This window comes from Mobula birostris, chromosome 5 (genome assembly GCF_030028105.1).
Source record: "Mobula birostris isolate sMobBir1 chromosome 5, sMobBir1.hap1, whole genome shotgun sequence".
Taxonomy (NCBI): Eukaryota; Metazoa; Chordata; class Chondrichthyes; order Myliobatiformes; family Myliobatidae; genus Mobula; species Mobula birostris.
In genome coordinates, this window is record NC_092374.1 from 156,015,091 (window position 1) to 156,087,179 (window position 72,089).

At 40.0% G+C, this 72,089-nt stretch overlaps 1 protein-coding gene across 2 annotated transcripts; it reads left to right on the top strand.

Annotated features, from left to right (window-relative positions):
• The first annotated feature begins 20,399 nt into the window (after window positions 1-20,399).
• Window positions 20,400-59,942, top strand: LOC140197997 (endothelin receptor type B-like). 2 transcript variants are annotated; one of them, XM_072258756.1, is made up of 8 exons: window positions 20,420-20,576; window positions 20,987-21,525; window positions 41,717-41,829; window positions 41,907-42,111; window positions 44,346-44,495; window positions 49,164-49,297; window positions 54,428-54,536; window positions 58,225-59,942. In XM_072258756.1, exons 2-8 carry the CDS (start codon window positions 21,073-21,075, stop codon window positions 58,375-58,377), a joined length of 1,317 nt encoding a protein of 438 aa, XP_072114857.1. In that variant the 5' UTR covers window positions 20,420-20,576; window positions 20,987-21,072; the 3' UTR covers window positions 58,378-59,942. The 2 variants fall into 2 exon arrangements, with proteins under 2 accessions (XP_072114856.1, XP_072114857.1); XM_072258755.1 differs by lacking the exons at window positions 49,164-49,297; window positions 54,428-54,536; window positions 58,225-59,942 and adding an exon at window positions 46,433-49,137 and having other exon boundaries at window positions 20,400-20,576.
• Window positions 59,943-72,089: the final 12,147 nt, after the last annotated feature.

Here is a 72,089-nt window from a genome sequence, read left to right on the forward strand (position 1 = left end):
ATGTACTGATGAAATTTATTATGTTTTGTAACTCCAAAAACTAAATAAAAGAAAAATGCCAAAGCTAGGAAAATATGTCTTGCTTTGTTTTACTTTACTGAGGCAATCAGATATAATGTGGTGGCATAATAACATATACCATTCACATACTTTTATATATAACCCATAATGAACTATGTAACCAAACAGAATGCTTAATCAAACAATATATTTACAACATTATTCAAATATTACTGAAATATTAAATACACTACAGATATGAAATTGCAGGAAATGCAATCAGATAAGGATTACAGCTTTCCTTTCTTGAAGGACAATGAGTGAAGCAGATGGATTTTTTAAAAAATCAATTAGTTTCAAGGGCATTATTTTTTAATTTTAGAATTATCAAATCTCTTAAATTTAATTTAAATACAAAAGCTGCTTTAGTGGAGTCTCCTGAATCACTCTCATTGACAGCAAAGCACTAGATCGTTCAATAACGCACCAGCAAAATGGAGATCACAGGCTCCAAAAGTAGCAGACCCACATTTGAAAGGAAAAGAAGACATAAAAGAAGTGAAAAAAATAGTTTTGTGAAGTGCCCGGAGGATGTTGCCCTTGGTTGCATTGTTCGCTGGTGCCATGTTCTTCTCATTTCATATTATTCTAGCTTTTCTGGCAATGACATTGAGTCTGTTTCACTTCATTATTAACCATCGTTCCACTGGAAACAACTTCTCTTTACTTACTCCATTAAATTAATTTATGATTTTGGGAATCTGTTTAAAATTTCAAGTTCAACTTACCATAGAACCATAGAACCATAGAAACTACAGCACAGAAACAGGCCTTTTGGCCCTTCTTGGCTGTGCCGAACCATTTTCTGCCTAGTCCCACTGACCTGCACACGGACCATATCCCTTCATACACCTCCCATCCATGTATCTGTCCAATTTATTCTTAAATGTTAAGAAAGAACCCGCATTTATCACCTCGTCTGGCAGCTCATTCCATACTCCCACCACTCTCTGTGTGAAGAAGCCCCCCCCTAATGTTCCCTTTAAACTTTTCCCCCCTCACCCTAAACCCATGTCCTCTGGTTTTTTTCTCCCCTTGCCTCAATGGAAAAAGCTTGCTTACATTCACTCTATCTATACCCATCATAATTTTATATACCTTTATCAAATCTCCCCTCATTCTTCTACGCTCCAGGGAATAAAGTCCTAACCTATTCAACCTTTCTTTGTAACTGAGTTTCTCAAGTCCCAGCAACATCCTTGTAAACCTTCTCTGCACTCTTTCAACCTTATTTATATCCTTCCTGTAATTTGGTGACCAAAACTGAACACAATACTCCAGATTTGGCCTCACCAATGCCTTATACAACCTCATCATAACATTCCAGCTCTTATACTCAATACTTTGATTAATAAAGGCCACTGTACCAAAAGCTCTCTTTACGACCCTATCTACCTGTGACGCCACTTTTAGGGAATTTTGTATCTGTATTCCCAGATCCCTCTGTTCCACTGCACTCCTCAGTGCCTTACCATTTACTCTGTATGTTCTACCTTGGTTTGTCCTTCCAACATGCAATACCTCACACTTGTCTGTATTAAACCCCATCTGCCATTTTTCAGCCTATTTTTCCAGCTGGTCCAAGTCCCTCTACAGGCTCTGAAAACCTTCCTCACTGTCTACTACACCTCCAATCTTTGTATCATCAGCAAATTTGCTGATCCAATTTACCACATTATCATCCAGATCATTGATATAGATAACAAATAACAATGGACCCAGCACTGATCCCTGTGGCACACCACTAGTCACAGGCCTCCACTCGGAGAAGCAATTCTCTACTACCACTCTTTGGCTTCTTCCATTGAGCCAATGTCTAATCCAATTTACCACCTCTCCATGTATACCTAGCGACTGAATTTTCCTAACTAACCTCCCATGCGTGACCTTGTCAAAGGCCTTTCTGAAATCCATGTAGACAATTTCCACTGCCTTCCCTTCATCCACTTTCCTGGTAACCTCGTCGAAAAACTCCAATAGATTGGTCAAACATGACCTACCATGCACAAAGCCATGTTGACTCTCCCTAATAAGTCCCTGTCTATCCAAATACTTGTAGATTCTGTCTCTTAGTACTCCCTCCAATAACTTACCTACTACCAACGTTAAATTTACCAGACTATAATTTCCCAGATTACTTTTCGATCCTCTTTTAAACAACGGAACAACATGAGCCACTCTCCAATCTTCTAGCACCTCACCTGTAGACAGCGACATTTTAAATATTTCTGCCAGGGCCCCTGCAATTTCAACACTAGTCTCCTTCAAGGTCCAAGGGAACACCCTCTCAGGTCCCGGGGATTTATCCACTTTAATTTTCCTCAAGACAGCAAGGACCTCCTCCTTTTCGATCTGTAAAATTTCCATGATCTCACTACTTGTTTCCGTTAATTCCATAGACTTCATGCCAGTTTCCTTAGTAAATACAGACGCAAAAAAACCATTTTAGATCTCCCCCATTTCCTTTGGTTCCGCACATAGCCGACCACTCTGATCTTCAAGAGAACAAATTTTATCCCTTACAATCCTTTTGCTCTTAATATACCTGTAAAAGCTCTTTGGATTATGCTTCACTTTAACTGCCAAGGCAACCTCGTGTCTTCTTTTAGCCCTCCTGATTTCTTTCTTAAGTATTTTCTTGCACTTCTTATACTCCTCAAGCACCTTATTTACTCCCTGCTTCCTATACATGTCATACTTGAAATTTGATAGGGAGAATTTTAAGTCTAATTTTACTGTATTTCAGTGGAGTAAGGAAAAATACAGTTGCATGAGAAAGCAGTTGGCCAAAGTAAATTAGAAGGAGCTGCTGGCAGGGACGCCAGCAAAGCAGCAATGGTGTGCGTTACAGGGAAAATTAAGGAAGGTGCAGGATATATGTATTCCAAAAATGAAGAAATACTCAAGTGGTAATATAGTACAACTGTTGCTGACAAAGGAATTCAAAGCTATTGTAAAAGAAAAAGGAAGGGCATACAACAAAGCAAAAATTAGTGGGAAGATAGAGTATTGGGAAGTTTTTAAAAAACCTACAGAGAGCAACTAAAAAAGTCATTAGAAGGGAAAAGATGAAATATGAAAGCAAGCTAGCAAATAATGCCAAAGTGGATGGTAAAATAAAAGAGAAATGATAATGGACATAGGACTGTTAGAAAATGAGGCAGGAGAAATAATAACGAGGGACAAGGAGATGGCTGATGAACTAAATGAGTATTTTGCATCAGTCTTCACTGTGGAACACACTAGCAGTATGCCTGATGTTGTAGTGTGTGAAGGAAGAGAAGTGGGTGCAATTACTATTTCAAGGGAGAAGGTGCTCAAAAAGCTAAAAGACCTAAAGGTATGTAATTCACGCAGACCAGATGAACTGCACCCAGAGTTCTGAAAGAGAACAAAGTGACATGAGAAATGATCTTTCAAAAATCTTTAGACTCTGTCATGGTGCCAGAGGACTGGAGAATTGCAAATGTCAATCCACTCTTTAATAAAGGAGGAAAGCAGCAGAAAGGAAATTATAGACCAGTCAGCCTGACCTCAGTGGTTGGGAAGGTGTTAGAGGTGACGGAGTACTTGGTGACACAGGACAAGATAGTATAAAGTCAGCATGGTCTCATTCAAGGAAAATCCTGCCTGATGAACCTTTTGGAATTCTTTGAGGGAATTACCAGTAGGATAGATAAAGGCGATGCAGTGAATGTTGTATATTTGGACTTTCAGAAGGCCTTGACAAGGTACCACACATAAGGCTGCTTACCAAGTTAAGAGCCCATGGTTAGGAAAGTTACTAACATGGTTAGAGCATTGGCTGATTGGTAGGAGACAGTAAGTCGGAATAAAAAGATCCTTTTCTGGTTGGCTGCCAGTGACTAGTGGTGTTCCGCAAGGGTCGGTGTTGGGACCACTTCATTTTATGCTATATATAAATGATTTAAATGATGGAATAGTTGGCTTTGTTGCCAAGTTTTCAGATGATACGAAGATTGGTGGAGGAGCAGGTAGTGTTGAGGAACCGGGTAGGATGCAGAAGGACTTAGATATTAGAAGAATGAGCAAGAAAGTGGCAAATGAAATACAATGTTGGAAATAGCATGGTAATGCACTTTGGTCATAGAAATAAATTTGCGGATTATTTTCTAAACCGGGAGAAAATCCAAAAATCTGAGATGCAAAGGGACTTGAGAGTCCTTGTGCACAACACCCTAAAGGTTAACTTGCAGGTCGAGTCAGTGATATAGAAGGCAACTGACATGTTAACATTCATTTCATGAGGTCTAAAATACAAGAGCAAGGACGTGATGCTAATGCTTTATAAGGCACTGGTGAGGCCTCACCTTGAGTATTGTGAACAGTTTTGGGCCCCTCATCTTAGAAAAGATGTGCTAGCATTGGAAAGGGTCCAGAGGAGGTTCACAAGGATGATTCCTGAAATGAAAGGGGTATCATACAAGCAACGTTTGATGGCTCTGGGTCTGTACTCAATGGAATTCAGAAGGATGAGGGGGGACCTTATTGAAACCTTTCGAATGTTGAAAGGCCAAGACAGAGTAGATGTTGAAAGGATGTTTCCCATGGTGGGGGAGTCTAGGACAAGAGGGCACAGCCTCAGGATAGAGGGCTGCCCTTTCAGAACAGAGATGCAGAGACATTTCTTTAGCCAAAGGGTTGTGAATTTGTGGAATTTGTTACCACATGCAGCTGTGGAGGCCAGGTCATTGAGTATATTTAAGGCAGAGATTGTGAGGTTCTTGACTGGACATGGCATCAATGGTTATAGGAAGAAGGATGGGAACCCAGATTGAGGAGGGAAAAAAAGAAGAATCAGCCATGATTGAATGGCGGAGCAGACCCAATGGGCCGGATGGCCTAATTCTGCTCCCATGTCTAATGATCTTATGGTCTAAACTCTTTTAAACTTCATTTTTTAGAAGAACAACTCCAGCTGCATCAATCGCTCAACACACCAGAGTTGCTCATTCCTTATAACACCCCACTGGATTCCTTCTACCTGTTCTCCAAGATCTTGACATTCATCCTAAAGTGTGGTGCTCAGAATCAGTCACAAATGTCGACTAAGGTTCATTGTAAAACCTAGAAAAGCATCTGTACTTCAGTAACACGTACTGTATTTCCATGTTAATGTTCAAGCCTACACCTCTTCTAGTCTTTCTTGCCCATGCAACCATAACAGATGCTTCACCTACCCATTTATCTCTTCCCTTGTCACCATTCCGTGACCTCAATGGTCCACCCAGATGCTGCAGCAATTCAGCTGCATTTCGTTGTTTGCATTTGATGCTCACAATATGGTTGCCACTACACTAGAGGAAGCAAACATGAGCAAAGTGGTTACCTCATTGAAGAACACTGTTGTTCAGTCTGCATGGGTGACCCTAAGTTTGCAGTCACCTTTCACTTTACACTCCCATTCAGTCCTTTCTGTCTTCACTCAACAATGCCCATCATAAGCTCTAGGAAGTGTTTCAATCCTTCAAATTTCAACTTGGTAGATTGCAGTCCTCAAGACAGTATTGAATTTAAGGTTTCAGGTATATCACCTTTTTTGTCCATTTTTATCTCTCCACAACAGTGTTTGCACCATGGTCTCTCAGTTTTTGAGTCTCTAATTGCCAGTGTTTGAGGTAATTGTTAACTTTACAACTTTAAACTTCATGTAATCTCAGACATTCCTTCTGTTCTCAACATCCCTCCAAATTCCTACAACTTAGAACCTGCCTGCCTCCTTACGTTTCCATTTCTGATAAAGGACCATTGACCCAATATTTCCACTCCTTCCCTGTTGGTTCTGCCTGAGTGCTTCCACCATTTTCGTCTTTTTGGTTTGGATTTCCAGCATGTGTATTGTTTTGTTCTGATCCCTGATTATACTTCATGAGGCTTGTTCCGCATGTCTCTTGCACTGGAGGTATGCTTGAAAGGAGGGTACTTGAATACATTAATGGCATAATATTATATGGGAGAGTGATGTCTTTGGCTCTGTGAGCAATGTTTAGAATGTTAAAAAAATTCTTTCACAACAAAGTACCACCAACTTAACTATCTTCCTTGTGCCAAAGAATTTTTTGGCCTTGGTCTGGCCAGTGAAAATCTACCGAAAACATACCCTTCTGATATATAGTGTTCCAGTTAATTAGCATCAAACTGCTGGCCATTTGTTAATGTGTGCCCTCTGTTTAGATAACAAGAACCTTGTACCAAGGGAAGTACAGTTCCCATACCAGGCAGTGATGCAGCCAGTCAGGATGCTCTCAATTGTGCCCCTGTAGAAGATTCTTAGGATTTGGAGGCTCATACCAAACTTCAACCGTCTGAGGTGAAAGAGATGCTGTTGTGCTTTTTTTTTACCACACTGCTGGTATGTACAGATGTGAGATCCTCGATGATGTGTATGCCGAGGAACTTAAAGCTGTTCACTCTCTCAACCCCAGATCCATTGATGTCAATAGGGCTAGCTTATCTCCATTCTTTATGTAGTCCACAACCAACTCCTTTGGCTTTGTGACATTGAAGGAGAGGTTGTTTTCCTGACACCACTGTGTCAGGGTGATTTCTTCTCTGTAGGCTGCCTCATTATTATTTGAGATTAGGTCAGTCAGTGTTCTGTCTTCAGCAAACTTAATTAGCAGACGGGAGCTGTGGGTGGCAACACAGACATGGGTATGCAGAGAGTAAAGGAGGAGGCTTAGTACACAGCCTGAGTGGCACCTGTATTGAGGATCAGAGGGGCAGAGGTGAGGGAGCCCATTCTTATTGCCTTACAGTGATCTAACAGGAAGTCCAGGATCCAGCTTCACAAGGCAGGGTGAAGGCCGAGGTCTCTCAGCTTCTTGTCGAGCCTGGAGGGAACTATATGCTGAATGCTGGACCGTAGTCCAAGAAGGCCATCAGCGTTAGCAGCCTGTCCATCAGTATCAGTCTGTAAGGACAAGGAGCTATCAGCTCCAAGCTCAATACCCAGAGAAAGGAGTTAATACTGACTAGAGGCAATCATCGTTACCAATGGGTATAGACCTGGTCTCTCTGTCTAAGGAAAGCTACATAACAACAACATGTGGGAATAGCTCAGCAGGACAGGCAGATCAGGAAGGATACACTTGTGATTGATGATGGTCAAGGAAAGATTATCAAATTGTTTGCTGGAATTCTAGAGTTGCCTTTTGAGGAGAGGTTATACGAAGGGTGCAGGTATTTTCCTGGAGTTCGGAGAGTAAGAGAAATGTCCAAAAATTTTACTGGACTTTACAGCATAGATGCAGGGTTGATACTTCCCTGAGGTGGGGAGTATTAGAACTAGAGATTAATTCCTCAAAATAAAGAGAGATATGTAAATTATACCCCTTTCAGCCAAGATCAGCAGGCAGCTGGGGGAGGGGCAGAGTGACATAGGCATAGGGGAAGGGAGGGGGAGGGAATTACCAGAAGTTGGAGAATTCTATGTTCATAAAAGGGGCTGAAGACTACCTAGACGGTATATGAGGTGTTGCTCCTCCAACCTGAGTTTAGCCTCATCATGGCAGTAGAGGAGGCCATGTATGGACATATCTGAATGGGAGTGGGAAGCAGAGTTGAAGTGAGTGGCTACTAGGAGATCCTGTCTGTTTTGGCGGACCGAGCGCAGGTGCTCGACGAAACAGTCCCCCATTCTGCACCAGGTTTCACCAATGTAAAGGAGGCCGCACCGGGAGCACCGGATGCACTCTCCCCCAGCTGCCTATCATCTCCCTCATGGTTCCGCCTCCTTCTACTACCCATTGTGTTTTCCCGTATTCTTTCTTCACTTTTCCTGCCTATCACCTCCCTGCCTCCCCTCCCCCACCCCTTTATCTTTCCCCTTACTGGTTTTTCACCTGGAACCTACCAGCCTTCTCCTTCCCACCCACCCCCCACCTTCTTTATAGGGCCTCTGCCCCTTCCCTCTACAGTCCTGACTAAGGGTTCCGGCCTGAAACATCAACCGATCTTTTCTGTGGATGCTGCTCGACCTGTTGAGTTCCTCCAGCGTGTTGTGAGTGTTACTTTGACCCCAGCATCTGCAGATTATTTTGTGTTATTGTATCTTTAGAAGCCTTTGCTGAAATGGGCCATGGAGGCTCATTCACTCCGGATATTCAGGAAAATAAACAATATATTTTTGTTTTTTTAACGTAACTTGTCACATCATATGATGAAATGGGCTGTTTTGTGTCAACAAGCCAGACAGTCTGAAGACTGTGCAAGGGGCAGCCTGCAAATGCAGCCACAACTCTGGCGGCAAAATAGTATGCACACAATTCACTGACCCAAACCCTAACTGAATACACTGGACAACAAATTTTTTCAAAAGTTTTGTTTCCTCAGAATTTGTTTTGTTTATGATAGACTGCTTGAAGATGAACACAAATATATTTTCAGACTACTTGTATCACGTAGGAATTTGGAGAAACAACAAATTAACTTTTATTGAATATAATGTGTTTAATTGCATAATGGTGCCGATGTTTTGCAATAGTTCAACTAAGTTAAAAATATTTGTTAATGATTTTCATTTGTACTCAATGTCTGAGGCTTCTCTCTTAAGTGTCCAACAATAATTTGCCAGCACTGATGGATTCCAGTTGCCCTGATATCTTTTCTCCATGACCACAATATCCTGGTGAAACCTTCACCACGCTCGTCACTTAACAGCACCAAGATTTGCAGGGAAGAAGTCTAAATGGGAATGCAGATAATGAATCTTTAGTAACATGTTGCATTTCATGGTTTAATATGCTTGAAGCATGCTTTCAACCAGCTGCAAGTAGCTTGGTGCTCTGTAGATGCCAAGAAAAACTTCAACAACTTCCTTGAATGCCTTCCATGTGATTTTCTCCGGCCCCACTAGAAATTCTTCAAATTGCCTGTCATTGATGACCTGTTTGATTTGTGGTCCAACAAAAATGCTTTCCTTGATCTTGGCATCAGTTATTCTGGGAAGCATCTGTCTCAAATATCAAGATCCTTCATAGAAATGTTTGTGCCTGGTGATAGCAAATTCCATCCTAACAGTCCTGAACCCAATAATTATGACTAAAACCTGTCCTGCCATGCAGCAGCTGCGCTGGCTAAGCATGCCTGGACAAGATAAGAAACTTTCCAGTTTACATGGTAGGCAACAGTTTAATTGACTTGAATTATGAATTAAAATAATAAACATAAGTGATTTCAAAAAATGGTGCATGATAGGGAAATTTCATGGCAATTTTCATGATCAGTAGACCAAAGTACATAAGATACACCTAAAAGTATTCAGGAAGCAAAATTTTTCTTGTCCAGTGATATCTTTGGAATGTGGGAGGAAACCAGATCACCTTGAGGAAACCCACATGGTCTCGGGAAGCAGGTACCAACTCTTCACTGACAGCAATGGGAATTGAACCCTTTTCAGTGAAATCTAGCACTATAAAGCATTGCAGATATAGAATGAATCCAAGAGATGAAAGAGTATTTACATCGTCAATTACTGGCAGAGCAGAAATGGGGTTAAGTCACCTTCCTCTGTTTCTATTTCTTATTAATAGAGCACTCTATGTACTGCTAATTTCATTCATCAACAAAAGTGATCCCTCAGCACTTTCAGTCTCCATTAGCAGTGACAGAGGTCTTCCACTGCTAGGAGTGTCACTGAGGAAGGACAGAGCTAATCAACTAATTGTGAAGAGGAAGGTCACTGTAATCATTTCAATCAACAAGTATGGAAGGGATTCTGTTGAACTATTCTCAGTCAAAAGTGTGGTTGTCAGTGGATCCTGTGCTAATCAGCAAAGGCAAAAGGATACAACTGTTGCCAGTCTCAATCAACAGGTCTCAGTTTGCCCCCAGCTTCATTGATAATCACAGACTGTCATCATTGTTGAAAACAGTTTCTTGAAGATTTTTCTGTTCTCTGAGCTAAAATTGGATGAGGTATTAAAATAATGAATTTTGCCCTGCGCTTCCAAAATACCAGATGAGAATTTTGGGGTTTATTAAACCTGAAAAGCATCTGGACTGTTGTAAAATGCTTCCTAAATCTATGCACCATTTCAAGGTCTATCGTCCCTTCTCCAGATATTTATTTGAAATTGGAGAGTTGTATTTTTGTTTGTAACATTTATTTTATCTAATGCTGTGAGTATTGCCTGGGTGGATGAAAAAAAAATTATAGCAGAGGTGTTCCATGGAGATTGTCATATAAAATCCATTAGATTCATAGTGAAAATAAATTCCAGTAGAAAACAGCCCTTCCTCACTGTTCCTTGTTTAATTTTAATGCTCGTGCAGTAGTGACTAAAGTCTGCATTTATATTTTTGCCTGCCTCTGAGAATGTGTGTCAATTTCAAAAATAGGTCCATTAAAACAGAACTGTATATCTATCATCAGAGGTGAAGATCTTTTAGTTCAGAGTCAAATTGTTTCTAACATACAGTAATATGATACCTCACCATGCAGTGTTGTCATTTATTAGTCTGTCTTAAATTAGAGAGATTCTCTTCTCAAGACAAAATTTTCTTTTTGAGATCTTGGATCAAAGATAATGAGTTTTCCATTCAGTAATTTTTGTTGAATACCATAACTTTTTTTCATTGTCTTTGTTTGTCATTGTATCCCAGTTTAACTGCTTTTCATTGTCTTTGTCATTGCATCCCAGTTCTATTGACTCTTCTGGAGTATCATGCTCCCTCATCTGCTGGGACAAATACCTAATTTTTTCTCATCATACAATCCCATTTCCCATTCCCTTCTCACATCATTGGATTTAGCAAACCACACCAGTTAATGCACCTTATAATGTGGCAAGGGTGCAATGGTTCGGAAGGAGGCTGTGCTATGGATAGACTTGGAACTGCCCCTTATCCAAGGATGACTCCAATTTCAGTTTTTGGCACTCCATCCGGCAACATTTAGCATCACCACATTACCTCCACCCTCTCACTGTTATAAAACGTTATTTGTTTAAAACTTCTACAGCATTCTGCAATGGATCCAACAAACTCAGAGATACTAGATGTACTTGAAACATTTCTAGTGACTAGCAGTCTCCCTTACCTACAATATGGCCAGTAAGACAAAAATACAGGACAGTAGTACATGGAATACCACAACTGTCCTTCAAGGCACATCATATTTCCTTCAGTTACTAAGTATCCTTCCTAAGATGTAACTGTAATGACCATTCATGAAACCCAATTCTAGGATTGAGTTCAGGACAAAGAGTGAAAGGATATGGAAAAGAGTGCAGCGTGAACACTGCCATAGACAAATTGGCATAAGTACATTGAACATAGAACAACCCTACAATCCACCATGTCTGTGCCAAAGGTGATGTCAAATTAAACTGAATCTATTCTTCCTGTATGTGACCTGTATGCCTCTATTTCTTGCATATTCATGTACCTATCTAACAACGGCACTGTCTCACAATTGTATCTTCTCACACCATCACCCCTGGCAGCCCATTCCAGATACCTATCACTCCCTGTAGCGATAGCTTGCTCCACAAATCTCCTTTAATCTTTTTCCCTTCCCCTCCCCCTGCTTCTATTCAGCACTCTCCCCTTTTACCTCTTCTCATCTGCCTATCACTTCCCCCTGGTTGCCACCTCCGTCTCTCTCTCCTCTGGTCCAATCGCCTCTCCTATTAGATTCGTTCCTCTCCAACCCTTTACTTTTCCCACTCACTTGGCTTCACCTAAAACCATCTAGCTAGCCTCCTTCTCCACTCCCCAGCTTTTATTTTATTCTGGCATTTTCCTCCTTCCTTTTCGTACTGAAGAAGGTCACAAACCAAAATGTCAACTGCTTACTCATTTCTATAGATGCTGCCTGACCTGTTGAGTTCCTCCTGCATTTTGTGTGTGTTGCTTTGGATTTCCAGCAGCTGCATAATTCCTTGTGTTTATCCTTTAAACTTTCCACTCCTACCTTGAGTACTCTATTTCTAGACATAGGTTCTATATAACACTAAATAAGAGAAAATCTGCCAATGCTGGAAATCAAAGTCACACGCATCGAATGCTGGAGGAGCTCAACAAGCCAGGCAGCATCTATGGAGAAGAGTATTGATGACGTTTCAGACTAAGACCCTTCATCAGGACTAGAAAGGGAGAGGAGAAGTCAGAGTAAGAAGATGGAGGTCATCATTGTCGTGGCTATCGCTCGAGGTTGAGGATGATGGTCTTTGTTCTGTTGATCTATTTATGGGCTCTCAAGTGGCTTATGAGTCCAATCTTGGCTTTGAAAGTTCTTCCACATTCAGGACAGGTAGTTCCAGATGGCAGATCGGGCTTTGGTTGTTGCTGCCTCTCTTTCCAATTATTTCACTTTTCTTCTAATTCTGCACATCTGTTGGCTTCGAAAGTTGCTGATACTTCTCAGATGATGGCTTGCCAGAGTTTCCTGTCCTTGGCATTAGTTTCCCAATTGTTGATGTTGATGTTACATTTCTTCATGTTGGCTTTTAAGACGTCTTTGAATCGCTTCCGTTAGCCGCCTCTTTTACACTTGCCTTCTTTAAGCTGGGAGTCGAAGATCTGTTTCGGCAGATGTTCGTCTTTCATCCGGACAACATGACAGCTCCATCTTAGTTGGTTCTTGATGACGTAGGTTTCAATGCTTGTTGTTTTTGCTTCATTTAGCATGCTGACATTGGTTTTTCTGTTTTCCCAGCTGATATTTAAGATGTTTCGAAGACAGCATTGATGGAACATTTCAAATGCCTTTAGATGTCGTCGGTATGTTGTCCAGGTTTCTGATGCATACAGGAGCATTGGGATCACTACTGCTTTGTACACCATCATTTTGGTGTCTGTTCGGATGTCACGATCATGAAAGACTCTTGTTAGGAGACTTCCAAAAGCTGTTCCAGTGCATTTAAGACGATGTTGGATCTCATCATTACGGTCGACATTGGAGGAGAGGTGACTTCCAAGATACGGAAAGTGGTCCACATTTTCCAGGATTATTTCGCCAAGTTGAATTGATGGTTTGTCTCAGTTGGTGACGGTTGGTAGATGATCTGAGTCTTCTTGGAATTGATGGTAAGTCCAATTTTCATATATGCACGGTTGAAGGCAGTCAGAATCTGCTGTAGGTGGTTTTCTGAGAGAGCTGCAACACTGTTGTCATCTGCATATTGGAACTCGATGAGGGAACTCGTGGATGTCTTGTTTTTGGACCTTGAGACTGGCAAGATTGAAAAGTCTGCCATCTGTTCTGTAGACAATTTTGATTCCTGGGGGTAGGTCGTCCTTGATGATGTGGATGAACGTCATAATGAAGATGGTGAACGAAGTTGGGGCAATCACACATCCCTGTTATACTACTGATCTAACTTGAAAAGGCTCACAGTTACTGTTGCTGACCATGACTGTGGCAAGCATGCCATTGTGGAGGAGTCTCAGGATTCGAATGTACTTTTCAGGGCATCCATAGGTGGAAAGGACATCCCATAGGAGTTCCCTTGATACCGAGTCAAAGACTTTGGTAAGGTCGATGAATGCCATGTACAAAGGTTGAAGTTGCTCATGACATTTTTCTTGTAGTTGTCGCATTGTGAAGATCATGATAATTGCTCCATGTGATGGTCTAAAACCGGCTTGTATCTCCGGAAGGATCTTCTTGGCTAAAGGCTTGAGCTGATTGTTCATGATGCGGGTGAGGATCTTTCCTGCTGTTGCTAACAGGGAAATTCCACAATAGTTTCTGCATTTGGGTCGATCGCCTTTTCTCTTGTAGATGTAATGATTGCTGAGTCTCTAAAGTCTGCTGGTACATCTTCATTTATCCAGATCTTGTTGAGAAGTTGATGCAGTTGGTAATGAAGCGGGTTACCTCCAATTTTGTAGACCTTGGCTGGTATTCCATTGAGTCTAGCAGCTGTGTTATTTTTCAAGGTTTTGATAGCTTCCTTGACTTCTTCAAGTGTTGATATTTTGCTTAGGGAGTCGTCAACAGGCTGTTTAGGAATGTTGTCAATCATATTCCTGTCAAATGAATCGGTTTGATTTAGAAGATCTTCAAAGTGTTTCCTCCATCTAGAATTGATGTTAACATTGCTCTTCAGGCTGGTTGAACCATCTTTGCTTTTGAGAGGGGCTTGACCATGAGTGGATGGGCCAAAAATAGCTTTAGTTGCATTGAAAAAGCCTCGAGTGTCATTGGTGTCTGCTAGTTGTTGGACTTCCTGAGTTTTCTTCCTCCACCATTGGTTTTTCAGGTTTCAGGTGCTCATCTGGACTGCAGCCATGCATTCCTGATAATGTTTCCTTTTGGTAGCCGATTGTTGGTCATTTTGTAAGGTGATGAAAGCTGTTCTCTTTTCATCGATGAGTTGTTGGAGTAGTTTGTCGTTATCATGGAGCCAATCCTGGTGGTTTTTCAGTGATAGGTGATAAGTGAATACAGGTGAGGGGAAAGGGTGAAGTAAGGAGCTCGAAAGTTGATTGATGAAAGAGATAAATGGCTGGATAACAGAAGAATTTGATAGGATGAGACAGAAGACAATGGAAGAAAGGGAAGGGGGAAGAGCACAAGCAGGTGGTGATAGGCAGGTAAGGAGATAAGGTGAGGGAGGGGAAAAAGTGAAGAATACCATCTCCTCCCTCTGGTGCTCCACCCCCTTCCCTTTCTTCCAAGGTCTGCTGTCCTCTCCTATCAGATTCCCCCTTTTCCCCCTTCTCCAGCCCTTTATCTCTTCCACCAATTGACTTGCCAGCTTTTTACCTCACCCCTCCCTCTTTCCCAGTTTCATCTATCACCTACTATTTTTTCCTCCCCTCCCCCATCTTCTTATTCTGATTGCTCATCTCTTTTTTTTCCAGTCCTGATGAAGGGTCTCAGCCCAAAACATCAACTGTTTACTCTTTTTCTTTGATGCAGCCTGGCCTGCTGAGTTCCTCCAGCATTTTGTGTGTGTTGCAATATAACGCTAAATTGAGAGGCTGTAGTAAATAAAGCATAGGAATATGGTAGCATTAGGGTACAAGCAGTAACATTTTGGTTGACTTTAAAGTGTAAAATTCCAAATAAAAGAGATCTTGAAAAACTCAGCCTGTGGATGGTAAAGGCATTGTGAGGGTTGCAACACCAAGTGAGATTGAGACAAGCCTGGAGGATGGGCAATATGAAAGAGGTGAACACAGGAAATCTTTGTGTTAGAGATTATCCGAGGTCAGAAGCTCAGCTCGAGGTCAAAAAAGACTTGAAGATTCTTAATGCTTCACAAAGCTTCTTTCATTCCTCTGGGGTCAATGTCGCCTAGCCAAGAAGATTTATTTATTTCAAGCCTAATTAATCTGCATAATAATAATTCATCTTACTTTATGACAGAGGCATTGAGTTCATTAAATCTATCCTTATTTGGAGAGGATATGTTCTTCATGTTTTCTCTTGTGTATACTTACTAAAAATTATTATTTTTTTAATTATCCTTTCAACCAGTTTGTATCTTAATTAAATTTACCTTCACATTTAATTGCTGATGTGCTACTAGTTATTTTTCAGACTCGTCACTTCACGACTGATTTACCTCCTAGTCTTTTCTTACCACATCATCACCTTTTAAATGTACACCTGTTTGTTTTTTGTTTTACATTTTAAGGCTTGCACATGTAAATTTTCCTCTCTGTCTAAATATCAATTGGTTGAGGACTAGATTTGTTCAGTATGAGCTTAAATGGATGTATTTCTCAGCATGCTCCGTGTTGTAAGTTGAAGGGTTTTCTATATTTTGTGTGAAATCTTCACAGTCTAATTCATTTATTTGTTTTATACATTATTGAAATTAGCTCTTTATAAATTATGTATCTGTCTTCTTTTGTCTAGACTCTTCAAAACTGTTCATTTTATAGTAACTGTTTATTCTATTCCTTCCTGACTCCATAGATTAAATGGCTGATTTTTTTGTGTAAATTCTACATCACCTACAAATTACAGATCAAACTTATTCAGAGAGTCATAGTGAGGTACAGCACAAAACAGTACCTTGGCCCATTGACATTCTGCTGATCAACAGTCACTCACCCATTTATGCTAATCCTTTTTATTCCCCTTATTTTCTTACCAAATCCCATTGTATTCTCCCATTCACCTACACACCAGGGATGATCAGCATGACCAAGTAACTCACAGTTATGTAAATCTTGGGATGTAAGTGGAAATTGGAGCACCTCAAGGAAACCCACATCAACTTAGAGGCAGAGCATGCAAAATCCTCATCAATAGCATCTGCGGTCATGGTTGAACTAGGTCTCTGGCACTGTGAGGTATAGACTGCAACATTGTGCCAACCTAGTTTAATACCTATGGCTTCCAAAGTTATGAGGCCAAAGACAAAAAGCAATATACCTTCTACTACTAACTAGAACCTAGTTGGATTTTTCCCTCATTTTTTTTCCTGTTTACAGTATCCATTCTATATTTTGATGGAACAAATTGCTGTCCTCCTTATACTCACCAGAGGTCCTATAAGCCTTCTATGGATTCTGCCAGTCCTGCAAATGGGTTGCATACCGAAAGAAATAAAGGGATAGAGAGAAATGGCAGAGGGAGTGAAAGAGAGGGAGGGAGGGAGGGAGGAAAAGAGAGAGAGAAAGAGAGAGGGGGGCAGTGAGAAAGATAGAGATAGAGAGAAGAGAGAGACAAATAGAGATAAAATGAGAGAGAGAGGGAGGTAGAGGGATAGAGATGGAGAGAGAGAGGGCAAAAGAAAAATAGCAATAGAGAGAGAGAGAGGAGCGAGAGTTCAATATGGTGAAAACATGAAAGAGCGCAGGAGGAATTCAGCAGATCAAGTGGCATCTGTAAATGGAAAGGGACAGTCGACATTCCAGATCAGGGTTCTCCATCAGTGTTCCATGAAAATTTATACAAACTCACTTACTCAGTGGATTCTCGATGATGAGCCCTGTTAATGGCAGTTCTTCATCACTGCTTTTTGTATATCTCTTGTTTACACTAATGTTTAAATTAGAGGCTTTTGTAGGCTGCTCATTATACTTGTTAATACTTACCAATCTGAACATTTTATCCAACAGGGCTGGGAGTAGATTTGGTGGTTGATGTGCTTTAGATCTGATAAGACAAAGTTATAAGAAGATAAATTTAGCTAGGCAGACAGCACCTATTTGGGTGTCCTGCTCCCTACGCAAGATTGGAATGCTTTACTGATAGCATTTCAAAAGGAAAAGAGTGAAGAAAATCACACACATATACTAGAACATTTGTCCTGATGAAGTAAGTGAAAAGATAGATGTGATATTTGCATGACACAAATGATCCCTTACTGAGAGAAATTACAGATCCAGGATGTATTACTCAAGGGTGGCCTTCCAACTGACAGGAAGATTGTTTGCACCTTAGTGATCAGCTTTGATCCAGACTTCCAGTATCTTCAATTTCTCTTGTCACAGACCTTTTTCCATTTCACTGTTGAGGTATTTGTGTGATGTCAGTAATATACAGAGTCAACTAGACTCTGTCTGCTGAGTAATTGCAATTAACTTTCATTTTAGCTCTCTGTTATCCACCATCTGCTGTGGCTCAACGGCCCCGCTCTAGCAAGGCAGTGTCTGTTACGTTGCTGTACATGAGATCAGTGGAGAGATGTTATGTTTACTGGTATCTGTTTTTTCTGGGATTTTTTTCAGTGGTGGTAAAAAAAAGCATGAAAAATCATCAATATGTGGAACTTACTTCATTCAACAGCAACATGTCAAAAGTGCCTCTTAATATGCTGAGGAGCCCCACCGGAATTTACACAATTTACACAAACGTTGGTATTAACCAAAACAAGTCTGAGGAAAGATAATCAAAGGTTACATCAGAAAGGAAAGATTGCAAGTAATAACACTCTACATTTACACTGAATCACATTAATGACAAATCACATTAAACAGGCTGCGGAGCAGGTTCAAAGCAGATGGAACATCTTTTTATCAGTAAGATAAACATACAGCTGGAAAGGTGGAATAAGATTAGAAAGGGGATTCCAATCTTACAGCCTTGGCAGTTGAAGGCACAATCAGGAATGGTGCAGGATTTAATTTGATGGTATACAGTGGAACCTTGGTATAAAAGTCCATAGCTCTCTGAAAGAAGGTGCCTTTATTAGTCAGATAATTAATTACAAATGTCTTCAAATCATATTGCAACTGTACAAAAAGGACATCGAGGTTTTGGAGAGGGTGAAATTGTGGTTCTCTAAGTTGTTACCTGGATTAGAGATATCAATTTTGGGGAGAGGCTGGAGAAACTTGATTTATTTTGTTTGGAAGAATAAAGGTTGAGGATGGAAGTATATAAAATTATGAAAGGCATAGACAGGATAGATAATCAGAGTCAAGTTCCCGGGCTGGAAATATCAAATGCTCGAGGGTATAGATTTAAGATGAGGAGGAAAAAACCTGAAGGAAATTTGCAACGTAAGTTTTATACACAGAGAGCGGTAAGTACTTAGAACACACTGTTAGGAGAGGTGGTGGAAGCAGATACAACAGCAATGTTCCAGAGGTATTTAGAATGATACATGAACAGGTAACAGATGGAGGGATATAGACCAGGGGCAAGCAGATGTGATGAGTGTAAACGTGCATCATGATCAGCACTGATATCTGTGAACAAAATGGTCTGTTCTTCTGCTGTTCTATGAGTTGATGCTGGAGACAGCAAATCAATTGTCATGATTTCAGCTACAGATAATCTGAGACATGAAGGGAGACACTGTATGAATGAGTGCAGAATTTGTTTCCAGTGGAGAGGATGTGACATTTATGACTCAGATGAGGGTTAAATAGGCACTGGGATTGCAGAGTTTGGTTTAACATGGCAGAATATCTAATCAGAAGCAGTGAAACAAAGTCTGTGGGGATAGGGCTACTGTTTAGAAAAGATGGAGACTTCTGCTTCATATTGTTTAGTTGAAGGAAATTGCAGATAACACAAGACTGGATGCCAGAGAAACAATCAAACAACCCGTAACACAGTCGAGACAGAGTGGGATATTACCAAGATAAATGAAGAAAATAAACATTAATGAGGTATAATTAATAAATATATTCTTAAGGAAATGAGTGGAAGGATTACATTAAATGCAAATTAAGAGCATGACAAAAGAGACCGCAAAGAGATTTAGAAAAGGCAGAAATAGTTATTGAATCTAAATGAAATTATGTTTAAGTAAGTAACACCAAATATTACAGATGTATCAACAAGATAGGAAAATCTAGGACTGCAATAGGAGAGGCAGGGGAGAAAAAGATGTCAATAGGGAAAGAATAGAAATATTAAACAATCACTTTGCTTCAGTAATTACCCTAAGAGGTAGATCAGGGTTATTACATCAGAAGCTAAGGTTAGAAATGTTAAACAAATAATAAAAATGCTAAATAATAAAGATGTTAAATAAAATGAAAACTATTAGGTATTCAAGTGCAAAGAGAATAAACCCATGGTTAAGCGATTGAGTCCTTAGATTAAAAGCAATGTAAGTAAGTGATATGGAAGGCATTTGTAGACATATTTAGTGAATCTTGGAAAAGGTCTGGTACCAGAGACCCATAGAATAGCCAACTATCAAATGCTGAAACCTGAAGGGAGCAGTGTTGGTGTGAGAAAAGTTGTTATGTATTTGACAAGAACAAGCTGGGGATTTTTGACTAGACGATTGGATATAGGGACAGAGCTGCCATATTGTCAATGCCACCTGCAAGAGAGGAAGTCAGAGCTATGGTTAGGATGTTAATTTATTTATTTCAACGTGTTAAAACAGGAGGGTATTTTCAAGCACAGTTTATTATCTGACAGAATCTTTTAGATACAGGAAAGGGTATTTAAGGCTCACCCAACATGCGGTGGCTTCTGTAAAACAACCCTAAACCAGGACATTCTGAGCCAAAGTACTTTCTGCCAAGAAAGATGGGGTGGAGGGTGGGGAAGAAAGGTACTTTTACTGATACATTCTTGCTAGTGCTTTTTAAATGCTTTTGATTTCAAGCACGACTCTCCTTGCAATGCCCGCCTGCCAATGTACACAAAGTAGAAAGCGGTATGAGTGGGAATGAGCTCGCTGGTGCTTTTCCCGGTCACAATGCGCCAAATCCAGGTCCCTACCACGACTTCGACCTTTTGATCAGATTGCTGATGTTGAAGCGCTGCCTTTGTGAATAGTGGCATTCTTGCCCGGGTCAGCCCGAGCGTTCGTGCAAAGACCCTTTGGTGAAAAAGGAAAGGTTGCCGTTTGCTCGCAGGGTTCGGAGAGCGGGGTGATGCACTGCTCTCTCAGCAGGCGGGGTATGCCTTGATTGATGGAGACTGTCATTAGAATCGCCGGGAATCGGCGCGCTAGTGCTGAACAGAGCAAGCTTCGTCGGTTCGTTCAGTCCCAAAGCGGGTCTGAGACCGGGATAGTACTGCAACAGCAGCGTGCCGAATCCGGGTGGACAGTGCCCTGCAAACACTGATACAGGGACACACACCCACTCTCTCGGTCTTTGGGAAGATCGATGTAAGTATAAACTGCTTGAATACAACATAGTATAAATAGTTTAAGGGCCGGACGGCGTTATACACCGAGAGTTGAAAATAACAGATTCATCAGTCCAAATTAAGAAAAGCATTGCTGGTAACGAAAACATTAGCCACATTTGACATGTCCTCATCATTAACCAGGGTCGCCCTTCTCACCACTTCTATTGCTTGTAAAGTGACTACAATTGAGCGATAATTTCCTCTGGTAAAATTACAGTCGATCTTATCGGAACTTGACTGAACTTTAAGTGAGAGATAAGTGAGAGACTAGCCAATAGCCGTAACAAATTGAACCCCCTCGGCCCCTACAGGAGTTTGAAGGAAGCCAGTGGAATTGGTTGGACGTTTTCTGAGGTATAATCCCATGTTGTCTGCTCTCCTCCCTAGCCCCTCCTCTCTGTTATAATTTATATGTGGAAAACTTTTCGAGTTCTCAGTTATTGGGACTGACCGTCAGTGTCGGGACGTTCAGAATGGTGCCTTCTGGAGCTCTTGCTGGACTGTTCCTCCTCATCATCGGTGAAATCTCCATCTGCACTGCCCAGGGCCAGGAAGGGCACATCGACCCTGAGCATGGTATAAAAGCGCGACCTACATTCTGGCACACAGTCGCACCCACTCCCCACAAGGTACCCGTAAACTTCAACCTGACTGCTCACAATTCAAACTTGCACAGCGTAAACGTGACCCGGGACAGGCTCCGTCCAATGTGCAAACAGCGGCCAGAGATCAAGGACACCTTCAAGTACATCAACACCATAGTGTCCTGCATGGTGTTCGTGGTGGGGATAATCGGTAACTCCACGCTACTGAGAATCATTTACAAAAACAAGTACATGAGGAACGGCCCCAATATCCTGATAGCCAGCCTGGCTCTTGGGGATTTGCTGCACATCGTCATCGACATCCCCATCACCGTGTACAAGGTAAGACAAGGGGACCTGAATGCGGAGAAACTGCTAGCTAATCTCCTGCTGTTAGGTAAACGCAGGTCAGTGATATCGAGGTGGCTGAGAGTTTGTGGTCAGGGACGGTGCACATGTTTTACACTTTAAGCATGTTTCTACTTTTATGCAGTTCCACTACCGAAACCGTCAGAATGAATCCGGATCGGTACAAACATTTGTAACGCAGTTAAATCGATTATAGATTCACTTTATATGTGCGCGGATGTAGTGTCACTGTTCTGTGTACACGCTTGAACGTGCGTGAGACCACGGCTCACTATTACAAGTAAGAACTTTAGAAGAATTTTTGAAAGCCCCCTCCCCTTCGCATTGCTTGACGATTAACTTTAGGACAAGTCTGCAATGAAGCCGTAAATGTGTCTCATTCCTCTGTTGGTCATTTTACGTGGTGACTTCTGAAAGGAATATATACCGTTTTCTTAGACTTTTTTTTAGAAAATAATAATTTTCTGCATCTTTACAAATGGAATAGACTTTGCTCTTTAAAGTGTGGAGCGTCCGATGTCACGGATCTGCTGTATGTACAGTAAGTAACTTTAGATACGGGCCGATGTGCGGTTTGATGTCGATATCCCAAAGCTACTGCCTGATTTGTGGTGATGCTTTGTAAAGACGGCATTTCACTGCCTGACTAACTAGCGGTAGAAGTTTCTGTATTTGAAAGCCAGATGGAACTAAACCAGCCAGAGCAAATTAATGTCCATTCCAGTCTAAATAGCCTATTTAATGACGTGATATGTTTTAATTATTGCCAAACAGTGTCTGGCATTTCAAGCTGAGCTATTGCGGAAAGTGAAGTCCATTCCCTCAGATATATATTGCTATCAAGGATTTAGAAGCCTGCTAGTCCTGTTTATTTTTTAAATTTACAGTTAAATCTCTCTCCCCCCCTCTCTCTCTCCCCCCCCCCACCGCCCCCCCCCCATCAATTCTTGCCACTTTCTACCCTACAAACAGTTGGAGAGGCATAGTCTGATTAGGGATAGCCATGGCATGTGAGGGACTAGTCTTGCCTCAGGAGCCTGACTGAATTCTTAGAGGGAAGTGACAAAAGCATATGGATGGTGGCAGAGGAGTGGATATGGTGTATGTGGATTATATTAAGGCATTTGACAAGGATTCTCACGGTAGGCTCATTCAGAAAGTCAGGAGGCATGGGATCCAGAAAAAAAAACTTGGCTGCATGCGTTCAGAATTGGCTTTCCCGCAGAAGGCAGGGGGTGTTAGTACGTTTGTAGATGGAGTGTATTCTGCCTAAGGTTGGTGACCAGCGGCATTCTACAATAATCTGTTCCGGGACCCCTGCTCTTTGAAACGTTTATCAATGACTTGGATGAGGAAGTGGAAGGGTGGATTAATAAATTTGCAGATAACACCAAGGTTGGTGGTGTTGTGGATAGTGTAGAATGTTGTCATGGGTTACAACAGAACATTAATCCCTCGAAGTTACAGCACAAGTTGATCTGGTGATTATGAAGGTGCATGGTGTGTTGGCCTTCATTAGTGTATAGCATTATGAAAGATGTAGCTAGAGTGGACAACAGCATTTTTTTTTTGTCATGATGGCAATGGCCAATACTGGAGGTCATCCATTGAAGGTGAGTAGAGGAAATTCTATGGGAGATGTCAAAGGTATTTTTTTACAAAGAGTGGTATTTACCTGGAATGCACTGTCATTTCTGGTGCTAGAGGTTGAAACAGGGATGTTTAAAAGACTCTTAGTTAGGCATGTGGATGTAAGAAAAACAGAGGGTTATGAGATGTGTAGGAGGGAAGAGTTAGATTGTTTGTGAAAAAGCTTATTTTAGTTGGCACAACATTGTGGGCTGTAGAGCTTGTACTACGCTGTGCGGTTCTATGTTCTATGTTAAAATGTGTTTGTGGACATTCTTCCAGTTAACATAGTATGAGTTCTAGTCTATTAAAGCATTCTGTGTAACTCAGTCTTCCAGAGATGCTGAAAATGACACCTAGTATAATTGGATCCTACATCATTAATTTAACATACTAATCTCATTTACACCCTACTTTCTTTTTTGTTAGAAAATAGACCAATCCTCTTATATATAATCAGCGTAGAAAAGAATAGACTTAATTGACTTTTAATTAAGCAATGTGAAATGAAAAGAATTCATAGGTACTTAAGGAATGGCAGGAGTGAGCCAACAACCCATTTAACCTGATCCACTATCCAACAAAATGTAGTCTGATTCAATTTTGGCCTCAATATCACTTTCCCACTCTCTTCCCATACCCTTCAATTCCCGTGTAGTTTAAGTATCCATCAGTCTTCAAAAGTAATGACTTCTGGTATTTCTCACACACTAGCTTAACTGATATCGGTATCCAACTGCAGCACATGTAATTCTTTATTTGAAACAGCTAACTGGACATTGAGAAAATCCCAACTGGTCCAGGCGGTACATGCAGTTAATGTATTGTGAAAGAAGTCAGAGGTAATGCGCACAGAACTGTGCCAATGAGCAATGAATCTTACCTACACGCTCTAAACTGACAACACAATGCATTTCAGTTTTAATCTTAAATTGGACCAGGAAAATGTCTACTTCTGCATGCAGCAGTGTCATACTTGATGAGCAGTTAAGCTATAGTTTAATACATTATCAGATTTTATTTGTCACAAACCATTAGTAGAAACTAAGTGGGGAGAAATTTGTCTTAAGTTGCCCACACTAAATGACTGCTAGGATATTAGTGTTGATTGCCCTCCCTGACCTTATGTCCTATTGGCTACAATGGGACTGAGTGTATCCATCTTGTTCATGCACTTTGCTTCAGATTCTTAAGAGATTTCATCTTAAGTATCATAAACTATTTAAAATGACTGCAAATATGAACATACCTGAATAATATTACATATGCTTTCATATGTTTGTGTTGTTTAGGCCGTGACGTTTATTCGGAAATGTCACATTCATCCACCATCATCACTTTAAAACTGCTTTGATCACTAATATTAAAAATGTTTGTTCAGCTTTGCAAGTGGTATAGAACTCTATGAAATGTCTACATTGTCATAACAGGAAGTCTGTGGAAAGGATACAGCTGCATAAATTAAATCATATAACAAGCACTGTTCGTTTTTTAAAATTTTTCTAAGTTACATTTGCTGCCTATTGTTTTGCTTCAATATATATTCTCCATTTCATTAGACTCAAACAATGGAGATGGCCATTAACATGACATGCTCTTTATTGAAGTGTCACTGTGAACAATCTGTTTTTGCTACACAAACCAAAAACTGTGAACTCTTCATAATTCAAAGGCAACAAACGCATGCTGTTTAAGCTTGGTCACACTGAATCACAGGTTGAAAGGTTGACCATGATAAATGCATTATGGCAACACTGTGATGCACCTAGTAGAACCACTGCCTCACAGTGCCATAAACTCAGATTCAATCCTGGCCTTGGGTGCTTTCTGTGTGGAGTTTGCATGCTTCTCCCTGTGATGCCGTGGGTTTCCTCTGGATGCTATGATTTCCTCCCACATGCCAAACACTGCAAATTCTCACTAGAATGTAGGTGAGTGGCAGAAATTAGGGAGGTTGCTATAATGTATGGTGAATGGCACTAGTGGATTTGTGTAAATGAGTGGTTGAGGACTGGTTATAGATTGAGTAGACTGAAGAGCCTTTTACTGTGCTGAATTTCTTTATGGCCCAATGATATCTATTATTTTTATTTCTTTTCACCTTTATGTTACCTGGTAGATTTAGTCCTCCTGTTCCTATATTTAAAAAAATCCTGCCCTTTCTATGTTACATTTTGCTACCCTTCCCTAGCACATCTTCTGATCTTATCAACTATTGGAACTATCAATAATCATTAGGCTTATATGGTATGGAAACAGGCTCTTTGGCCCAACTTATCTGTGCTGACTAGGTTGTTTAAGTGAACTATTGCCTTGCATTAAGTCCATAACCCTCTAAACCTTTCCAATCCATGTACCTGTCCAAATGTCATTTAAGCATGCTATTGTTGAGAGGGTGATGCAAGAGCTGCACATCAGATTGCAATGCCAAGGTGTCTGGATATCAGCAACACTCAGCTCTGTCTGTGGGATGTTTGTGGAACAGGAGCGTGGAGATTGTTGATAGCTGTGGGGCCACAAAACATCAGTGCGGCAAAGGGGGTGCAGTGCAGGTGAGGAAGTGGCCACTTTATTAGGGAAACCTACACACCTGCCTGTAAATGCAAATATCATGTGGCAGCAACTCAACACACAAAAGCATACAGACGTGGTCAAGAAGTTTAGTTGTTGCTCAGACAAAACATCAGAATGTGAAGAAATGTGACCTATGTGACTTTGACCTCAGAATGTTTTCTGGTGCCAGACAGGGTGGTTTGATTATCTTAGAAAGTGCTGATCTCCTGGATTTTCACACAGAACAGTCTCTACAGTAGAGGTTCCCAATTTAGAGTCTACAGACCCCTCAGTTAATAGTAAAGCTCCATGGCATAAAAAGGGTTGGGAACCCCTTTTCTGGAGTTTACAGAGAATGAGGTGAAAACCAAAATAAAATATCCATGAGAAACAATTCTGTGAGCGAAAATGCCTTGTTAATGAGTGAGTTAGAGGAGAATGACCCGACTGATTCAAGCTGACTGGAAGGCGACAATAAGTCAAATAACCATGCATTACAATAGTGGCGTACAGAAAATAATACCTGAATGTACAACACATTGAACCTTGAATGGATGGGTTACAGACAATGAACACACACTCAGTGTCCACTTTATTAGGTACCGGAAGTGTAAAGTGGCCACTGAGGATGTGTATGTATTAATTCCTTACCTGCAGAGTCTATACATATCTACAAATCCACATTTTACAGAATAGACCCATTACACAGCAACGTGGAACCTACCCAATGGAGAAATATTTTCCACATTTTTCCACTTGTTTCCTCTGCTTTGCCACATAATTTGAAAGCTATGAACTTCACAAGATTCTTCTCTGCAACACCAACAATGGATGAATTTTAAAGAAAAATTGCAACTGAGTTGAACAAAGAGCAGACAAAATTTCTCAGAAGCAATGTTAAGTTTTATTAATTTTAATAATTTGTAAAAGTCAAAAGTCAAGGGAGAAAATAGCTTAAGTTGCATAAGTATTTAAAATTTTTTTTAAGCACCTTAAATGATGTCTGTGGCTTGTTTGCCTTGATAATATACACCCATCTGTACATTGCAATTTATTCTTTCGAGTTAGGAATGTGATTGTTTTGTATTTTTTTCAGATTTCCGTATAACAAAGGAAACCATTGTCTCATCAAGGCTATGCTGGTTCACAGATCAATCCCCTTTCTTCACTAATCTTTGTTTCAATCTACTCTCCCTCCCCCCATCCCCCGCCTTCAATGTTTCCATCAATTTCACTATTACAGCAGAAGCAATGTATGGGGGTTAATTAACCCACCAAACTACTGTACATTTTGTAGACATTTGAGAGAAAAAAATTAGGAAACCCGTATAGTCTTCAGGTAAATCCTGGATTGATCACTAATGAGAGGCGGCAGCTCCTCTCTCTGCATCATACCGTGGGCTGTCAAAATTTTTCACAGGGTATGATGTAGAAACAGGTGAATCTGATGTCTGAGTCAGCAGGAGGCAAGAAGCACTCATTGCCAAAAGGGAGGTCAGAAAAACCCAAAAGTGGAAGCAGATCATGCAATCCGGCAAGTTGTGGCAGAGCTTGACCTTGGAATCTATAGTAATTTAGATAAATCTTTAACTTTCTACACAATTCAGCAGTTTTTGTCAGTAAATATCTTTTCAAAGTTCCTTATTGAGTAAGCTGTCACTTTGAGTTTTAGTAATTATAATATCATTTTTGACAGAACACCCCTCCCCACCCCATGTAGTATACTGCATCATCACAGGTATTTTTACAGCTAATGTAATGCAGGGAGACACAGAACTCTTATATAGGTATGTGAAGGATACAAAAAAAAACCCTGGAGGGACAAGCACAAGCTTGGTCAGAGCTCTGTTTTAAAGAGATAAAAGCAAAAAATACTGGGAAGCTTGTGTAGAAAGAAATGTTTCAGGTCAGGGACTCTTTAACAGAACTCTCTTACAGAGACTCTTAAAGGAAAAAGGCATGAGGAAGGGAAGGACTGAGCTATGACATGCAGACAGAAGAAAGTTATAAAGTAGCTGGAGATAAGAAGTCCAAGCTTGTGATGGGATTCAAACATTTTAAGTTAGAAGGAGCCCTTGAGTGCAGGTGTGCTCTGGGTCAAGAGTCAAAAGTGGAAGTGGTACCTTGAAAGACAACTGCTTTTGCTACTTATGAGCTAAGCTAAGGACAATGATCTAAAAAGAAGAATTTGTTTTGCCATGGGTTGCAAAATCAGGTTAGAAGAAACAAGATGTGGAGAGACTGATTCAGGAAAGGATATATCAGAGTTTTTGGAGGTCAGACTGGTAGTTAATCTAAACAAAGGCTGCATTGTGTTTGAAGGGCCTAAAGAGGCTTATTTCCCTCTTGTCAACATCTTTTGTTGCTTCTGTTTTGTCTAAAAGGCTCTTACAGCCTTTTTGTGTGAAGGCAAAGGTGAAATAAACCTCAGCAATGGAAATACAATCAGTAACACAGATAGGAAAGGAATCGTTTACAATGGTAAGGCAGACTTTTGATCCTGGGGTTGAAGCTGGATTGTAAAACAGCTTAAGGTGTGGGAACCATATACAATATCAGTTGTAGTAGTTTAAAAAAATTAGGAGATAACAGGAATGGAATTCTAAGATTTGAAGATAATTACTGTGGTTCAGGGCATGGACAGACATGGGAAAGAAACATCAGTACCATTAGCATTGCCCACCCACTTTGCTACTTATTTGCTTACTGTAAATCAAATTTAAAAATAAACACAGCCAGTTTTAAATATTGTCTTGAAAGTATGAAGTTCGATTCAAATTTTGTGATTTCATAAACATACAGTTTAATCTTTATTTTCTTACCAGAAGGTATCTAGGTGAAGATGCCAGCTGATTATTTCTTTGCTATCTCTATCTTCTGTAAGATCCTCCTTAAAATCAATCTCTTCAGCCAAGTCTTTCATCATATATTCTGACAGCTCTTTCCAAAGTCTGAGTCAAACTTTGTTGTATTTATCTTGGATAAAATCCTGATTAATGCCAAGGGATACAAAAAAAACATATTAGATAATGTGTGCAAATGTACATTGGTTCATGAAAGGTATGGGAAATTGAGAAATTGGATGACTGGGGAGCTATGCTGTAGCTTCCAATGAGATTGCAACATTAAACTATCATTACATTTTCAACAATGAGTTGTTTTCTAGACAGTAGTGAATACTGATTTTGATTAATTGGATATAGTTACAGCTTCGTTCTTTCCTTTTGTCTCGATATGTGGATGTGCCTATGATACACACCATCCACAACAGGGTTGATATGGGATCTAGTCTGAGTATTACATTGTTTAATGCAAGTGTAGCTCGAGTTGCATGAACTGAGTAAGATCCTCACTCACATCAGTCAATTAGCGCTATAACATTTTTGTATGCTTTATGATTTAGTCAATGGTTCATATAAAACTGTAAACCTGTAGAGCAGGGTTTTCCAACCTGGGGCCCACAGACCCCTTATTTAATGGTATTGGTCCATGGCATAAAGTAGGTTGGGAACCCCTGCTCCAGAGCAAAGCTTCTGTCCATGTATGCAAGATAGAAAGTTGATTCATCGTCTTAACTCTCGAATGATTTAAAAGAAGTATCAGTTACTGTATACTAAGTTCACACTGACCATCAAGCACCCATATTTGCACTAATCATTTTGTTCATCCCTCCATTCCCATCAGCTCCCTTCCAAGTTTAGCCACTTATCTACACATGAAGGATAATTTATGGTGGCCAGTTACCTCACAACTTGCGCATCCCTGGATGTGTTGATGTGGGAGGGATCTGAACTCAGGGGAAACCCACGCAGTCATACAAACCATACACTGTCAGTGGCAGAGGTTAGGATTGAATTTAGGTCGCTGAAGTTATGTGGCAGCAACCTCTAGAGTAATTATAATATATCTTACTTGCAAAAATGGTTGTTTAGATTGAAAGATGTTATTTCTTTTGCCAAAAGAAGAATGCATATGTGGCACTGTCCAGTATATATAACTGATTAACTATTTTGCAAACACTTACATAGAGAATATTGACCTGAGATTATCTGGGAGTGGTGAGTTGCCTATGCCTACTGCTTCCCATTTTACTGGATTGGCTCTTAATTGGATCCTGTCTTTTAACAGTTATTTCTCCCATGAGGTTGGCTGTAACTTTACTGATGAAGTCCTGTGGAGTGTAGAAACTTCTAACTGAAGTTAGGATGCCAAGTGGCATGTTAGTGTAATTATTGTGTAATACTTTACAGTGCGTTCATTCAAGATTCAATTTCTGCCGTTGTCTGTATGCAGATTGCCCTGTTTAGCGGTTTACCAATTGTCAAAATTCTCTGATGGGTTGAATGCTCATGAACACTTCTGAAATTCCAAAGTTAATTACATTAATGAAAAGATTACTAAGAAGTTACAAAAAGTTTTAGAAAAACGCTAAAACCTCCAAAAAAAGGTTATATTTATTTCAATTAACTCAACAAATTGGAATTGATGTAAATTACCTGAAATTTACCCCCTAACCCTAGACGCTCTTTCTCTCCATTAAAAGAAGGGAACTACTGAACACTCAAAAGTTTTAACCTAACACAAAGTTAGCAAGCAGATCTTATGGGTAATCCAAAATATTATGGGATTGATCACAGTCAACTGGTGTCCTGTCTCTCAACTCCATAAGAAGCAGATGGAATGCCACCTTTGGGGCTTTCTCAAGAGGTTGAAATCTTCTGAATTTGCGCTGACTTGCCTGGAAGGATTTTTGTCCATTACAGGGTAAATGCCAGTGCTATGTACCACATCGAGCTGCCGACATTTTTAAGAACATCGAGAATCTAAGTTGGTAATGCATGACTTTCTGAGCTGAAATATAAAAAAAGTAAACATTAACATGCATACCAAATTGAAGTGGTACTGAAATAATAATACCTTTCTAAGCTTAGCAGTTAAAGCTAATTAGTTCTCTCATTGTATACAACAACCAATCTGGTATTATCCGCATGATATATGTATGCCCATAGCTTGGTTTGCAAGAATGATTCAAACAGCACTTCATAAATCATGCCAATAATACTAAGAACATGAATATTGTACAAATCCTTTTATTGTGTTGTATCCCATGTTCCAGTCAGGCATGCGGAATTCATTCTACATTGTCTGAGTGATTGGGGTAAAATGGTTGGGCACATGATCAAACTGATCCACACTGTAGTCTCAGTGTTAGCATTCATGGGAGGATGATTCCCTCATTCCATTAATTTTGATTTCAAAGTAATTCATAGAGGTAAATAAATAACTAAAGATTAATTGAATATCTGCTCTGGTTTTATAATAGCCTTTATGTCATAGCCTGATGATCATTTGGAAACCATTATTCTTCCTTCACTCACACGACCAATAGCATCTCCATTCAGCTATACAGAATGGCCAAGCCCAATGCATATACTTGTCACATACTGTTAAATACTTTGTCATTTCTGCTATAGAAGATCAGTAAAAAAACTTTCACTAAATTTGCTGATACAATATTTACTCAATTCACAGCTAGACTGGGACATTGTGAAGTTCAGCAAGTTGTCAGGGGATCCTTGGTATAAAATTGGTAAGAATACCCTGAAACAATACTATTTTACATATCCTTTATCACAGAATTTCTGAGTCAGTGTATTTGGGCATGGAAACGTCAGTTAGCTATAATCCCCTCTGAGCTCTTTGTTGCTAAGACCTACCTAGCATATGGTATTACCAATTCTAGAGCCATACGGTAGCATAGAGGCTAGTACAACACTTTGCAGCACCAGTAATCGGTAGTTCAATTCCCACTGTTGTCTGTAAGGAACTTGTATGTCCTGTCTGTGACCGTGTGGGGTTTCTCAGGGTTCTTCAGATTCCTCCCACATTCCAAAGAGTTACAGGCCAGTAGGAGCCACTAAATTGTGGGCATGCTAAGTTGATGCTGAAAGGAAGGCGACACTTACGGGCTGCCCTGCACTTCCTCGAACTGTGTTGGCCGTTGATGCAAATGACACACTTCACTGATGTACATGTGAGAAACAAAGCTATTCTTAATCTTAAAAATGCATCGTAGAAGTTTCTATCACATTTTCTAACTTCTGGATGTCCACCTTTCCCTCCATACTTTGCTAATCAAAATATGCAAAGGAGATAAAAATTAAATTAAATCCAATGGTACACCAGCAAAGTGGATAAGCTGCTGGACTTATCCAGAATTTTGGCCATTGGTGCAGTGACATGAGTTTGAACCCCATCATTGGTCCTGAGGAATTTAAATTCAAGTATTTAAATAAATTTGACATGAGGTGTTTTTAGCAAAGGCAGCTAAAACTGCACTGGATTTTAGGAAGAATTAAAAAAATGCTTCAGGGAATGAAATCTGCTGTCTTTACCTAACACACCGATGTAATTAACTCTTAACTATTTCCAAAGGACTTGGGAGTCCTCATGTAGGATTCCCTAAAGATTAATTTACCGGTTGAGTCGGTGGTGAGAAAGGCAAGTGCAAAGTTTGGATTCATTTTGGGAGGATTAGAATATAAAAGCAAGGATGTAATGTTAAGGCTTTATAAGACACTTGTGTGGCCTCACTTGGAGTACTGTGAGCAGTTTTGGGCCCCTTATCTAAGAAAGGATGTGCTGACATTGGAGAGGTTTCAAAGGAGGATGACGAAAATGATTCTGGGATTGAAAGGTTTATCATATGAGGAGCGATTGATGGCTCTTGACCTTAATTCAACGGAATTCAGAAGAATGAAGGGGGATTTCATTGAAGCCTATCGAATGTTGAAAGGCCCCGACAGCGTAGATGTGGAGAGGGTGTTTCCTGTGGTAAGGGAGTCTAAGAACAAAGAACACAGCTTCAGAATAAAGGAACGTCCATTTATTAATGGAGAAGAGGAGGAATTTCTTTAGCTAGGGAATAGTGGATCTGTGGAATTCATTGCCACAAGCAGCTGTGGAGGCCAAGTCATTGGGTATATTTAAGGCAGATCTTGAAAGATTCTTGATTAGTAAGGGCATGAAGGGATACAGGGAGAAGTAAGGAGATTGGAGCTGAGAGGGAACGGAGGCAAATGGCCTAATTCTGCTCCTATATCTCATGGTCTTTGTTTAGAGAAATTGGGGATGTGAAATTAATGCCAATATTGCCAGCAAAGTTCTCATTCTATGGACAAATGAATAATAACACTAAAAATTTATTAACACCCCTGCCTATATTCTCAAAGCTGTATTCAAATGGCTAATCTCTACTTTCTGGAGAATGGAGTAGGTTTGATGAGTACCAACACTCAATCAATTGCAGATCCCCAAACTGGACAGTATTGTCTATTTTCTGGTTCAGATTTGTTCAATGTTTGTCATCATTAGAATATTGAAACATTGGAAAGTTTGTGACAAAACAGGCCATTTAACCCATCAAAGCTTGCCAAATTCCTATTCACATAGTGTGTTGAAATAACTATCAAGATTAGATTTGAAAGTCTCTAAGGTACTACTCTCAAACGCACAACTAGGTAGTTTGTTCTATGTGTCCACTGTGTAAGAAATGTTTCCTGATGTTACTCTGAAATCTCCCTTTTACCAGTCTCTATCTATGGCCCCATGTCCTTGTAGACAAATTAGTTTTGAAGTAGCAACTGGCATCCACTTTACTTATATTGTTAATGATTTCGAACACTTCTACCATGTCTGCTCTTATTCTACGTCTACTTAGGCTAAAAAGATATAATTTTTTCAATCTTTCTTCATAGCTGATATGCTGTAGACCTTTGCTGAACTCTCTCCAGAGCCTTCACATCCCTCACAAAATATGGAGACCAAAATTATACACAGTACTCAAGGGTGGCCTCACAAGCATATTATACAGTTTAAGGAGAATGTCTCTGGATGCTATGTGTCCTCCCCAATTTGTGCCTGCCTGCCAACATCTGGATTTGCAATGAGATCACCACATTGAAGAGTGTGATTCATTTGCAGAGTAGTTATATAGGAAGCATGTGAAGGTTCCCATAAGAAATTGTTGCCACTAAGCTTACATATAGGAATTCACTCAAGTCAAAAGTAAATGCTTGCCATTTTGATCAGAATCAGAATCAGGTTTATTATCACCGATTTATGTTGTGAAATGTATTGATCTGCAAATGTATTGTACAGTACAATACATAAATAATTACTATAAGTTACAATAAGAAACAGAAAAATACAAAATTTACATTCTGTTTGCCACAATTCCCAAGTAGACATTGGATTGCATAGAGAGAGAGGGAGATAGAGCATTAAAGAAGGGAGCGTGGGCAGTCAGCGCATTTTGTGCATCAGTTTCCAAGGAGGCATTAGATAGCACATCATTAGGCACATGGTAAGGTCCAATAAAAAGAAGTTAGGTTTAAGTAGAGCGGCTATTATGTGAGTGGATCAGTGTCTGAGTGGGAAGGTGAGGCTTTGGCCCACCAAGGCTTCGCCGTGAAGATGCATAGGCCATAGGTCTAGTTCTTCTTATTTATTTTCTTCTTTATCATTGCACATTTAAAGCAGTGGGGATGCCAGGCAGGTTAGTAGAATGCTCCTCTTGCAGGATGTGGCAAGGCAGGGAGACCTTCAGTTTCCCTGACAACTATACCTGCTAGAAGTGCATCCAGCTGCAGCTTCTAACAGATCACATTATGGAGTTGGAGCTGGAACTAGATGAACTCTGCATCATTGGGGTGTCTGAGGGGTTGACAGAAAGGACGTTCAAGGAGGTAGTTACATCCAAGGTGTAGAGCACAGGTAACAGGGTGACTGTCAGGAGGGGGAAAAGGGATAGGCAACCAATGCAGAGTATCCCTGTGGCCATTCCTGTTAATAACAGGTATACCGCTTGCATACTGTAGGATGGGTTGACCTCATAGAGGTCGCTAGTCAGCGGTAAGGTCTCTGGCTCTGAGTCTGGCTTTGTGGCTCAGAAGGGAAGCAGGGAGATGAAGTGGGCTGTAGTGATAGAAAATTCATTGGTTAAGAGAACAGAAAGAATGTTCTGTGGATTAGAATGAGATTCCCTGATGGTATGTTGTCTTCTGGATCCCAGGGTCTGGGACATCTTGGATCGAGCCCACAGCATTCTTAAATGGGGGAGTGAGCAGCCAGAGGTCGTAGTCAACATTGGTACCAATGGCATGGGTAGGAGGGGAGTCAAGGTCCTACAAACTGAGTTCAGTGAATTAGGTGCTAATTTAAAGGACAGCACCTCCAAGGTTATGATCTCAGGTTTACTACTCATGCCACATGCTATGGAGGTCTGAAATAGGAAGATTATACAGTTTAGTACATGGGTAAGGAGATAGTACAGGAGGGAAGGCTTCAGATTTTTGGATCATTGAACTCTCTTCCAGGAAAAGTGGGACCTGTACAGAGGAATGGTTTGCATCTGAACTGGAGGGGTCTAATATCTTACCAGGAAGGTTTACTAGTGCTGCATGGGGGCTTTAAGCTCGTGTTGCAGGGGGATGAGAGTTGCAGGTAGTGGAGTGGTTATGGAGAATAATGTTGTTAAGCCTACATACAAAGTTAGGAATCAAAAGGTTGAGCATGGTGAGACTAATATTTGGAGCTGCGTATTCTTCAGTGCAAGGAGTATTGTAGGAAAGGCGGATGAGCTTGGAGCATGGATCGACACATGGAATTTTGGCATTGTAGCTATTTATGAAACTTGGTTGCAGGAGGGAAACTGGCAGCTTAGTATTCCAGGGTTCCGTTGCCTTAGGTGTGATGTAGTGGAAGGGATTAAAGGGGGAGAGATCATTACTAGTCAGGGAAAATTTCACGTCAGTGCTCAGTCAGAACAGACTAGAGAGCTCATCTGGTGTGGATTGATGGGTAGAACTGAGGAATAAAAAAGTTATGACCACGTTAATGGGATTATATTATAGACAACCCAACAGTCTGCAGGATTTAGAGGAACAAATTTGTAGAGGGATTTCAAACTGTTGCAAGTAACATAAGATTATGATAGTAAGTGACTTTAACTTTCCACATATTGACTGGGACTCCCATACTGTAAAAGGGCTGGATGGGAAAGAGTTTGCCAAATGTGGTCAGGAAAATTTCCTTAATAAATACATCGAAGTCCCAGTTAGAAAGAGTGCGATATTAGATCTCCTATTCGGGAATAAGATAGGGCAGGTGACAAATGTTTGTGTAAGGGACATTTTGCAACTAGTGAACATAATGCCATTAGTTTCAAGGTAATAATGGAAAAGGATAGGTCTGGTTCTTGGGTTGAGATTCTACATTTGAGAAAGGCTAATTTTGATGGCATCAGAAAGGATCTGGACCTGTTGTTTTCTGGCAAAGATGTACGTCGTAAGTGGGAGGCCTTCAGAATTGAAATATTGAGAGTACAGAGTTCATATGTTCTCATCATGGAAAAATGGATTGAAAAATGGCGGTTGGAATTTAATGCAGCTATATGTAAAGTGTTGCACTTTGGAAGGTCCAACCACGGTTGGGTTTGCATGAGCGGTAGGGCACTGAGGAGCACAGTAGAACAGAGGGATCTAGGAATACAGATCCTTAATTCCTTGAAAGTGGCGTCACAGGTAGATAGAGTCAGAAAGAAAGCTTTTGGCACGTTAGCCTTCATAAATCTATGTATTGAGTACAGGTGTTGGGATGTCATGTCAAATTGTAAAAGATGTTGGTGAGGTCTAATTTGGAGTATTTTATGCAGTTTTGGTCACCTATCTACAGGGAAGATATAAATAAGGTTGAAAGATATGGAAAAATTCACAAGGATGTTGCTGGGGCATGAGGATCAGAATTATATGGAAAGGTAGAATTGGTTAGGACTTTATTTCCTAGAACATAGAAGTTTGTGTGGAGATTTGATGGAGGTATACTGAACTATGAGTGAGTATCGATAGGGTAAATGCAAGCAGGCTTTTTCCAAAGAGAGTACAACTAGAGGTCATGGGTTAAGGCTGAAAGGTGAAATGTTTAAGGGGAACATGAGCAGGATCTTCTTCACTTAGAGGGTGGTGAGAATGTGGAACAAACTGCCTGCACAAGTGGTTGATACGGGATCAATTTCAACATTTAAAGGACATTTGGTTAGGTACGTGGATGGGAGAAGAAATGGAAGGTTATAGTCTGGTTGCAAATCGATGGAACTAGGCAGATTAATGGTTCAGCATGGACTAGATGGGCTGAAGGGAATGATTCTGTGCTGTAATATTCTATGACTCTCTAACTCTAAGAATTATTAACAAAATAAATAAGTAGTGCAAAAAGTGACATAGTGCTCGTGGGACATGGTCTATTCGGAAATCTGATGGAGGAGTTGAGTGTGTGTCTTCAGGTTTCTCCATCTCCTCCCTAAAGGCAGCAATGAGAAGAAGGCATGTCCTGGATGGTGAGGTTCCTTAATGATACTACTACTACTACTACTACTGATTGGCAGTATTTTTGATTGATGGGTTTTGGTAATTAGAAATCTATTTATTATTATCAGAAGATTCAAGGTACAGAGGAAAAAAACCTTGTTTTATATGCCATCCATATGGATCATTTCACCACACTGGCACATCAAGATAATACAAGGGAAAAGCCTAACCGAATGGAGAATGGAAAATCACAATGGAATCTATGGAAATGAATAAACAGTTGATGTTTCGGGCTGAGGCCCTTCATCAAGACTGGAAAGAAAGGATGATAACGCCAGAATAAGATAGGGAGAGATGAAGGAATACAATGTAATAGGTGAAGCCAGGTTGGTGGGGGGGTGGGGGAGGAAGAATGAAACAGGGAGACGATGGTGGTACGGTTAAAGGGCTGGAGAATTAGGAATCTGATAGGGGAAGAGAGTGGCATATGGGAGAAAGGGAAGGAGGAAGGACAGTAGGGGAGGTGATGGACAGGTAAGGAAAAGAGGAGAGGTGAGAGGGAAGCTAGAGTGGAGAATATAAGAAGAAAAAAGGAAAGGTGGTTTTAATTACCGGTCGTTAGATAAATTGATGATTATTCCAGCAGGTTGGAGGTTACCCAGATGCAAACCGAGGTGTTGCTCCTTCTACCCATCTTCTCTCTAATCTCCTATACCTTCTCCTACCGCCAGCTTCTTATTCTGGTTTCTGTCCCTTCTTTTCCAATGCTGATTAAGGGTATTGGCCTGAAACATCAATTGTTTACTCATTTCCATAGATGCTGCCTGGCCTGCTGAGTTTCTCCAGCATTTTGTGTGTGTTCCTCCAGATCTCCAGAATCTGAAGAGTCTCTTATGTTTACAGAAAGGAGAATGTAGTTCCATGGTTACAGTGCAGGCAGACAATAAGGTGCAGGGAGCATACTAAGGAGAATATGAAGTCAAGAGTGAACACCCACAATAAAAATATCACAGCTTTTGAAAATAAGCCAGAAATTAGTCAGTTACTTCATGGTTGGCAGTTCAAGCATCACTCATCAACAAAATTAAAAGGATTAAGAGTTCAGTGTTGTTGACCCTGATCAATTGTTTTGATAAAAGATCATCAACCTGAGCTTTTCCCTCCACAGATGTTTCCTGACCTGCCGAGTACTTTTATATTTATTTTCTAGAATTCCACCATATGTAGTTCTTTTAACTGGGAGGTGCACAATTTAGTAAAGGCCTCTCAGATTAATAACTTAAAGCATTTAGTAACTACTGATTAATAAGATCGTGGAAAATTGCTATCTTGGGCTGAGACAGTCAATGCTATTTTGGATTCACATCTAATAAAAAACAGGTAGGTTTTACCTTTAGCTGGCTGATATTTGATATAGGCTTCAATGGAAAGAGATGAAAAAGTTAAGAATCCCATCTGCCTGTTCAGATAGAAAGGAAAGATAAGATGGTACTCTTTGCTAAGAAAGTTCATTAACTTGGCAAATGTTTCTTTCTCAGATAGTGCTGCCTAAGGTGTCATTCATTTTCCATCTGTAGTACTTTGCTGAAAATAGTTTAAATTTCACTTTTATCTACTTGACAGAGACTAAACTTCAAAGATAGTGGATTAATTAAAAAACTGTGGGATTTCGTAATTGCAATATAAATATAAATCCCTTCCTTCTTCTACTAAGTTCACCCATAGTAATTATATCCTTATCCGTTGCATCATAATGGTTTACAATCAGAAACAAACTACTGACATCTGAAATAGTGGGTTGAAGAATAAGAGAATCAATGCATAACAGATGGGATTAACTGCAGAAGTCAATTTCCTAGATAAAATGAATTTGATAGGCTAGTGGCTTTCTTCCTTTTACCACACAATTTTTATGCCCTAATTAATAAGATGTTGTTTAAAACCTTTTCTGTTAATATACATCATAATTTAATTGCATATACTACAATGGTTGATTATATCTTACCGTTCTTCCACTGATTAGTCTAAGTTGCTTTGAATTTCCCTCTTTTTCTGGTGTTCATACAGACATTTTTTTTTGTAATTTTATTGATGTAATATGTCAGTCATTAACAAAACTTAAAGAAAAAACAGTGAGAGCTAATGAAGCCAGTTTGTACAGATTGTATCCTGAATGCGCCAAAATTTGTCACAGGCAACTAATTGTGCTTCTTATAAATGTTGTCATCTCATTCCAATGGTTCATTTTATCTGTGCCCTGATTTAGTGTTATTTTGATGACCCTACTGGAAAAGGCTCACATATCTTGACAGGGAAGGGAGATGTGACAAGATTGGAAGATGGGGGTGGGGGGAAATGAACCCAAGGTGGAAGGTGGGAGGGGCTTCCACTCTGAATTTGGTGACTGAAGTTTACTTTCCCTCCTGTCTCACTTGTGGTTTTCAGCCGGGACTCTCTGATGATTCATTGTAGTGACAGCACCAGCCTGAAGTATTTATGGGCAGGGTTCCCCTCACTTTCTGTCGAAATGCTAAATTTCTTAAGATGATATTTTTCTTTGTTCGAGTGTCAGACTGATGCCTATTTTCAGAGCTGCAAGTAATTCTTGAGTTAACCATAGGGGAAATTCTTCAGGCTTCTGCTCCACTGGTCCCAGCCAGAGAATTCTGAGCAATCTGCAGAGACACTTTTAATAAGATAAGAGAGAAAAATAGAAAGTTATGTAGGACGGAAGGGTTAGATTGATCTTTGAATAGGCTTAAAGGTTAGCACAAAATCATGTAAAGGTAAATCACATCATATAAGGTTGTTACAATTAATAGAATCTGAATCAAAATCAGGTTTAATATCACCAGCATATGTTGTGAAATTTGTTGTCTTGAAGCAGTACAATGCAGTACATAATAATAGAAAAAATATGAATTATAGTAAGTATATACTGTATATATTAAATAGTTAAATTAAATAAGCAGTGCAAAAAAAAAGTAGTGAGTTAGTGTTCATGGGTTCATTGTCCTTTCAGAAACCTAATGGCAGAGGGGAAGAAGCTGTTCCTGAATCGTTAAGTGTGTGCCTTCAGGCTTGGCACAGTAGCACAGTGGTTAGCACAATGTTTTACAGTATTAATGAGTCAGGGTTCAATTCCTGTTGCTGCTTGCAAGGAGTTTGTACATCCTCCCCATGACTGTGTAGGTTTTCTTTGCATGCTCTGGGTTCCTTCCACAGTTCAAAGACGTACTGGTTAGTAGATAAATTGGTCATTGTAAATTGGCACTGTGGTTAGCAACTAGCATTACGTCAAGCGATTGCTGGGTGGCATGACTCAAAGGGCCAGAAGGGTTTATTCTGTCCTGTATCTCAAACAAAAAAATCAATTAATCAATCAGTTAATCAATCCTGTACCTCCTTCCTGAAGGTAGCATGCCCTGGATGATGGGGGTCCTTAATGATGGATCCATTCTCCAGGAAACATAAATAAGTGCAAAGATATTTAAATCTCTTACAGAGCACAGCAAATTCATTGAAAAAATGCCCATCATGTAAATAAAATGGTTCTACCAAGCATCATTGTTTTCTCAGGAAGTCTTCAAATATGGAAAAAGAATTAGGATAACCTGCGGCAGTAATGGATGAAGACATGTTGAGAGATCTTCAGAAATGACATAACTAGGATTTGAGAGAATCAAAATAGAACAAAATAGTATCAAGTGTTGGATGAAATATTATTTGAAATTCAGTTACATGGTGTTCCCGGAGCAAAGCTTTGCCAGATGGAAATGCAGACTGTGAGACAAATAGCCTCTGCCCTGCAGTCAAGCCATATGAACTGCAAAAAAAAAATTACAACCATCTAGCTATAGGATTACCAGTTTGGAGTTGAAATTGCAATGTCTGTAATCAATAACATCAATATGTTCCTATGAACTTTCTATGCACTGCATCAACCCAATAACTTTTGAATGTTAGCTTCAGATTACATGTTCACCACACTGATGGAGATAATGATTGTAACAAACTGAGGTGATGATTTGAAACTTATTGCATTTCTTCATCGCTAAGTTCATATACAGAGTTGCTTTTGAACTCTGGTTGACACAGAACTCCCTCAATGCTGCCAAGGTAAAAGGGATGAGAAAATTGGTGCCAGCATCACTGTAGAGTGCAGAAAAGTGAAAGTTCAGAAAGGCAATGTGATAACCTTAGGTGGAAACTGGAGGAAAGTGCAGAGGTCACCTGAGTCCCTGTCACAACTACTGACTCATGGCTCTACTGGGAGGTGTGCAAGCATCAACTTCAACTGGATTGTGTCGTGAAGAATGCTTGAGGTCAATAATACCTTTCCAACATTAAATTAATATTAGAGGTACTGAAGGCAATTGTTGAAAGCAGAACATGAGTCACTCATTTGGACAAGAAGCGATAAGGAAATGTAAATTGGAAGGGAGATTGGAAAAGGAGGAGAAGGCAGCTGAAAGAATAAAGCATAGTGTACGGATCATGGCGTATCAAATGCCCTGATAAATTAGTAACACTTAGCCATTATTAACTTTGTTGATGATACATTATTGAAAGTTTCAGTCTCACAAAAACAAAACATTTGTACTTTTTGCTTCCAGCTCCACGCTGAAGATTGGCCTTTTGGGGTGGAAGTATGTAAACTCCTGCCGTTTATGCAGAAAGCATCTGTTGGCATCACTGTTCTCAGTCTCTGTGCACTCAGTATAGACAGGTAATTTACGGCGTATTTCTTTCTTGAATCTCCCTGTCAGAAAACACATCCTATTTATTGTGGTGTTTCACTTTTAGGTATCGAGCAGTGTTGTCCTGGAGTCGTATTCAAGGCATCAGAGTTCCCATGTGGACTGTTATTGAAATTATAGTCATCTGGGCACTGTCAGTTATCCTGGCAGTTCCTGAATTCGTAGCCTTTGATCTGCTAGAAATGAACTATCGAGGCAAAATGTACAGAGTCTGTATGATTCATCCCATGCAGAAAACTAAGTTCATGCAGGTATGTGCTTATATCTTTTCATTATGCTGTAGGGAATCAGACATACTAGTATGATATTTTGGGCAACTTATTAAATAAAACTGTAGTATTCGGTCCATGAATCAAAGAAAACTGTCAGTCAACATTTGAAAAAAAATGACAGACGGTTTTCTGTGGTAGCTGTAGATATTTTAAAGTAATTGATAATGTTTAAAATGTAGTCTTATTCTGGTGAAGAATCCACAACTAAAATACTCAACTGTTGCAATTTAAAATTTTAATCTGTGCAAGGAAACTAGTACCATTTGATCATATTATTATCATTTGATGGTTCAGGCTAAACCAGGATGGAAGCTTCACTCACTTCAATGCTGAACTTAATCCCAACTGATAGATTCACTTCCAAGCACTCTACAACTCATGTTCTCAGTATTATTTATTTTTTGTTTTATTTATTATTTGCATGATTTGTCCTCTTCTGCACATTGGTTGTTTGTCAATCTTTGTTATGTATAGTTTTTCATTAATTCTACTGTATTTCTCATTTTCCTGGCAACACCTGCAAGAAAATGAATCTCAAAGTAGTATAGGGTAACATATACGTACTTTGATAATAATTTTGCTGTGAATTTTGAACTTTGATACGTTCCAGGAAAAGAACTTTGTCCATTGAAAAAACATAATCTGAGGGAACAGTGAGAACCTGTAGATCTTATTTCATTTCCTGCTGAATCCAGATCCCCAATATGTAAAGGAAAAGTCCCTTTCTTTCAGACAGACCCAAGGATATTCGTACATAAAATAAGTCTTTTGAATCTTAAATCAGTTCAAATGAAACAAATGGCCAAAGTACTTACACAAAACTGTTATACTTTAAAGTACTATTAATGAAAGACCTAGAAGTTTATTTTGAGTGGAAATACAAATACTTTACTATGTTTGATTTCAAAGGTACATTTAATGTCAGGGAAGTGTATACAATATACATCCTGAAATTCCTTTTCTTTGCAACCATTGATGAAAACAGAGGAGTGTCCCAAAGAATGAATAACAGTTAAATGTTAGAACCCCAAAGCCCCCCCTCCAGCTCCTTCCTCCCACGCGTAAGCAGCAGCAAAGCAACGATCCTCCCTCCCCCACCAGCAAAGAAAGCATCGGCCCCACCCCCACCAAGCACTCAAGCATGCAGCAAGCATCAATTAAGACACAGACTTATAGTACCCCAAAGACTACTCGCTCACCCGGTAATTCAACATTCCACAGACTCTCTCTCCCTAATAAGAGAGAAAGAGATGTCTCTGTTTCACAGCAAGAGGGGAGGCATAACAAACAACTCGCCAATTTACAATGTTAAAAGTCCATTGTGTCACTTTTTCTGAGAACTTGAGTCTTTGGGCACATAGCCAGCAGCCAGCTTGATGCTTTCGATCTTCTGTCTCCCGTGACACACCAATTTCCTGCAGAGGGCACTTACCTTGAGTTTGCCCACTTCCAGAGCCACAAAATACCATAACCCTGAAGGCGTTCTAGTCCTCTAAGCTACATCCTTGGTATATCGAATAGCGGCCAGTCATGAGACCCCGAGAGCGGGTCCCATTCTCGCAAAGAATCAAAGTCAGCATGAAACTTCAGGTCAGGGTCTTCAAAAGTACCCTGACAGGGAAAAATAGAGATATTAAAGCTAGAAATAGAGCTGTTTCCGAAGATTCAAGCAAAGGAGTCGCCGTGAGGCTCCATCATCTCCTAAGCTCCACCCCTCTTTTGATACTTGGGTGCCAAAAAGTGAACACAGTAATTATTTTTTAGTCACTGAACACATAGAACAAGGATATGCAGCTGGTGGGGAATTGATTTTGCTCTAATGTCACAAATTTGCTGTACCAATGAAGAATCCTGTCTATTTCCAGCAAAGCCATGGATACAGAGACAGAACATCATCATGAATTCTCAGTCAAGGAACTCATAATCTCACCAGTTCCATAGTGTCCCAAGGAATTCAAATAACTCTTCAGCACAATTCTACCAGAAAAGAATTCTGCTTTTGTTCTTTTTCTCTTTAAACCCATTACTATCTTTTTAAAGAAATTTATGAGATGAAGAACAGAATGGGAGAGAACTTTCCAGGTGATAAACTTAGACACCAAATATAAAGAATTGAAGCTGTTTGCATCTTATGTAGATAGGAATGAAGGTGTGACACCTTCAACATCCATAACCAGCCTAATTATGTGCATTTTTCATATTTCCACTTACAGTTCTACAAAGTGGCAAAAGACTGGTGGTTGTTTGCCTTTTATTTCTGTATGCCTCTAGCATGCACAGCACTGTTTTACTCTTTAATGACCTCTGAGTTGTTGCAGAAGAAAACTGGGATGCAGATCGCTCTGACTGACCACCTGAAGCAGGTACGCAACTTACTTTAAAATTGTAGTTTTGCAATTTCTGTTTACGGTATTTCATAATTTAAGTAAGGTCAGTGGCTAGTACTAAATATTGATATTAATATGTTTTTTCCTCCATTAAATACACATGGTACGACTCATGGAAGACTTCAGAGCAATAAATACAGGCCTTGAAATTTCTTAAAAATGTTACCACCTTCCAAGCCTCACCTTAAAGTTTTGAGAAGATGCTGCCTGCAATTTCAGAAGATTAACCAGAATGCAAATAAAGTCAAATCAAAGTCAAGTTTCTTGTTAGTTACAAGTACGTGTACATGTGTGCACAGGTGCAATGAAAATTGCAAGGATCACAGGCACTTAACATCATATAATCAGCATTCAGGAGAAAAGCATAAATTAAACACTATTTTACGAGAAAGAACACAATTAGAACAAATTATGTCCATTTTAGACATCTAAACTGATCAGCAGCACATTTTTGTTCCATTAACTCTATTTGTGTTCCACCACTGTTTTCCATTCCCTTTTATTAGCTCACTCTCCACAATTCTGCTTCCCACCAAACCCCCAATGCCACCAATTCCCTCTAAACATCCACTCTCTCCTCGAACACCAACCACCCCCTCCACCATCATCCACACTCTCCACCCGCACCATCGATTCTCTGCACTACCACCATCCACTTCGTATGTATGTATTATGTGTATATTTATTTATTTCTGTATATATGTATGTATGTACTTGCAGTTTGTCTTCTTTTGCACATTGATTGTTTGTCAGTGTGCAATCTTTTTCATTGATTCTTTTGTATGTCTTTTTTCTACTGTGAATGCCTGCAAGAAGAAGAATCTCAGGAGAGTATATGTGACATAGACGTAATCTGATAATAAATATACCTTGAGCTTTGAACGTCAGCCACTGAGTCCCCTGTGCTTGGACCCAGTGCAAAATGCATTTGATTGTGGACTACAAAGCTGTGGCTTACAAAGAGGAAATTTTTGTGTAACTTATATGCTTTGTTCAATGCTTTCATTAACTTCTATAATATTATAAAACTTTACTCATTTATATCATTGTTAATGGCTACTAAGATGAGAAACCTTGATAATTGCCCTGGTGGACAATGAGCATTTTCAGTTATTAAAACAATTTTCTGGGCATGGCTTGTTCTGTCCATCTACCAGAGTCCTTTGTATTACCCAAGGTCTCACTAGCATTCTGTACCTCATTGTCTAGCTCTTGAGTCATAAACACAAAATGCTGGAGGAGCTCAGCAAGTCAGGCAGCATCAATGGAGGGAAATAAACAGTTGTTGTTTCAGGCCAAGACCCTTCATCGGGACTGGCTTCTGCCCCCATCTCTTCCGGTCCTGATAAAGGGGCTTGGTTCAAAATAGCAACTGTTTATTTCCCTTCATGGATGCTGGCTGACCCAGTGTAGTTCTCCACCATATTTGTGTGTATTGCTCAGGATTTCCAGTTTCTGCAGAATATCTAGTAGCTGTCCTACAGCCACCTGGGCCAGTGCAGTGAGCATTTTGGATCCACAAAAGTTAGATTATGGGATTAGGGAAACAAACAATGCACTTGATCAAATGCATGCCAATGGTTCTAAATTACCTAAAGCTCTATCCAGTTAGCCTGTACCAAATGAGGGTAGATAAAGCTGTAGAACTCAAAGCTAAAAGATAAAGTATGCAACTTCGAGAAAAACAGTAATATCCACATTATTTGGAGAATTAAAAATTTTAAGACATTGAAGACTTCTGCAAGAAAAATAAAACTTTATAAGAATGTAAAATAATTCCTGATGAAGGGTCTCAGCTTGAAATGTCTACTCTTTATGTTCCCTTCCATAATGCTGCTTGTCTTGCTGAGATCCCCCCACATTTTGTGTGAGTTGCTCAAGCTTGTGGTTGATTAACACTGTCATTTAATCAGGCACAAATCAGCTCCTTTTATTCAAAACTACTACTACTACGTCAACTCAGGCCTAGGAGGCCAGCGTCAGGCAAAACAGTGGAAGTAATTGTTAGAGTGAAACTGTTTCCTCAGACAATAAGGCTATACTGGCTATCTAATACTCAGGATCACAGGTCTGTACTTCAAAATGTAAGTGGTAATATGTTCATGTACAAACTTGAATCCAATTGTATTGTCCTGATCTCCATTTTGAACATTAGTCTTGTACCCCAATATTGCTTTGCAGTTCAAAGGAGAACACACAATCCATTTAATAAAAATTTTAAAGAATATAATTCTGATCCTGTCAGCATAAAACTGAACACCCCAGTTAGGAAAAATGTTGATGAACACATGAATGCTTTGCCAAGAAATGTTCCACTCCAGTCAAGATTAGATGAAATTTGCCAATTTAATCTCTGTTTTTTGCTTTAGTTGATTATCTCTCAACAATATGCCGGCTGTTTAGACAGAATGAAGCAGACTGTTCAATGCATCACAAACCTCTATGTATCATATCTGATCTCACACATTCTCAAAGTACAGAAGGACATGAATTGTCACATGACCACCTCTTCGGTTGCTGTTATCTACTGTATGTTAAGCTCTGATTTTTTTTCCTCATGCCCTCTTTCATGACTCCATTACTAGCCTTCATATTACTGCCTATTCGAAACGATCCTGAGATGCGTTCTAGTAAATTTCCATTGCGCTATTTTCAAAGTAATTGCCTTCCAGTAACTGGGTACCTCACATCTGATAATGGTTTGCACAACTCTGGAGCCTATTTCCATTCATGATCCATTAACATAAATTTCCAAATTCTATTCAATTCTGTTTTTTTCAAAGCTTGTATTTACACCTTGTTACGTACCCCATAACTGGGTTGCCAAACCAGCAGAAATGGATCACTCAGTTGGAGTCTGGATTACTAGAACTAAGTAAGTTTTATTAAAGAAACAAGCAACACAGTACTCTAATCAAAAGGATAATGAATGCAACATTTCAGCAATGATAAACATACATGTACACAGAATTAAGATAACAGGATCAATCAAGCTCTATCGTTGTCTAGGGGTAAATGACCAGTTTCAAGGTGACGCAAAGTTCAGTTCAATTTAGTTCAGTTCAGTTCACAGACAGTGGGGGGAAGGAGAGAGAGCAGAACAAGTGAATATTCAAACGGCTTCCACACACAGACCTTCGCAGTCAGCTTTCGGGCGAGCCCTTTGTGATGTCATCTGAAGTCACCGACTGTGACCCCCTCCGTTTCCAGATACGATCGTTTCTCTGCGGTGAACCCGGCACCCAGGCAAGGGTGGACACACACCAGGTTCCCACTGATCGTGCCTTTCCACCCTGTGCGTCTATGGCCTGGTCCCGCAACCGGCCTTCCAAAACTTCCCACCGACTTGTGAGAGATGCACCGCTTCCAGGGTCTCGTTACCTTGGGTGTCATGTGTGTCCTGCCTTAGCGAACCTGTCCCTTTTTATCCCCCTGCTGGGGTATCGCCTATCCATCACTTCAAACAGTTCAGGGTTCAAAGGGTGAGCCGATCTTGACAGCTCTCCTTCCGTTAGACTCTTCCGTCCCTTCATTAACATCTCCAAATGCTGCTCCATTGTTTTCCTTATCTCTCTCTCTCTCTCCTGAAGATAGGTGGCAGACCAACTGCTGATCCCACTGGTGCCAGCACAGGACGGCTAACATCTTAATCTATGTGTATTCTCGTCACAACCTTTAGGATGAAATATACTCAAATGGTCCATTAATACCCTCAATTAAAACGTAAACTGCAGTGTTTACTCCGTTCTGAATCATTTTCCACTAAAATCTAAATATTAGATTTTCTCATGACAAAGAAGAAAGGATTCAACCTATTGAGTCTATGGCAATTTATAAGGCAATCGTATTCCCCCATTCATTTCTCTGTAACTGATCCACCCCATATTCACATGGATTCTGCCACCCTCCTACACTGATGGTAATTCTACAGTGGCCATTTGACTTACTGACTTACAAACATTTGGAGGTCAGACATAACCATAGCATTTGGGGGAAACCCTGATAATCACAGGGATATTGTGCAGACTTGGCACAGAGAGGCCTGAGATTAAGTTTGAATCCGTGTGGTTGGACTGCAATGTCATCCTTAAACACTGAACTGCAACAGTCACCAATTTGTCCACTCTGTGAAAATAGTTTATTCAACAACATTCCTTTAAGAGTCAAATCTGCTAATGCCCATTACCATCAAAGTGTCTTCGAAGAATTATCTTTTCTTTCTTTATTAATCTTTTTATTGATTTAAAAAGAGCATATATACAAACAAGAGGAGAATTATCTCAAATATATATATCAATAACAATGCAAACAGAAAATGAAATAGACGTTATCAAAATCATACATAGTATTAAGCTAATATGTAGTATATAATAAAAAAGAAGACATCTAATTCTTCCCTTATCAATTCATGGAAAGAGAAAAAAAAACTTTAAATTTTTAAATGAAGAAGAAAAAAAACCCCACTACACCATATGAGAAAAGGGGAAAAAAAGGGACTGGGCAGTCCATTCTGAGGATACGATCAAAAAAAAAGGAAAGACTTTCTGATCAAATCTAAAACTTCAAAAAAAAATTGGAAGTCGAAGACTTATCTTGTCTGTCCTTCAATAGTCATTGAATAATGTTCTAATCATTCACTTGCAGCGGCGGGAAGTAGCAAAGACTGTGTTCTGCCTCGTGCTTGTTTTTGCCCTCTGTTGGCTTCCGCTACACCTTAGCAGAATTTTAATGAAATTTTTCTACAATGAAAATGATCCCAACAGATGTGAACTCTTGAGGTAAGGTTGAACAGGGCAACACCTTACATTCCTTCTGGGTAACCTACACTCAACAGCATGAATATCGATTTCTCCTTCCAGTTAAAAAGAATTCTCGCCCCGCCTCCCCATCCCCCATCTTCTATTCCCTACTCTGGCCTTTTACCTCTTCCCACTTTCCTATCACTTGCCCCTGGCTCCCTCCTTCCTTCTCTTTTTCCTGTGGTCCACTCTCCTCTCTATCAGATTCCTTCCTCTCCAGCCCTTTGCCTTTCCCACCCACCTGGCTTCACCTATAACCTCTCCAGCCTCATTTCCCTCCCCCCTACCATTTTATTCCAGTATCTTTACCCTTCCTTTTCAGTCCTGAAGAAGGATCTCAGTCCAAAGTATTATCTGCTTATTTATTTCTATAGATGCTGTCTGACCTGCTGAGTTCCTCCAGTATTTTATTTGTGTTATTAATCAAAGTTGCCAGGTTACCAAAAGAGAGCAGAGTGCATAACATTTATCAAAGAAACAGATTCTGAAGGCAAATTAGGATTAAATTGGGATTAATTAGCATAAATAGCATAGAAGCAGGACGTTTTGGCAGAACAGTACGTGGCTAAGAAGCTAATGCAGGGGGCAGGGCTTCAGGTTCTTGGATCACTGGAATCTCTTCCGGGGGAGAGTACAAAAGTGAAGAGTTGCACCTGAAACCAAGGGGGGGGCGGGGAACCAATATTCTCACAGGCAGGTTTGTTAGAGCTGTTGGGGAGGGTTTAAATTAATTTGGCAGGGGCTGGGAACTGGAGAGAAGGGACTCAGGGTAGAGAAGGGACGGATGATAAAAAAGCAAAGATAGCATGCAGTCAGATTGTCAGGAAGGACAGGCAGGTGATAGGACAAAATTGCAGCTAGTAGGGTGAGTACCAGTGCATTTGGGATGCAGAATCAGAAAGGGTAGCAAATACAGTACTCAAAGTGTTATATCTTAATGCAGAGTATAAGAAATAAGGTGCATGATTAAGGTGCACTATTACAGATCGCCAGGTATGATATTGTGGCCATCACTGAATCATGGCTGAAGGATGGTTGTAGTTGGGAGCTGAATGTCCAAGGTTACGCGTATCAGAGGGATAGGAAGGTAGGCAGAAGGGTTGGCATGGCTTTGCTGGTAAAGAATGACATCAAATCAGTAGAAAGGTGTGACCTACTGCAGAAATGGAAATGTCGAATCCTTGTGGGATGAGTTAAGAAACTGCAAGGATTAAAGGACCCTAATGGCAGTTATACACAGGCCTCTCAACAGTAGATGGGATGTGGACCATAGATTACAAAGGGAAATAGAAAAGGCATGTCAAAAGGGCAATGTTATGATAGTCATGGGAGATTTTAACATCCTGGTCAATTGGGAAAATCAGATTGGTAATGGATCTGAAGAGAGTGAGCTTGTTGAATGCCTACGAGATGGCTTTTTAGAGCAGTTTGTCATTGACCCAACTTGGGGAACAGCAATACTGGATTAAATATTATGTAATGAACTGGAGTCGATTAGGGAGCTTAAGATAAAAGAATGCTGAGGAAGCAGTGATCACAATATGATTGAGTTGAAATTTGATAGGGAGAAAGTAAAGACTGACATAGCAGTATTTCAGTGGAGTAAAGGAAATTACTTTGGTATGAGAGAAGAGTTGGCCAAAGTAAATTGGAAGGAGATTCTGCCAGGGATGACAGCAGAGCAGCAATGGTGGAAGTTTCTGGGAAAACTGAAGAAGGTGCAGGATATATGTATTCCAAAATCAAAAAAATACTCAAATGGCAAAATAGTACAACCATGGCTGACAAGGGAAGTCACAGCTAAGGTAAAAGCAAAAGAGAGGGCATACAACTGTGGTAAACCATGTATATAGGTTGTAACTATCTGTCTGGACATGCCTGGACACGCCCCTCTGCTGACTGCTCCTGTGGCTCCTCCCACAGACCCCTGAATAAAGGCGATTGTGTCACTGCTCCTCCCACAGTCCAGGACAGACATACAGTATGGACGTGGATCCATTTTACTGTTAATAAAAGCCTTTCAGTATTTACTCTACTTCCAGTCTTTTGGAGTAATTGATAGTGCGTCAACAACAAAGCAAAAATTAGTGGGAATATAGAGGATTGGGAAGCTTTTAAAACCCTGCAGAGACCAGCTAAAACAATCACTAGGAGGGAAAAGATGAAATATGAAGCAAGTTAGCAAACAATGTCAAAGTAGGTAATAAAACCTTTTTCAAGTAAAAGAGGGATGTGAATGAACATAGGACTGCCAGAAAAGGAGACCGGAGAAATAATAATGGGGAATAAGGAGATGACAGATGAACTAAGTGAGTATTTTCCATCAGTCTTCACTATGGAAGACACTATCAGTATGCTGGATGTTGAAGGATATGAGGGAAGAGAAGTGAGTGCAGTTTCTATTACAAGGGAGAAGGTGCTCAAAAAGCTGAAAGACCTAAGGGTACATAAGTCACTAATGAACTGCCCCCAAGGGTTCTGAAAAAGGTAGCGGTAGAGATTGTGGAGGCAATGGTAATGACTTTTCAAAAATTGTTGGCTCTGGCATGGTTCTAGAAGACTGGAAAATTGCAAATGTCACTCTGCTCTTTAAGAAAGGAGGAAGGCAGCAGAAAGGAAACTATAGACCATTTAGCCTGACTTCAGTGATTGGGAAGATGTTGGAGTCATTTATTAAGGATGTGGTTATGGAGTACTTGGTGACACAGGACAAGATGGTACAAAGTCAGCATGGTTTCCTTAAGGGAAAATTTTGCTTGACAAACTTACTGGAATTCTTTGAGATTACAAGTAGGTTAAAGGGGATACAGTGTATGTTGCATATTTGGACTTTCAGAAGGACTTTGACAAGGTGACATGAGGCTGCTTACCAAGTTAAGAGCCCATGATATTACAGTAAAGTTACTGCCATGGTCAAAGCATTGGCTGATTGGTAGGAGTCAGCGAGTGGATCCTCTTCTGGTTGGCTGCCAGTGACTAGTGGTGTTCTGCAGGGGTCGGTGTTTGAATAATTTCTTTTTATGCTGTATATCAATAATTTAAATGGTGGAATAGATGGTTTTGTTGCCAAGTTTGCAGATGATACAAAGATTGGTGGAGAGGCAGGTAGTGTTGAGGAAACAGGTAGGTTGCAGAAGGACTTAGAAAGATTAGGAGAATGGGCAAGAAATTGGCAAATGAAATACAATGTTGGAAAATGCATGGTCTTGCACTTTGGTAGAAGAAATAAATGTGCAGGCTATTTTCTAAATGGGTAGAAAATCCAAAAATCTGAGATGCAAAGGGACTTGAGAGTCCTTGTGCAGAACCTAAAGGTTAACTTTCAGGTTGAGTCATTGGAGAGGAAAGCAAATGAAATATTAACATTTATTTTAAGAGGTCTAGAATAAAAGAGCAGGGATTTGCTGTTGAGGTTTTATAAGGCACTAGTAAGGCCTCTCTTTGAGTATTGTGAACAGTTTTGGGCTCCTCATCTAAGAAAAGATGTGCTGGCATTGGAGAGGTTTCAGAGGATCTTCACAAGGACAATTCCGAGAATGAGAGGGTTATCATACGAGAGATGTTTGATTGCTGGAATTTAGAAGGATGAAGGGGAATCTCATTGAAACCTTTTGAATGTTCTAAGGCCTAGACAGAGTAGGTATGGAAAGGATGTTTCCCATGGTGGGGAGTCTAGGACAAAAGGGTACTGCCTCAGGATAGAGGGGCCTCCATTTAAAACAGATGTGGAGAAATTTCTTTAGCCATAAGGTAGTGAATTTGTCACCACAGGCAGCTGTGGAGGCCAGGTTGTTGGGCATATTTAAGGCGGAGATTGATAGGTTCTTGTTTGGACATGACATCAAAGGTCACGGAGGAAAGGCCAGGGAATGAGGCTGAGGAGGGGTAAACTGATCAGCCGTGATTGAAAGGTGGAGCACACTCGATAAGCTAAATGGCCTAATTCTGCTCCTTTGTTTTATGATCTTATAGTCTTGCATACATTGTTAGAGTGTTAATAAAGCAAAATTTTAGACTTTTCAATCTGACATTGAAAGAGTTCTTTTAGACCATAAGCCATAGGAGCGGCATTATAACATTTGGCCCATCGAGTCTGCTCCACTATTTGATCATAGATAATTTATGGTATTATCCTTCTTGACCCCATTCTCCTGCATTCCCCCATAGCTTTTGATACCCTTAGTAACAGAAAGTCTATCAACATCTCTTTAAATATATCTGATGATTTGGCTTCCACAGTCATTTGTGGCAATGAATTTCAAGTTTATCAGGTCAATACCAGCTCACAGAACAATCCCATCAATCTCATTACCTACCAATTTCTCTATAAAATATTCTCCTTGTATTCCCACCAACTCCTCTCCTGACACCTCCAGATACCATCTGAGAGTAACACTAAGGGTGGTTTACAGTGAAAAACTAACCCTCATAAGTTTGGGATGTGGGAGGAAACGAAAACATTAAGGGGAAACACACACTATCACAGGGAGATTGTGCCTACTCTACACAGACAACACGGGAAGTCATAATCAAGCCCGAGGCCCTGGAACAGTGAGGCAGAAGTTTTATTGACAGTGCCACTTAGTATCAACAACACAGCAGCATGAAGAATTACTTAGAAACTTCATGTCACTTCTCCTGGTGGGAAGGTGTGGTTTCGTTTATCACTGAGCATTCTGTGATATAATGGAAGGGGGGCAGGAGCAAAACAATTGTGACCACGTAAGTCCATAACGTATCCAGGTAGAATTAGGTCAATCAGCCCATCAAGTCTGCCCCCCCCTCATTCTCTTGCATTCTCACCTTGATCCTTAATTTCTTTACCAATCAAGAAGCTATCAATGTCTGCTTTAAATACACCCAGTGAGTTAGCTTCCACTGCCTTCTGTGGCAACATATTCACAATTCTTGGGCTGAAGGAATGTCTCTTCATCTCAGTTTTGAAGGAGCTGATAAACTGTTATCTAGGTCCCTACCATTCTAAAACTTTAATTTATGACTAATTATGATTTGTTATGATCATTATCAATGTTTGAAAAGTTTATTGCATGATAAAATATTCCAAAAGCTACAAATAATCATTTCTAATGAGTTTGCATTCTTTTCTAGCTTTCTCCTGGTGTTGAATTACATTGGTATCAATATGGCTTCCCTCAACTCCTGCATCAATCCCATTGCACTCTACTTTGTCAGTAAGAGATTCAAGAACTGTTTTCAGGTAGCAACATAATTCTTTTTAAGATCTGCATTCTAAAACATTTACTATTTGACACCAAGCAATTCAGTGATGGCTTTTAAAAGCATTAAATCATTTCAAGTCCATCAGATAATAAGCTAACCAAAATTATATTTGTGTGGACCTATTAATGGTATATTTTAGCTAATGTATTTTGAAATAATCTTTTCATTTGTGCATATGTCTGAACAATAAAAATAGGTCAATTTTCATCTCAGTGACTGGTTCCAATCCCAGCTGACAAACAGGAACAAATAACTTGGGCTAAGTTTAATTGCACAATGATTTGCTGCATTGCAAGCAGATTCTAACAAGTCTAGAGCTGGCAAGAATGGTGGGAAAGAACAATTGTGCCAGTGATAGTTAAAGTGACAGGGCAACTAAAGGCCACCATCAAAATTGCATTGGGAACTGTAAAATTACTACTTTTCTATAAGGCTATTATATCCTATCTCAAGGGTATCCTCTTTTTCAAGGCTCTGAGGGCAGGCAATTCAAGCATAGAAGTAAAGGGGAATTGTAAGTTCAAAGAAAATGTATTATCAAAGTCACCATATAGAACCTGAGATTCATTTTCATGTGGACAGTTAGAGTAAATGCAAGAAACACAATAAAATCAATGAAAGACCATACGTAAAAGGATGGACAATCAATCGATATGCAAAAAAAAACTGTTCAAAGATGAAAAGGAAATACCAGATAAATTAGCAATAAATATTGAGACGAAGAGTTCTTGAAAGTGGTTCCATCGGTTGTGGGAACATTTCAGTCATGGGGTGAGTGAAGTTGAGTGATGTTATCCACTCTGGTCCAAGAGCCTGATGATTGAGGGGATTGTCCCTAATCTAGAGGATAGGTGAACCACTTAGTCTGACCTCTACCCTTTGACCTGTTTGTCATGGAAGACAAAAGCAAAGCACAAAGCTCTGATCCTAGGCAAAGTAGTAAATTCCAAACCCTATGACAAAGTTGTGACCCTTTTGAGGCATTCCCTGCTGCCGTGACAGAACTGGCCAGTTCTATTGTAAACTTATGAGGTTGATTATCTGAAATTGTTGAATTCACTGTTTTGTCCTGAAAAATAATATTTGAAATCCACAGACTCCCAGAACCACCTTGACTATAGCCCTGTTTCTTACCGCTTCCTCCAAACACTCCATTAACCCATCCAATCTGTGTTCCACACTTCCTTCAGTTGATTCCATGCTCCACTTCCTCTGCTATCAGATCCCACCATCTTCAGCCATCTATCGATTCCCATCTTCTGAAACAATTTCCACACTTCCATCCGCCTATCACCCTCCTCACCTGGATCTACCTATTACACACCAGCTCTTACTCAATCCTTTTCCTTCATCTTTTTATACTGGCTATCTCTCCTCTATCTTTCAGTCAAGTTCCCTCCATAGATACTGCCTGACCCATTAAATTTCTCCAGTATCCTGCTTATTGACTACTTCTCCTACCCTGCTTCCAGTAAGGACTGCATTCCATTCTCCCAATTCCTCCGTCTCTGTTCTGTCTCTTTTATGACTCTTCACCCCAGTGCTTATGAAATGTCCACATCTTTCCTGAACTGTGGTTCCCCTCTACCATGGGTTACAGGGCTCTCATCACTTTTGCACCACTGCTTCCTCATTTTGGCTTTCATTTCCTCTCCTTCCACTCAAGGCAAGGCCATTCAGCCTCTCCCTCCACTGAAAGCAAGATCGTTTGTCCTCTGTACTCACCAGTCAGCCTATAAATGGCCTTGCTTTGAGTGGACGGAGTGGACAATTGGCCTCTTAAGCTTGTCTCAGCATTCATTCAGAATTGGCTGATCTGTCCTTGGTTACTTCTCTTCAGTGATAGTTCCCCATAATCCTGAACTCCTTGATCTTACAAAAAATTATCAACCTCCTTTTTAAATACCTGCCATGATCTAGCCTCCAAAACTGTTAGAGATTCACCAGTTGCTGTAAGAAGAATGTCAGGGGAGTTAAAATTGAAAAATCATATAAAGCAAATCATAACTCCACAATTATTTCAAAGTCTTAAAAAACCCTAAAGATATGATGTAATGTCTGATTTGAGTAAACTATATTGGGCAATACTAAGCTAAAGAGAACTGAATGTCCTTGTTTACGATTCTAAGCGTAAAGAGTTAGTTGTTCTCAGCCAGGCCGGCATGGTCATTCACGGTTTGAAAGACTCATGCGTATGGATGATAGGCAAAGAAAATACTGAACTTGGTTGAGTGCCTATCTCTAATAACAGATGAATGCTCGGTTAACACTTGCTGTGGCTGTAGTCTGCCTTCAGTTCCAATTGAAACTGCTATCATTTGTTTGTTTAAATGCTAATATTGGAGTCTTTGTTAAACTGTTTCACCACTGTTCTGGTTATATCTACAGTAGAATTAAAACTTCAAATGGAGCTCCCAATGTTCGTATGTGGGTATTTCAGCTGAACAATTACGGTGCTGGGCTAGTATTCAATTGCCTTGACTACCTATCCAGGAAATTGTTGATTCAAATCCCAGCAATGAACTAAATATGCAATGAAAAACTCACATCAGTAATGTTGACCGCAAAATTCCTGGATTATCATAAAACAACTTGGATTCACTAGTGCTCTTCAGGATACTCCCTACCAGGTCTCTCCTGTTTGTAACTCCATGCCCATTAATGCGGCCTGAACTCATCTGACAAATACCTAGTACAAGCAACTATAGAGGCTACTACTACTAATAAAGTCCCCATCCTCCCTTTCCTCTTCCCATGAAAGAATATATTAATACATAGACTTAAAGTAATTCAACCTGCTTTATTTTGCATACAAATTGTTGGTTGCACATTGCAAGTGCATGGAATTCTCTGGAACACTGGCACTGGAACATCAGATAACCCCTACTGAATTGCTTAACTACATGAAACATTCATACGTTATGACTGGAATTGTAACCTACAATAAAGAAATTATTATAATAATTTGTGAATAAAATGCATCTCTTAGAAGACATGCAAATAGATTGCATAATTATAGTACCTCAGCAACATCAGCAAGTGTTTTTAGAGATAATCACAGTTAGTGTTAGGGATAGTCAACACTGAAAGTCAAGGATGTTAAACCGATATTTTTGCAGCTAACTCAATAGCTACCTCAACTAGTTATACCAATAAATGTTGGTTTGAATAGAATAAACAAAAACTTGGTATCTGGGGATATAACATAGTACCAACAACACAGGTAAAAGAAAGGGGCAAAAGGCAAACTGGGTTTTTCTTACAAATAACGTCACAGTGGACAGAATAACATCTTTCCGTTATGCACCATTCATCCAAAGGTTATCATTTAAAGGAAATCTCATCTTTATGTATCAAGGAATTGAACTGGGAAAAAGCCAGGTTGTTATCATCATGCCTTACCAACTCAACTCCATGGCATGTGTCTGAGACACTTAAAGCAGTAGGAAGAGAGATTAAAATAAATAGGAGGGAAAAGAGAAAATTGAACTATACTCACTGGGCCATTTTTCCTATCAGTTCAGATAACTTGAATGGTCAGATGTTCTGGGTCTTAGCAATTCCTGAGAAAAATAAATAACTACCTGTTTCCTTAGTTCCTCTCTACGTTTCCTCATGTGTCTACCACATTAAGAGTTATAACATGTTTTTTTTGTTACATACAGTCCTGCCTATGCTGCTGGTTCCAGAGGAAGACAATGATGTATGTATTGCCCTTGGATGAGAAACAGTCCTGCATCAAGTGGAAGTCAAATGGATTCGATCACGGACTGAACCACAGCAATTCGCGTTCCAGTAATAAATATAGTTCATCATAATCCATGTATTGTACAACCATCTCAAGGAAGAATACAGACTCTTCCTAATACTCTTACAGAAAATGTTGTCCACACCACCAGGAAAGTCAATGTTGTAAATTATAGTCCGTCCTCAACAATATGACAGATATGGATGTACATTCCAGGTACATATTTAAAAGAAGTACCATCTCGATAATCACTCTCAATGATTAAGCATTCACTGCAACATGAGAAGTAACTAAATTAGGAGTAAAGTTGGGACAGGCCCACCGACTGGTGAAAGCATTGTTAAGGCACTTGAAGGGTCTGACTCTGCACTTTCAGGTCATCAAAAAACCCTTGATTATTAAATGTATCCACTGCAAAATATATTACTGGTTAATGAGCCTGAGATGACTAGCTTTCAATTAATAAGGATTACATGTGAGGAAGTGGCTAGCAATAAACTAAATAGGTTATGCCACATTTTAATAATTTTGCATGCGATGTTTTATTCCTTAAATGGAGCTTGGGCCGGACCCATACCCTTTTCAATTTATCTGCATCTTAGTTATTTGGCTGTTATACATGATAAAGAAAGTGGTGTTACATCTTCAGTGATGTACATCAGCCTCAGAGAAGAAAGCAATCTTAGGAAAGTGATTGAATAATAAACATTTTAACTCACATTTCTCAAAAGTAAAACATTCATTGGTTCAACTGAATATATTTTAATCCATGGCAGCATTCTGTAGTGATGATTTTAATGCCACATCTTGTTTGAGCGGATATAGATTGAGTTGCTTTACTTGGATGAGTACTCTACTCTTCGACTATCCTTATTTAATAAGAAACTGATTGAAAGTGGGTTGGAAATTTAGCATTTGCAGAGAAAATGTATATGTGAGTATAACAAGGTGTTTTAGATTTTGCTATGAACAGCAAAAAGGAAATTTTCCATTGAGTTGCCTTTCAACATTACAATTTATTCAATATACTGTGTCTTTTTATTTACAATCATTGTAACCACTGTACTACAATCAAGCCTCAAAATAAAACTGCATAATGCTTGATTCCAAATGTCATATTGTCAGCAAATTGGATCACAATTCTCTTTTTGTTTTTAGAATGTGCATTTAACTCCAAAATTTTACAGTATTATTTTTATTAAAATTTTAAATGTATATTTTTCAAAAATCAATTCAAACTACACCAATGTTATTACTGAAAACTTAATTACCAACTATATTTCTTGTAAATAATGTTTATACTATATGTGTCCTTCAATTATTTAGCTGCAGTACAGTTCAGAACATAAATTGTCCTGACCACAGTTTGAGTTCTAGCAAGTATCTCTGTTTTATAATTATAATTATGTTATAATTCAGGTCTGTAGTAAAGCAAGTGATTGCTGGAGGTTCAAGAATGTGACAGTAATTCTGTTTTCTTGTGCTATGTTTATTATTCTTTTCTGTATATTTCTCATAATCAATTCCTATTTTATTGCACAATGTGTGTTTTTTTTTTCTCATGCATTTAATGCATTTGAAATGTGAATGTTTTACAAAATAAATTACAGTTTATCTGTTTATTCTTTGCTGGAAGTTGGTACCTTTCCCTTCACTGAAGTTGTTCAGTCAACAATTAAACACCGTCTTTTATTTTCCGTATGTCACTCAACACCACTGGGTCCTTGGACTGTAGCTTAACCAATTACACAGACAATAGTTAATCCAGAGGCAATGATTTATAGAATCCATCATGGAAAATTCTGGAAATATTCAGGAAGATCATCAGAATTTGTAAGTACCAGACAGCATTCATAAAACAAAAATATAAATCTAAGACAGATGGAAGATTATGATAATACTTCCTGTTATTTCCAAATTTACTGTGATACAAGTATCTCCCTGGGGTATTATTTATTTCAATTCCAGCTGTTGAGTCTGGACACAAAACAGGAAGCCTTGATTATCAATGGAAATTAGTCTTCAGGCCTTGTCAGGGTTATCTGCTTGCATTGGTCATGCCTGCACAGCCAGCTCACCCATTGTGGGATATTAACCAGCAGGATTTCCCAGTGGCCAATCATTTTAATTCTGCTTCTCATTCCCATTCCAACATGCTGGTCCATGGCCTTCTCTACTGCGACAATATGGCCACTCTCAGGTTAGAAGGGAAGCACCTCATATTCCATCCAACCTGATGACATGAACATTGATTGTTTTTAACTTCTGGTACTTTCCCTCTCTCTTTTCTCTCTCTTTCCATTCCCCATTTGCTCTTTCTTCCTCTTCCCCATTCTTTCCTTATTGCCCCTTATCTTTACATCACCTGTCTATCACTTCCCTCCGGTGCCCTTGTTCCTTCCTTTCACCCACTCTCCTCTCCTATCAGATTCCATCTTCTTCAGCCCCTTCCCTTTTCCACCTATCACCTCTCAAGTTTTCACTTCAACCCTCTCCAAACACTCACATTCTTCCCTGCCCCCCACCGGTTTTCATCTATCACCTTCCAACTTGTACTTCTTCTCTCCCACCTTCTTATTCTGGTTCCTTCCCCCTTCCTTTCCAGTGCTGATGAAGTGTCTCAGCCTAAAACATCAACTGTTTATTCCTCTCCATAGATGCAGTCTGATCTGCTGAATTCCTCCAGCATTTTGCCTGTGTTACTCTGGATTTCCAGCCTCTACAAAATCTTTTGTGTTTGTTTGGGATATTAATGATAACCCACCTGTTGACCATCAGGAGCAGGTAACTGTGGAGTATGGTTGTGAAAGAAGCCATATCTTATATGGGAGCACTGCTGCTTCTGATTTTATAGGAAGATTTATTTGCTAATTTTAGCAAATGCATCTTTTGGTAATGGCCTCCAAAATAATTTGGCATGACAATCCATTAGATGCCAAGCATCCATTTAATATGCAACACAAAATACTGGAGGAACTCAGCAGGCCAGGAAGCATCTATGGAAAAGATTAAACAGTTGACGTTTGGGGCCAAGACTGTTTAATAGGTGCTACTTTCAAATCTAGGGACTGATTATTTGGATTAAGTGAAAAGAAATATGCCAAATTTAGGCAGGGAGGCCAATATTTATGCAGGTTTTGTGGCTGCTGATATACCAAGCTTCTACAGTATATGCTTCACTTAATCCCAGGAAATACTGCCGCAAATGTCATTTTCTAATTTTCTATCCACCATTAAACTTTTTAAAAAATTTTCTGTTAAATAAATAGTTCCTGCAAACTAGATTGTGTAAATCTTCATTTTTCAATGATGCAATTTGCAGTAGGAGATAGAATGTGAAAGAAAACCAGAGACAAATTTGGGTAAGATTAGTATAAATATAGTGGACACATATTTAATGAAGGAAAACAGAGTGTCCTTGTCCTTTCTCTGATAGTCACTAACTTACTCCATTTTATCCTCTAGACGACCATTTTCTCTACCTGTGGCTGCAATACAACTAATTCTGATTTAGAACAAGTAGGATGAATATTGTCCATTTTGATCATTTGCACCATCAGTCAAATCATATTCTCTTTCAATTTTATAAAACATCTCATTATTTACATTTCTCTTCAAATTATCACTAGCTCTTCCCCTCAACATACCTCTGCTGTTCTGAGATCTTCAATCCACTTTAAGCATTATATATCATCTCACCCTCTTTAATACCATCCTTATGAATTTGATTACTTTCTGAAATAGTCTTTGATGGGTACAATTATTTCAGCCCGGGAAGAATCAGTTGCTTTGTCCTCTGGCCAGTGCTAATGATATATGAGTGCCGATAGCCCACAACAATAGATGATGACCTCATAGAAAAGTGTCATCCTGTATTCGCTCAACAGAAGTGAATGAAGATTATCACAACCGAGCACAGGTACATGATGATGTAAACCCACTGGACAGCAATCAGGAACAGGAACTTTGACTAATTATCCTTTCCCTGACCTTTGGGCACTGGAGTCAATTGCACCATCTTCCTTCTCTGGGATTAGTTAACTCTATAAAAGCCAAAATTCAACACCCAGTACCAGAAAGTTTATAAAGACACAATGAGAACAAACACTCAGTGGCCACTTTATTAAGTAAACCTGAACACCTGCTAATGGAAGTATCTAATCAGCCAATGATGTGGCAGCAATTCAATGCATAAAATCATTCAGAATGGTCAATAGATTCAATTGCTGTTCAGAACAACATCAAAATCAGGAAGAAATGTGATCTAATGGCTTTGCTCATGGAATGACTGCTGGTGGCAGACAAATTGGTTTGAGTATCTCAGAAACTGCTTATCTGGACTTTTCACACACAACGGTCTCCAGAGTTTACAGAGAAATGTAGGAAAAGCAAAACCATCCAGTGAGCAGCAGTTCCATAGGTTAAACTGTCTTGTTAGTTAGGTCAGACCAGAATGCCTAGAAAGGTTCAAGCTGACGTGGACGTGACAGCAACTCAAATAACCATGCAGCAGTGGTGTGCAGAAGAACCTGGAAGTGGATGGGCTACAGCAGCAGAAGATCACAAATATATACTCAGTGGCTACTTTGTTAGGTACAGCAGTACATAATAAAGTGGCTACTGAGCGTGTAATCAACTTACAAGAGCAGTTATCCTTACCAGCAGCAAGAGAAATAATTGATAGGGCATAAAATTTGTATTGTTATTCAGTACTTTAATGTTGGTGATAATACTGAGAAGTACCAAAACAAGTATAGCACTCGCTGGAATATAAGATCTGGTTCTGCTTTGTCTTTCAATGAGATTACAGCCAATCTGTTAACTAATACTACAAGCTTTCCCAGTGCACATACAACACTGGCATTTTATCCAACAATGTGGAAAATTGCCCAGATACGTCTGTGTCACAATGGCAGAGGCATAGGGAGCAAAGGTGGACCCAAATGCAAGACACATCTTGTAAGGTTAATTAAATTTAGTTTATTGTTCGATATCAGGAGAGCTAGACAGGAGCAGGAGTAGCGAACTGGACAAGGACTGAGGACTACGACTAGGCTGGGACCAAGTGTCTAGGCTAGGACACGGAACTGGCTCCCAGAACTAGAGGAGACATGAAGAGGCTAGGGTATATCTGGGTCTTGCCTCGGGCTCGGACCCCAGAACCAGGCATGGACATGACATGGGCTAGGGAGAGGAGGAACATGGGAACACAGAGCCTCGGTCTCGGGAGAGCAGGTACATGGAACCATGGACACATACACAGAACACAGAGTCGGGACCCCTCCTTGGGTACAGGACATAGGGCCGGGACTCACACACATAACAGAGAGCCGGGACCCCTCCTTGGGTACAGCACATAGGGCCGGGACTCATGACCCTCCGCAGCGCAATGGCAAGACGGCCTGATTTACCCCACGGAGGCGAGGACAAGACAAGACAAAACATGACCCCCCCCCACGGAGCAACGGTAAGACGGCCTGACTTACCCCACGGAGGCGAAGACAAGACAAGACAAGACCAACACGAATGAACACCAGACAGTACCTATCTAGCTCCGGCGATGGAACTAGACCACAGTGCAGGCGGGGGCTGCAGACGAGGGCTAGAGGCGAGAGGGCAGAGAAGGGATTCAGACAAGGGGGTAGGACAGGAATCACAGACTGCCAGGGCCAGGACTTAACTCAGAACTGGGAAGCCGCCAGGGCCAGGACTTGACTTGGTGCTTGAATGCCGCCAGGACCAGGACGTGGACGTGGTACTTGGATGCCGCTGGAGCCAGGACGTTGTGTTTGGAACCTTCGGGTAGTGCCGAGCTCTCGACTCGGCCCGAGAACAGTAGACAGCGGTTCTTGATTCCCTCCAGCGGGTTAACTGACGGACCCACCTCGGTGAGGAAACTTTGCAGGCTCGCTTTGGCGATGTAACTGGACAGGGTTGCTCCGGTGAGGAAAGGCGAATTACCGGCACTCGCTTCGGCAGAGACTGGGCTTGCTCCGGCCAGATGACATCGGCACACCATACCTTAGATGACTTTGCAGACGCTCCCACACCGAACGGCTGAAAGCTGGAGACTATAAACTACCAGTTTTGCTGAGTGTTAATTGCCTCTAACCACCAAAGTCGAGGGACACGGGAAAACAGGGAATCAACGGTCCGGATCGTAACAGAAACAAGGTAAATTTAAAGGGACCCCGATCCGGATCATGACAGTCTGGTCCATGCAGGACAAATCGACTCTAATTACCACAATCAGTTTACTTCCAAACAAAGTGATTGAAGCTGTTATTGTCTGCATATTGGCTGTTTTTTTGTTGAATAATAATTGAATCTCTGATGCCAGGTTTGTTTTTTGTAAGGACAGCCACACTAGAAGTCTCATTAGTGCCTTGGTCCCAAGATGGGCCAAAGAGAGCGAGTGTTTTTGATATCAAGACAGAATTAAGGTGTGGCATCAAGATATCTTGATAAAACTGAAGTCAATGGACAAAAAAATGAATAATGCTTCTATAGCTGGATTCATACAATTGAGCAAAGGAAGATGATAGTGTTTGTCAGGCGTCAGTCATCCCAGCTCTTGGCTATCATTTCAAGTATTCCGCTGGCAGTGACCTTGGCCCAGTCACCACCACCTACTTCATCAATGAACTTCCTTTTATAAAATGAGAATTGACGATGATTGCTGCTGATTGTACAACGTTCATTCTATACGCAACTCCTCAGCCAATGCCTGTAGACCCTAGACAACGTTTAAGGATGGGTTAATAAGTTACAAGTAACATTGGTGACACTGGTGACAGAAGGAAATGGTTATTTCCAACATGAGAGAATCTTACCACCTACCCTTGATTTTCAAATACATTATTATAGCTGAATTTCTCAAAAATGTCGCAAGTGATCAGTAATTCAGTAGGACCAGCTATACAAATACTGTGGCTACAAAGTCAGGTTAGAATTCATTTATTCTGGAGTGAATGGCTTTCATCCTGAAACTTCAAGGCATTTCCACAATATACGAGGCACACATGATGGAACAGTCTCCATTTGTTTGGTTGAGTACCTCTTCAACAACACTCAGGAAGCTCATCACCTTCCAAGGCCAAACAACCCACCTGATTTCCACCCCAAATCTTTATTCCTTCATCTACTATACAGCAGTATGTATCATCTATAATGTTCCGAGTAGTTACACATCCAGATCACTCTGACAGCACCTCTCAAACTTACCTCTACTATCAAGAAGGACAAATGCCAGAGGAACAAGGGTAAATCACCAGTGCAGTCATACGCAGCCCTATCTTGCAATTATATCACTGTTCTTTCAGTGTTGCTGGATATAAATCTTGGAACTCTAACCTAACATAACTATGGGAATATGTTCATCAGAAGTATTGCAGCTATTCACAAAGATTATCTCAGCAAGTAAGAGTGAACAGTAAGTGCTGAGTAACATCCAGATCCTAAAAATGAATAAATAAAGATGCTATACATTTATCACTATATATATTACATGAATAATTTGGCTCGAGGATTCAGGGTATGCACCTTCTTGAAATCATTGCAATGATCAGACTGATATCAAATTCAGACAACTATTAGCAACAGTATAGACAGGAAGCAGAGCAAAATATGCTACAAAGATTGGCTTCATTCATAAGCATACTACACTTGCCATAGCCTTTGAGTTCAAAGCTCAAAGTTCAAACCAAACTCATTATTAAAGTAGATATGTGTTAGCAAGTTTTACTAGAGATTCATACTCTTGAAGACATTTAACAGAAAAATAAAGAATAGAATAGAATTTACAAAATGGAACTATATATATACAAAAACTAGCAACCTACGAAAGAGGGCAAACTGGGCAAATAAAAAATAATTTGAAAGTGTCTCTGGAGGTCATAGAATCAGGTTAGAGTTGTGGTGAATGAAGTTAGCTACACCAATTCAAGAGATTATTGGTTGTAGGGTTTTCTTAATGTGTACTATTGTTTGTTATTGAAGGGTTTCATTTGCAAAGTATCGTTATATTGTAAGTTGTTTCTTCTTATCCACAAATTGCCCAACATATTGATGCAGTTACAAAGAAGGCACGACAGCAGCTATGTTTCATTGGGAGAGTTGGTATATCACCAAAGACACTTGCAAATTTCTGCAGATGTACCATGTATTCTAACTGGCTATATCATCATCTGGGATATTACACAGGATCAAAAATAAGCTGAAGAGAGTTGTAGACTTAGTCCGCTCCATCATGGGCACTAGCCTCCATAGTGTCCAGGATATCTTCAAGGAGTGATGCCTCAAAAATGTGGTATCCATCATGAAGGACCCCCATATCCAGGTCATGCCCTCTTCTCATTGCTACCATCAGGAAGGAGGTACTGAAGCCTGAAGCCTCAGCAATTCAGGCACAGCTTCTTGTCCTCTGCCATCTGACTTCTGAATGGTGATTGAACCTGTAACAGCTTGGGAAAGGTGTCACTGCTAATGTAATGGTCTTTCTGTAGAAGCAGTGTTTGGGTTATTGCTAGTGATAATGGGTGCTTTGGAATGTGAGCTGTCCAATGACGGGAGGGTGTTTTCATGCTGTATGTCTGACACCAGGGTGATCTTTGTCCGTTGTTCGGTGCCGGTGATATTAAAACTGATTCTGATTCTGATAGCTTTGCATGGTTTAACCCACTAAAGGTGAACTCTTTATCTCCCTTTGTACCTCATTGTGGCTCTTACAGTTGATATTATTTATCTGCATTGCATTGTTTTGTAGCTACAGCATTATATTCTGCATTCTGTTCTTTTTTACAACATTAATATACCTGACATGATATACCTGCATGGCATCTAGATACTAGCTTTCACTACATCTCAGTGAATAAAACAACAGTAAACCTCTACCAATACCCATCCAAATACAACAGCCTGTGTTTTATTCTGCAGGCAGCCTCAGAGAAATATTGTCATCCTTCTCTGCAAATGACTCCAGCTGTCTCTGGCCTAGCAACCTAACTACCCTCTTGTCTAATCTCCTGTAGTTATCACTGCTTTCTTTCTGTCTACGTCCACAGATGCCCCTCTGGGTGGTAGTACTTTTCTGCTTATGAGATGCGTCAGAAAGGTTATGTTTTACAGTTGTTGTACAGACAGTAATAATATAGTGCTTTCCACACTGCAGTGTCTGTCCTGCAGCATGTAATCAAAAAAAGAATTTACCAGCTCTCTCATTACAATTACAACTTGCTCAATAATTAAGCTGTTGTTGACCCTCAGGCTCCCCTACATCACCCACATTTGTAACTTGGAATTACATGCATTGCCTGCTTCAGTGGTTTCAAAACCCACTTGATCTTAAGAATTTTGAGGGAGTCATCCTTTAGAACTTATAATTTCCTGTGAAGCCAACATGATCTCCTGTGATCTCTGCTGAGATCACCCACATCAGCACTCACAAATGATATTCATGTGGTGATTTAGAGCTAGACAGTTCCTTACTCACTTCAATCTAAATGCAGTTGGCTGGTGACAGTGTATTCAAGCACCTCTTTTCACACTTGGCCTATTACTTGATTATTGGTTTGCTCCTCTTCAGATCCCTAAGGACCGATTTAGTGTTTCCTCACACTTCAAAGAAAACCCTCAGGGCTTCCTGTGCAAAGCAGGCTTTGATACCAGACCTTCCCTTCCTCTGATCTGCCCGAATTTCCTTCCTTTCCAGTTGAATCCACACAAAAGTATGCCTTATATTGGTTAATTGTTTATTCTTAGCTTAATAGCCAGTAGTTTGATAAGGTTAATGTTGGAACGCAGTGAGTATTTGGCAAATGGTGTATAAGTTCAAATAATATGACTGCAGATACAAAAAAGAACAGGGATGAAATTGCTTTCATGAAAATACATTAACATTACACAACTGAAGAGAAAAGCTACAGAATAAAACTGAACTTTCAGGTAAACTGTTCATTTAGTCCTGATGCAGGATTTCAACCTGAAATGTCGACAATTCCTTTCCCTCTGCAGTTGCTGCTTGACCTGCTGACTTCTATAAGCAAACTGTTCTTACTGTAATGTACAAGTACAAGAGATTCTGCAGATGCTGGAAATTCAGAGCAACACAAACAAAATACCGGAGGAACTCAGCAGGTCAGGCAGCATCTATGGAAATGAGGGAACGTTTGGACTGAGATCATTCTTCAGGAAAGGAAGGGGAAAGACGCCAGAATAAAAACGTGGGAAGAAGGAGAAGAAGGTGATACATGAGGCCAGGTGGGTGGGAAAGGTAAAGGCTGGAGAAGAAGGAATCTGATAGGAGAGGAGAGTGGACCACAGGATAAAGGGAAGAAGGAGGGACCCCTGGGGAATTGATAGACAGGTGAGGAGAAGAGGTAAAAGGCCATAGTGAGGAATAGGATAAGTGGTAAGAGGGAGGCAAAAGTACCAGAAGGAGAAATCAATGTGTACTATAAGATCTGTAGGAAGAGGTGCAGTCGACGTTTCAGGCCGAGACCCTTCGTCAGGACCTGAAACGTCGACTGCACCTCTTCCTACAGATGCTGCTTGGCCTGCTGCGTTCACCAGCAACTTTGATGTGTGTTGCTTGAATTTCCAGCATCTGCAGAATTCCTGTTGTTTACTATAAGATGATATCCTAACCTGAAAAATACTGATACCTGGTAGCACGTACTAAAAGTGCAATATGACAGCAGGAGTAATTGGTTCAGAAATTCCCTTGGGCTGAATAAAGGTGATTCTCAGGCAGCTACTCCACAGGGAACTGTCAGCTGAGTGAAGTTTGGCTCACCTCAAACTTCCACAAAGGCTTAAAAGTCTGAGACATGCTGAAGGTCAGGGCATTGGTACATATGACATCCAGTTTTGCTCTGGACTCACCCTTGACTCTTCATTTGAATCGTGTTGCAAATGTTCTTGGAGAAGCTACATGCAGCTAAGTGTTTGAATTTATTTTACTTCTTCATTATTTATTCATACTTTAAGACCACTTAATTATATTTAAAATTTATCCTTTAAAATTTCTGATTGTTGGCAGAGATTATTTAAAGCTACTTGACTTTTGTTTTAAGTTTGTGATTGGAAATATATCAATGTTGTTTGTCAGTGGTGTGCCATTAGTATCAATCAGCTGAATCCTCCTTAACACTTAGATCCTGTCAGTTCTCAGGACTTCCGTGTCAGCATATCCAGTCCTCTGTATCTAGTGAAGTTATTCTGTACAGGTGGGGACCTCAAGCAATGAATCCACTTCACATGATCCAGCTCATTGCATTGCCTGTTTAAGGCACAGGGGAATTTTTGTTCCAAGGATTCATGTCAATGTTTTAAGTTGTCATGTCCAAGACAACCCCAGACACTTCAAGCTGCCTTTCTTTTACAAAGATCCAAACAGAATGCTATCTTCTATTTCATGCTCAATGAAGCAAATGCTTATGTGACAAATGTAAAAATGCTTGCAAAAGGAAATGGCTTGCAAGAGGAAAATGAAGCACTGCCAGTAGAAACATTTGGATATGTATGTTTTTAGTGAGAAACTAAACAGAAGAAGAAAAACAGAATAACATGCACTTCAAATGTATCTTACACTGTTTACATTCTTAAGCTTATAGATGCTGTCCACTTTCAGTGTTTGTTAATCTTTATTTCCAGATGTATTTATTTTCTTCTGTAAAAAAGACTGAAAAAATTGTTAACCGGTAGGAAGAACTAGTGGAAAGAGCAAACATTTAAATTACCTATTGATGCTGCTTGGGAACTTAACATGGAGAAATCAAGTCTGAGTAGCAAACTAATTCTGTGATTGAAAAGTTGAATATATTTCCCAATCACAATAAAATGATTTTCTGGGGCAAATATTTTGGTGTTGCCTTTTAACTTTTAAAATGTGCAAAAGTACTCCTGGCATTACATCAATAGAAGGATGCCAGACCTTTCAAGCAAGGTTGAGACGATGGGACAGAAGCCAGAGCTACTCCAATCTATAAGGATTCTAAGCACAGTGAGCACTTAAATGCAATTTAGACTTCTCTGAGGGGCAACATCTTCAAACATGTATAAACAGAAATGCAGGAAATATTCAACAGGTCAAGGAGTATCTGTGGAGAGAGAAGAGCTAATGTTTCAGGTTGATGATCTTTCAGAACTGGAAATGGAAGGAATGAAGTGAACAAAGGAAACATCTGTGATAGGGTGGAAACTAGGCCAGACTGAACAATGGAAGTAGTGTTTATACTGGCTGAGGGAAGAGATAAAAACTTGTTAATTGTAATTGATTTCTCTGGTGGAGATGTAGATAGACTGAGATGAACACAAACAGAGGAGAGAGTAAAAAATACTGGAACTGTGAAATACAGAATTCTGCAGCAGCTGGAGATTTGAAATAAAAGAGAATGTTAGAAGTACCTAGCAGGTCAGGCAGTATCTGCAGAATGAGGAAACAGATTTGATATTACAGGGAGTTGATGGCCTGTCATCAAAATTGGACAATTTTAATACAAAATGCGAAGCTGGATATCTGATATTGTTAAATCCGCTGCTGAGTTTTGAAGCCTATAATGGGTAACATACTGTTTTGGGGCTTTGATGGAACAATTGTGCTGTGCTACAGGCTGCATGACTTGGCAAACACAAGATGACAGCTGGTACTTGAGAAGAGTAATCAAATGACTCAGAGTTTTAAGACGTATGAATGGAAATCCACAAGGGCCAAAAGGAGCACGAGGTAATGCAATCCCTGAGGGAGACAATCCAACTCCGTATCAGGAGCTGCGACTGTTAGTCGATTGTTGGAGGTGGAATTGTCTAGTCAAGCAAGAAGGGGTTTCCACATAGAGAAAAGATTCTCCTAAACGTTCTTTGCAGTCATAGTCCCTATGCAAACCAAGTGACGCTCTCCATTGACCAATTGTTACTGTAACTGCATGAAAAAGTAGCCACGGAGATCATCAGCACAAAGTTGCTTGTGTTGTGTCGTGTAATAGGTCAAGATGCACTGCCTTTAGCACCAATGAATTAATCTGTATTTCAATTACTATAATGGATTATCACAACTGCTTTCTGTTTTCTGATAAATGGCTCCTTGATTAGAAATATTAACTCTACATAGCATACTTTTTTCTCAGGTGACCTCTGCTCTGCGGGTGTTTCAGTAGTCAAGAGCTTTCATGGCTTGGTCTGCTGATCAATATTGGCATTGGATGTACTCCACTTTATCCAATGCATCTCATGGTAATACATATCATAACATTTTGCAGATTTGCATGCAATAGGTAGAAGGGTAAACATTATTTTATTTTCCCCACATTCTCCATTTATTTTCCCCCTTGCCCCAGATTCCAACACGTAGGGAAAATTTACTTACTTATTTCCTGCCCATTACGCCGCTGGGCTATAGGGCAGCAGGGGCAATTTACAGTGGCCAAAAAAATCTATCAATCCATGTCTTTTTCTTTCAGAGCTTGAAAACACGCACCACCAAATTCAAGGACAGCTTTTACCCAGGTACACCTGTTGCAAGATAAAGATGAATTCTTGATCTCTCTGTCCACCTCATCATGGTCCTTGCACCTTATCTGTCTGCCAACACTGCATTTTCTCAGAAATTGTAACACCATATTCTGTTGCATACAAGAGAAAATCTGCAGATGCTGGAAATCTAACTAACAAACACAAAATGCTAAAGGTACACAGCCGGCCAGGCAGCATCTATGGAAAAGAGTAAACAGTCGACCACCCTATGCTGAAGGGTCTTGGCCCAAAACATCAGCTGTACCCTTTTCC

Coding starts and splice junctions, on each gene's coding strand:
- LOC140197997 (XM_072258755.1), top strand. CDS start 21,073: ATGGTGCCTTCTGGAGCTCTTGCTGGACTGTTCCTCCTCATCATCGGT. Junction 41,830..41,906: donor TGTGCACTCAGTATAGACAG/GTAATTTACGGC, acceptor TTTCACTTTTAG/GTATCGAGCAGTGTTGTCCT. Junction 44,496..46,432: donor TGACTGACCACCTGAAGCAG/GTACGCAACTTA, acceptor TCATTTAATCAG/GCACAAATCAGCTCCTTTTA.